At 31.3% G+C, this 72,089-nt stretch overlaps 1 protein-coding gene across 1 annotated transcript; it reads right to left on the bottom strand.

Annotated features, from left to right (window-relative positions):
* Nucleotides 1-24,227: 24,227 nt before the first annotated feature.
* Nucleotides 24,228-52,869, bottom strand: LOC148280044 (collagen alpha-2(XI) chain). The gene is made up of 6 exons (XM_088228999.1): nucleotides 52,785-52,869; nucleotides 47,378-47,518; nucleotides 45,050-45,258; nucleotides 38,287-38,468; nucleotides 28,186-28,309; nucleotides 24,228-24,404 (listed from the first exon to the last, which is right to left on the bottom strand). The coding sequence occupies exons 1-6, from the start codon at nucleotides 52,867-52,869 to the stop codon at nucleotides 24,285-24,287; spliced, it is 861 nt and encodes a 286-aa protein (XP_088085125.1). The 3' UTR covers nucleotides 24,228-24,284.
* Between the last annotated feature and the right edge of the window lie 19,220 nt (nucleotides 52,870-72,089).

Raw genomic sequence — 72,089 nt, 5'->3', positions numbered from 1 at the left:
GGGAGTGATCATAGAACACCAAATCTCCATATATTTGCATGCAGATCTCGTTTTCTTTACATTCATACATTTTCTCATGCACGCGCGCCGATTATTCCGACTTTTAAAATGTCCATCATCAAGTATTTGTTGGATTTGGTCATGCCATGTCTTTCTCGGTCTTTCTCGATTTCTCGATCTTTCTCACATCCATCAACGTTCGTTTAACACGTGTATTGATAACTGCATGAAATATCTGAAAGGCTTAAAATGGCAGCAAAAATGGGTGCTTTAAATGTCAATTGTCTTGTGTATGTTGACGATGCCATACTTCTTGCTAACAACAAAGAGGAACTGCAATTCTTGGTAACAAAGGTCTACGATGTATGCAAGGGAAGCGATTAGCTGATGAATGTCGATAAATCGAATGTAATGGTTTTTGAAAGAAATGAATGAATGACTAATTGTGAAATCACTGTGAATGGAGTTATACTAAAACAAGCAGAGGAATTTGTGTATCTGGGAAGTATGTAAACTAGAGATGGAATGACTGAGAAAGATATTGAGAGGAGGGTGAGTGCCAGGAACAGGGCAAACGGTGCACTTAAATCAACCGTGGCAAATAAATGTTTGTCGCAAGAGGCAAAATTAGCAGTTTACAACGGAGTCCTGGTCCCGACCCTGATATATAGGAGCGAAGTATGGACTTGGAAAAACAGGGATAAAAGTAAGCTGAATTCTGTCGAAATGCGATCTCTTAGGTGAATGTGTGGTAAAATTAGGTATTATTATGCAGAAATGTTGAGATCACTACATTATGTAAGGCTGAGACAAGCATTATCGACAAAATCAAGAAATGAGCTCTGCGCTGGTTTGGACACGTAGAAGCGAAATAACGGCTAATAATATTTACAATGCGAATGTTGATAGATGCAGAAATATAAGAAAACTGAGAAAGACATGGCATAACCAAATCCAACAAATACTTGAAGATGGACATGTTAAAAGTCGGAATAATCGGCGCTCGTGCATGAGAAGATGTATAAATGTAGAGGAAGCGAGATCTGTATGCAATGATAGAGTGATGTGGCGTTCTATCCTCTTTGCTTACCCTCACGTGAAAACGGCGTGATGGTTTGTTTTTTTGTTTGTTTTGTCAATATTCGCTTTGTAAATATTTTTAGCCTTTCTTTCGCTGTCCATTCGCTCTATATGCCCAAACCAACGCAGAGTTTCTTTGTTGGATTTGTCGATAATGCCTGTCTCAGCCTTACATAATGTACGGATCTCGACATTTGTGCATCGATCGTACATATTTTTTCCACACATTCGCCTAAGAGATCGCATGACGACAGCATTCAGCCTACATTAATCTCTCTTTCTCTAGTCCATACTTCGCTCCTATACATCAGGGTCGGGACCAGGACTCCATTGTGAATTGCTAATTTTGCCTCTTGCGATAAACGTTTATTTGCCTAGGTTAATTTATTAAGGTGCACTATTCACTTTGTTCCGGGCACTCACCCTTCTTTCAATATTTTTCATTCTTCACAACCCTTGCGCTCCAAAATATCGTACTGAGAATTGCATTTACCTCTTTGATCATGGTCTTTCGCTACTCTCTTCTTAAGAGAGAATACTTTCCATTCCTCGACATAGCATATCATTTTTTAGCTATTCTTTTTCCGTTCAAGGTGCTAGACTTTGCAATAAGCAAGCTCTTCAGACAAAAAAAATCGACTTTTAAGAAACGCCAGAAGCATTAAAGTTCATACTTTATAATTATTTTTTCCTCTTTCTCTCTCCTTCCAAATTCACTATCTGATTCCACATTCTTCATCTTTTAATATGTACCTTTATCATAATGTACGTTTTAAAAAGTTAATATGTTCAAGCCTTATTTCACAATTTAAAAAAATTGGTTAATTTCAATTAGTTAGATTTTTTTTTAAATCTATGAATCTTTTTTTACATATTTTAGTTTTATGGTTCCTCTCCCCAATGGAGATTGAAAATCATCGTTGCGATTCTTACTTTATTGGCACCTGTCCTGAACAAGGAATGAGTGCTGCAATGGAACCAGTCCTTCTTGGAACCTTCCTTCAATCCTTCCTTGTAGAATGACTTGTAAAATTTTATATTTTTCGCCTCTCATCACATGCCCAAAGTACTCAAGTTTTCTTTTCTTTATGGTCTTCAGTACCTCTTTATCTTTTTCCTTCCGTTGGAGAACATCATCGTTTCGGACTCTATCCACCCAGGAGATTTTTAATATCCTCCTGTAGCACCACATTTCAAAGGCTTCGATCTTTTTTGAAGTGTTTTGGGTGAGTGTCCACGTTTCGACGCCGTAAAAAAGCACTGCGCATCGAGTAATGCGCATTCAGAGGTCTAAATTAAAGTCTACACTGCAAAGAAGGTCACGCATCCTGAAATAGCAGTTTTGATTTTGACTTTGATCTCTTGCGAATTTTACATATGTTTTCGATTATAAGTACACATTTTTGACCAACTCTTCTTTCGACCAGACCTTTTTTTTGGTTGGTTGAAATTTATTGTTTTTTGCAATAAGTCCGCCAAAGCACTCATTCTCTGTACTTGAAGTTAAAAGTAAATAAGTTAAATGCTGATTGTCTCCATATTGTACCACAGATGCAACAGAACCCACAAAACAATATCTAATTCCATTAAGCATATATCATTAACTTAATGGCAAATACGGTGCCTTATGAATCACTAGACAGAAGTGGGAAAATGATGATGGCTTTTTTTTACATTTTCGTATTTGGTTAATATCATAATATAATATCTCTTTTATCTTTTTTTTATAAGCGTTGTAAAAATATGACTGACTAAGTACCTACTTAAGTAATTTCATAAAATATTTTATCGCTCATCCCGATCTCAAAAATTTGGGGAGATTTAATAAAAGTTTTAGGTTTTTAAGTAAGATTTATCATTATTCGTCGGATTTTTAAGCATCTATCATCAATAATGACTGGTAGTCAATTAATTAGCTTCTGATTTAATTCAAGATGCCAAGCGTTTAATTATATACTCCATTTAATAATTATGTAAGTTTTACTAACAAAGTGAAAAAAATTTGTAATGCTTTAAATCAATTTTAAATAAGAGTGGTAACATCTTGCCGCATAATAATTTAAAAGTTACTACAAAAATATTGTGTTTATTAAATATATGTTTAAAGAACTTATTTTGTGACTATTCATTATAATATTATAAAATAAATAAACAAATTTACTTTTCACCACATTTTTTTTCTATCTACCGGATTCAAAACTACACAAGCTTCTTTATAGGATACTCAACTAATACATTTTATCATATTTTTATTTAACTTTGCTATAGATAACTAAATATTTAATTTTTGATACATATTATATGAAATGTATCACTAATGTTATATTTAATTATCACTGTAAAATAAAGGATCGAATTCATTTAAGTTTACCTTTATATATTTGGTTCTGGACTTGATAATTATAAAAAGAGTCTGATTTCTTTTTTTTTCTATCGCCATATTTTGTTTAAACTTTTCTATTTGTTTTAGAATATCTTTCTTTTTTATTATTTCATATTTATGATATATTTTGTTATTATTTTTGGTTACTTATGTGTTTTTACTTTTTACTATTGTTATAGTAGTTAAAAAAAAAAAGGTTAAAAACGAAATTGTTTTATATTCATTTTATTATACTATGTTGAGTTAGTGACGTCACCATTGTAAATTATAAATTAAAGTGAAAAAAGTTGGTTGAGCCGGTAATTTGTTTCGATATATTTTACCTAGAAGAATTATATGTTAGTTGATATGGGCTAATTTTGGTTTTGTGAGGTTACTACGCCTGACGGGACGTTTTTTAAAATGTTTGGCTAGAATGTTTGGCCCGCGCTCTTTCCTTCGCTTTTTTAACGAGTCATGTTACGCACGTTTTTTTAATTGACAAAAGTATTTCACTGCGAAAGTTACTTATTATTACTTCGTCTAAACTCGCACAACGCGGCAAACATTTCATCATCCATCGCCGTTCATCATTATAGTTCGCCCCCAGACAAAATTGTGCCTGCAGTGTTTCTGATCACCAATTTCCCGGACAGCGTGAGCTGATCGCCGAAAAGAAGAAAGTGTCAACACTAGGTTAGTCAGTGTTATAACATGTCGATTTTCTCTGGTTCGAGTACATCTTTAGTAGATTGTTGGCTGCATAATCCCTTGTCAGTTCCCATTGTCAGTTTGGAGAAATTAATTTATTATTCCGTCATCATAAATTTATTTTTAAAACGCAAAGGTGAAATCTATTTACACGATTCACCAACAGTATTATTATTGTTATAATGAAAACGTAGTTCCACCGAGAAATGTTTGTAAAAAAACTAAGTATATGCTTATTTAAAAAAAAAATACTTGTGTTTCAATAATTAGGCATGTTCACAGGCATGGGTCGTTCACGGTTGTGTTTCTTTAAAATGTGTCTCTGTAATAAAATTATATACATGTATGTACTATAGTTTCAATAAATATCCTGTTATTCTGCTCTGTGGTCTCTTTATAGGACACGTTTCTTTGTTCTACATGTCTCCATGGCGCGAATGTACTGCAGGACGTGGTTTTTATGTAGATGGACTTTTTCTGTGCAATACTGTTAGGGCCTATTTCACCACCTCGGGGTAAAGTATTAAATAACTAATCATCACACAACATTAAATGATGATTAAAGTCCCGATTACTGGCCAGCGCTTTCACGACATATGAGTATCTTCCGATTTGCTAAACAGAAACTTCGTACGGCAACGTCGCGTTTAAACGGTCAAGGGTCACGTCCGTCAACAAATGCTGTTCGCTGTTATTGTTTACTCACCTTTCTTGAAGTTTTAATAATTATTTTAGGGGGGTTACTAATATGATTATTTTTTAGACATAGATATTTATTTTAAGATTTTGTTTTAAATTAAGAAAATTTTTCGATAAACGAGTACCTATAATTTTTATAAGAATTTTCGAAATTAATTATTTCACTTATTGACGAATTTTATTTTTAAAATGTTGTATTGGTTCATTACTTCACAGGCCGCATGCGTTTTTAAATTAAGAGAAAGCGCGTGAGGAGTGTCAATTTTAGTACGAATGGGTGCAAAGTATTGATAAATCTACCCTTTTTTGCCACAAGAAGTAATAGAAAATAAAAAAGCGACAATGTTTTGTGGAAGGAAAAAAACTTAAGTGTGAAAGTCTATAGAAGCGGAGTTTAACGCGAGCTCCAATTCCTACCACTTTCGGTCAAAAATCGTTTAAATCGACAAATCGAAACACAAACCATATTCGCTAGCTGTCAAATCGTTTTTCCGCCATTTCGTTATTTCTCTAAGTTATGATTAGCAGCTAATCACAGGAAAGAGCTCTGAATAGTTTACTCATGCACTTACTCGCCAAATACCACCGCTACTTGGCGGTGGTGAACACGATTTTTGGTTTTACTCGACGAGTAGTTCTAATCAAGACCTTACTCAGAGTTGGTAAATTGGCCCTTAGTCTAGCAGAATATGTAGTATTTTTTTGTAGCTGACGTCATAGTCCTTTCTTTTATTATTGTATGTTAGTATACATGTTTCAATCATTATTTTAATTGTATTTAATATGTAACCTAGTATGTTTGAGTCTGCGAGGCTAATTCCGTGTCAAACCGGCCGCCGCCGTATAAAGAACGAATTGAGCGGAGCGTGTCAAGCTAGCGGCCCTTTCACGTCCACTCTAGTCGGCGCTTGATTGTGCAATGGTGGAACGGGGGCGGGGGTCGGGGCTTATACGTTGGCTAGAGGTCGCCTATTTACGTTGGCCGCTCGGGAGAATACTTAGCAAGAGTGGGGGGCCGGCACCATTCCCATACCTAAATTAACGGTAGGATCAGATTTTGTAACCTTGTATAAATATGTGCACATGCAAGAAATAAAGACATTGATCGAAAACAGTAAACACTCCCTTTTAACTCTACTCTGCCCGATTACTTCGCCACTTCGTCTTCTGATCTTCACTGCACCTTTCCTGGACTCAGCCAAATCCAGAAGCGGATTTACAACCTGCTAGCCGCCACTGTCAGCCGACAGTATTTTGAATAAATATTCATACCTACGGGCTACTGATACCTATCGCAGCTCGTAGTAAAATACCAACGCCTTGCCGAGATTTTACAGTCTCACAATTCTTTATACGAGGCGGAAACGCGTCTCGTACAGTTTTCGATAGAAAACGATGACTCGCTTCATCGGTCTAAGTCTTTATTTCGCGTGTGAGTGTCATCGATCAATGGACTATGTCCCCCACACTATTAAAAAATGGGAATCAAGTCGGGGTGGAGGGGGGTTCGAACATCGGACCTCTGATTTGTGAGTTCGCATCACTGGCTACGGGACCACAATCCGATGGTAATGCCAGTAGGAAGAGCAATGTCTTTACTCAACCGTATTTCTTCGGATATCGACATTTTTAATATTAGTGAAAAAAAGTTCAGAGAGAAGAGCATCCTTTTTCTATAATTGCTGGGTATTTTTATTTTACCATCTTTGTGTATTTCAATTTCAGTATTTATTTATTCGTGTTATGCATGCATTGAAATATTTTTGTAGTTAACATAAATAAAATAAATAATTTGAAGTTGAAATTAAAACGAACATTTTAAGCAAACATTTATGAAAATGCAATCTTAGAGATGAGGACTATATAATGAGGAAGTTCAGTGGTTTAAAAAATATTTTTATGTATCGTTTTCTCGGCGCTATGATTTTAAAGTTTCGTAATTTTGAAATTACTCCGCGTGTGACGTTACAAGTTCTCTTCGATGAATTCTAGTGATTGATGAACTGTAAACCAGAAATCTATCTCAACACTCTTATCATTGGTTGATTCGCATGAACTTGTGACGTCGTTCAATATAGTTAGTTTGTTTTCAAACATTTTCATAAAACAATTAAATGCTCTGATTTTTACCTCGCCGAAGAAAACGATTTGTATATCCGATTTCCCGTAGCACTAAACTTCCTCATCGTTCAGAATTTCGAAAATTTAAAACAGGTCAGAAATATTTCTTTCTTCGTGGTTTTTAATTCGTTAAAAATATATATTTGGATTCCTACATAAATTTCCACATTTGTTTATATACATTTATATTCAATAAATGTTTGTAAATATTTGTATTAATTACTTCCGACTTTTCTAAAGTGTTGTTTTTTTCTGGAAACTAATAAAATCCCACTATACACCTTCACCATAGTAGTTGCAGAAACGTATAAAACAAACTTGCTGATAGAACACATGCTATTAGAAGTTAACACCAACGTAAACTCGCACTTTTTTTTTCAAGTCCACGTTGCCGATAGCTTCTTATAGCATGTGTCCTATCAGCACAAAAATATAAAACCAACTATCTGATAGAACACATGCTATAAAAAGCTAACACTAACGTGCACTAAAAAAAATATCGATGGGAACAGTATAAGAAAAAAGAGGGAGGGAAGAAGTATGCATTTACTAGGTATTAGGTTATATTGATTAAAGAGACAGGGCCCTCACGAAACCGGTAGACAAAGATAAGTTAGTAAATGGTTATACTCGTGTACAAATATTTCATCATCATGCATTGGTACACAAATCGCAGCGTTTCTTGATCATTTTTGAAGATAAGACGATCAGTCTTACGCTTCAGGTACCAGCCCTGGGACTATGAAATATTCTGGTGTGAAAACACTCTTTTAAATAAATATTTCGTATCAACCAAGTCGGGAATCGAACCCGAGACCTCTGGCATGGTAGGCAAACGCCAATCACTTAAACCATCATTTATTGAAATGTTTGATCACAAAATTAATGCTTTAAATATTTAAATTCACTTTGAATCGAAAAAAGGATTTCTCAGTTCGGGTTTCAATTATTGCGTCAAAGCAAATTTTGAAAATAATTTCAAAGCAAAATTGATTAATGAGGGAACCATTTCCACTGAGCCATTGAATCTCATTCAATGGCTTCGGTTTCAAATGATCTCTACGGGATTTTCTCGAAAATGTAATGTGTGCTCAGAAGCGTCTTTAAAAAATTTCCTTTTGAGAATTCCACCATACAAATATCGTCTTTTCATTATCCGATGTCGACTCCTTACAAAGCCCCTACTACTACAGATGAGCTTAACGAATTTTCACCGATATTGCTGAATAGATTCGGCATTTCTGGAAAACGTATTTGATTTATATACTCCTATGTTTATGGCCTTTAATTTGTCCTTTATTTTCTTTGTTAGGAAAACAGAGTTTTTCCAAGGTTCAATAAACTACCTGTTTTCTAAAGAATGGAACACATTTGTACACAATTATGTTCGTATGTTTGTTTGATGAGTTTACAAGGAAACCTTTGATAATTCAAATAAATTTACATACGGTGGATTCCAAATTATTAGGGACAGTCGAACAATTTCTGTAATAATTCAGTTAAAATGAATATTAAAACCAAACAAATAAATGTATGGGATTTTGTTGGCTGGTTTTTATTTTATAAGAGCTAATACCTCAGTTGAAGGTGGGCAATCTATTCAGTGGTTGAACAGAAGAAACAAAGTTGATATTCAATGCATATTTCCTGCATGTTGAATAAAATAAAAAACTCAGATAAGAAGCACGAAAGTAACAGCTATTATGAATGAATTGGACTTACTGAACTGAGGAGAGTTTTATTTAAAAATAAAAAAAAAACCCTTTTATCCCTAAGAGTACATTTTTTTCTAGGTGTAAAATAACTTAAATATCTCTTATACGAGAATGCATTTGAAGTATCTAATCACTGTCATATTTGGACATTATTGAGTAGTTTTGGCTATTTTTAAGTAATTACTTCCAAAAAATGCGCCTGGGAATCAGTTTACCGTAGAGCTGTCACCCGTTAGGCTGTCTAATTACTACTTCTTTGCAAACCTCAATGTTTTAATTATGATAGCAAGGAAGTTATTTTTACAAAATGCTTTTTTTGGTTTGATTGTATCGCTGGTTTTTTAAATTTATTTTTTGAATATGTGGTTTTGGTAAAATGACTACTTTTTGTCATGCATTTCCCTAACTATTTAAAAAAAATAAAGAGTTCTATAACAAAAGAAAATTAAGCGCTACGAATAATAATTCATACAGGCAACTATTCGGACTGCCTAGGTACTGCAGTGCCATCGAAATGTTCACAGTTGGACGGGTAAACACTTTCGCTGCCCTACTTCACCAAAGAGCCTGAAGCCTATGAAAACGCCTGAAAAGCTCTAATAACGCGCTTCTCCAAGCCACTGCAGGGTGGATCCATTCACCTTTGTTCGAGCTATGGCGGGATATGCTGAGACCACTATAAGTGTTTCAAATATAAAATTTGGTTTTATTTAGTAGAATTGACTCTGCACTATGCACACATTTTACTATAATAAAATTTTTGAAAAAATTAAGCAAGAAAAATTCATAATTGTTTTCAAGATACCCATAGCATAGTTCAAAAAGAAAAAGTTAAGGAGATTTCGCGATATGAGAACAGTCGCTCTCCACCCAGCAACTAGGCTCTCTAAAGACCTAGAGGCTTGGAGGACGAGAATTTACGGGGACCCATCACAACAGATCTTCCAAGGTCGCAGTGACGTCAGGAGTTTATTTACCACTGATCTCCATCTACAATAATATATTAGAATAGAAATTATCATGCATTGTGCTGGTAAATTATATTTTTGAAAACGCAAATTTAAATATTGCGATAAATTTCAAATATAAAAACAAAACGCGGTTTTGTTTATGTATTTTTTAAAAATTATTACGTGGGTTTCCATTATTTCGAGAAATGCCAAGTAGAAGAAGACCCGTACTAAAGCAGACTAACTTATATGTTTATTAATACATCCATATACATACACATACACACGTGTGCACATATATAAATATACATAAACATTCATATATGCATACATATGAACCTGTATATTTATATAAATATATATGTTTTATCCTTCTTATAAAGTTGTCATGGATAATACTACTTACCTTGCAATGTAGTTGATAAGTTTTCAGATTTTTTTCCTTACTAACTTCATAAGAAACAGGGTTATTTTTTGTGTACCTACAAAATATCTATAACTTTATTATAAATTACGTGGTTGATATTACTGATATTTGAAAAACAGTTAATAATACAATTTTAAAGTAAGCATTTGAGCTAATCACGAGAACTCAAATATTTAAAAAAAAAATTTTTTTAAAGAAATATTTGCGTTCTTATGATTTACTGAAATATTTAATTTTGAGGGCCATTTTCAACGAGTGGTAAATAACTCACTATTGGAAAATGGAATCGAGTTGGGGTAGAGAGGGATTCGAACCACGGACCTTTGGTCTGTGAGTCCGAGACACTTACCTCAGGACTACAACCCGATTTATTATTATAATTACTATTTTTTTTTTTTTCATGAAGAAATTTAATTATTGTTTTAACATAAAATAAATATTTTTTTTATTGTAATGGAAACGGTTTATCTTCTGTGCAACTGATTACAAAATTAATATCTTTCCTTAAGACCTCCGTTTGTTATTTCATTTCAAAACACGAAGATTTAAAATGCTTTAAGCACCGAAATTATTAATGTGTGTTTGTAATGGAGGTAATTTAAACCCCGCACCCAATAAGCAGCGATAAAAACACCGTTCAATCTTTCGTACGGAAATACTTCTCAGGGAGTACCGAGTGCCTACTGTTCGGTTTCCTTTACCTATATGGTATCAACACTCGGCACTCAGATACAATGTACGTACGGCTCATTCAAATCTTTATAAAATTTTGCTTGTTTGTGCAATACTGAACGTTTTCAAATAAAGTATTTTAGTTTGCCTACGAACATAAACAAAATTTGCACGTTTTTTTTGCACCACAACAGGCCAGAAACCCCAATTATAGTGGTGAATTACAGTACAAAACTGGCGCGCGATCTTTCTTTTTCGGTTTTTTATCACAGGTCAAAAGGCGCTGGCTTAATGTTAATGAACGCATCCAAAGAATTGTTTAGCTTTCAGTATTCTACGAACTACCGGAGAGGGCGCACGTGAATTTTTGTGCGCTTTTGACGTCCGCACATTGCCTCGCAAGGACATACACAGAACGACTCGCCAACGCATGAGCAGTTAAGGGATTTCGTTGCCAAACTGTGCCGCGTTTACTTGGTTTACCGACGGGCACTTACAAATTAACGTCCGTTTATTATGCATTAGAAAGCCTTAAAATTGAAAAATTTAAGGTAAAACGTTATGAAAATAGTTTTATATCAACGAATTACCTTCTTTAACAAGTTTTTAAATGAACTAAAATAAAAAACAAATGTCTATTAACCACATAAACAAATCAATATGTTTCTTTTTTGGATGATATCGCGTAGGTTCGATTTGTTCCGACGTTTTAGCTACCATTAGCAGGAGCCATTTTCTCAAACTTCAGGGTAAAACTGTTTACCCTGAAGATGGTTCCTTCAATGGTAGCCAAAACGTCTGAACAAATCTAACACACACGGTATCACCCAAAAAAGAAACAAATTAATAACAGAGACTATGAAACCTTCGCATTTATTCACATGAATCAATGATAATATCTTAATTATTTCCAAATTTAGGGGGGAACAAAAGTCGCACACCTGTAAGGAGAAGTTCACACTTTTGTTGTAATATTATCTTCATATGATGTGCACGATTAAATTATGCTAAAAAGTTATCCATCATACCACTACACAACACGATACAAAATTGTAATTCTACCACAGAGTAATAATTCGCTAGAGAAACCCTTTAGCTCTATCGCATAAAAAAAAGCGTTCCAAAATTTCGTTTGGTTTTTTAAGTTAATCAACAAACGTGTAACATAACATTTCGGTTTGCGCATGCAATTCTTGATCTGAGTAAGTACGGCCCGTTGTTTTGCTGTAAATTGATGCTTACTTCGTGTTTGATAATCATAAAATAGTTTTTAACCGTATGGCGACTCGTTTCAATTCGGTGAACAGTGCTCTATAAGGTGCGGATAAGGGTGCGAGAATTATTATGATGTTTTATACAAATTTGAAAAAACAAAAATTAAAAATAATCTTGACAATACGATGACTGCATTTAATTTTTACAAAAGTGAAATTTGTTCAATGAATTGTTAAAAAAATCAAATCAACAATAAAAAAATAAAAATCAGAAATCATTAACGAGGGAAATAAGATTACTTATAAACCTTGTATTTGCGTCTTTTTCACATGTACAATTGTCGTTTGTTAGTACCATTACGGGAAAGTTTCAACGTGCAATTTTCCAGACCAATTTGCATGATTTAAATGATTCAGAAACAGAATGTGGAAAGGAAACTTGTGTGTCGTATAGCATATACTGCGCCCCCTTCCTAACAGACTGCATAACAAATAATCTCGAGCTTGTATATTGTATCTCATGAAACTTGGAGAAGATGGCGTCTTCGTGTACTAAAAGCCCTTGTCACCATCTCAGACCCTGTAAAAATACCCCTAAAAGCGACAACGGAGTAGAAATGAATAATTCATACCTTCAACGCCCCCTCGCATGCAATCATGTGAAGTATCTCTTGCTTATGTGCCCCAAGCTGTACATTGTGTTTTTCTTTAATCTCTCACGGGACTTAAGGCAATGGTACACCTTATAAATATATTGCTTTATATCCTCTTTCAGTACTCAACTCGTTTAAGGCGAATATTTCTGCACTTAATCCCGCTCGTTGGAAGTTTAAAGTTTTAAGAATAGTTAAAGCATACGTTAAAAGAGGGAAATCGTAAATTTTAGGTTAAGCAATAGATTTTACGGCTATGTAAGCCAATACTTAACAAGAGTCATCAGACTACATTTCTTCATGTACGATAAATTGTACAGAATCTTAAGCGTAATACTTACTTATGCAAATAAATCTAGTGCGGATCTTAAGTACATAAATGTTACTAACTCAAATAGCAAAAATAACTCAGGTCATTAAATTAGATAAGATAAGAGAGATTAAAAACTTACTTAAGTTAGTTAGACGACTCACATCATTAGAAAAACGATGAAAGAGAGGAGACTTGAAAGAAACCCATAAGATACTCAATAATTACTATGATTTTCCCCTGCATGAGATGTATCAATTAAATCTCAACACAAATTTATTGGATTATCGCTGAAAGCTCTATCGTCCCCAATTCCCATCCCAAGAATAACTTCCGTTCCAGCAGGGTAATTTCAAACTGGAATAAATTGCCAAGTCCAGTTTTCAACAAGTTACTCTTTTGACATTTTTTTTATGTATACAACGATTTATTCATAATGGAATTTAAACACAATTTATTTTAAGCTCTTTTGACGAATCGACGTTTAGTGGAAAAAAAATCACAAATAAAACAACTTTGTTTTTAACGACTATTTATTTTTCAAAGTAAACAAGTTTCTTCGTCAAGGTTTACGTAACCAATGAAATATTTCCTTTTTTATTTTTTTCATGTTTACTAAATACAACACGTGGAGCCAATAAATCAAGTCTTGTTTTCCCTTAAAGGGTAATTCTATATGAATATTTTAGAAGCTAGTCTGATTGGACTAAAAGAAATATTGTTAACTAAATGTTATTGAATATTTGTATATAACCACTAACCTTGCATGTTGGTTTGATTGATCTCCTGACGGGTACGTCTCGAAACCAGTAAACATAGAAAAGTCGGTAAGTGATTATATACAAATATTTAATAACATTTAGTCAAATGTTTTACCACAAAGTTAATGCTTCGAATATTATTAAAAGAAATATTGTTAATTAGGTTTAATTTTTTATAAGTCGTTTTTTTAATTTCTAAGATTTCTAAGTATTCTAATTTTGATATTTTATTCTCAACTTAAAGTACTTTTAATCCACTGTCTTTATTAACATTGTGATTATTTTCTAACAGATACCTTTGGAAAATAAAATCAAACTGTTTTTCAAGCTAAGATGTTTTTTAATTGATTCAAAGCGGTTATCTCGGGTCTAAATATTCCTATAAATATTTTTTTTTAGGAGGTTCGAAAAATATTTTTTTTTAATGTGATCTAAAGGCAAAGAAGATAAAATTCTGCTCTTTGAATATTTTAAAACTTGACAAATGAGAGTAAAACAATTTGTGCTTCGCATTAATAAAAAGATCCAAAAATAAATCAGCTTACGCGTCAGCAGCACGGTACAAACATAATTCCCCTGATAAATGGTGTGTAATCCATCAAAATATTACGTTGTAACGCAATCACATCCAGGATACGTTTATTTATCTGTTTTTAAAAGGTAGCTTCATTTCTTTATTATTGTACATAAAATGAAAAATCACGTGTTTTGATTTACAAAAAATAATCTTAAAAATATTTTTTAAATGCTAAGGCCTTTTTCAATTTAAAAATACATAAGAGCTAGATAAAAACATGTCTTGCAGATACAGAACGCACTGAGGAACGGTTACAATCTAGCCCCCATTTACATTTTACAAAAAATACTAAGAATCTTTTTTATTTTTTTCAATAAAAACGTTTACGGATAGTATCGAGATTACAACATATCCCGCTGCTGCAGAGCGCGTGGACAGTTAGATATCTAGACCCTTTTTTACAGTAAAAAATTAGTTTATAAATAATTTTATAAAAAAAATTAATTTACATTATATGAAAGTAAATATCATCAAACATCTTGCAGGTACAAAGCGCATGGACGAATTATTTTAAATTAATAAATAAATGAGTAAAAAAAAAATTTTAGTCAATGATCTGGAAAACTTCATATCTTATTTTTGAAGTAATTTTTAAAACGGAAATGAATTCGTTCTTAAGCCACGCCGTAATTAAATAACAAACAATATCAGTAAATAAATTTAAAAAAAATATTTTTTTTCTTGTTTATATTTTTATTAAAGAAGGTAAAACATGAACAGAAAGATAAAAGGAAAAATAATGAAACCCACTAAACCGCAAAACCGGCTTGTCAGCGGATTTCTTATTTTTCCTTTACAACAAGAAACTTTAGAGAAATTAAATAAATTTTAAAAGTTATATAAACATTATTAACTAAATGCATACCTATTTTTCAGACAAAACTTGTTTACAAAAATTAAAATAGATGACAAAAAATAATTATTAATATAAAGCCTTGGTACATATTAGCCATTTAATTATTTTTTTCTTAAAAGTTTTGTCAAAATTTTATTTTAAAATCATGTTAGGAATCTTATTAAATATTTAAGTAATTGTAAAATGAAGTGTTCTTTGGCCATACTTTTTTACGAACCTCGGTACTGACAAGCTTTCACGTTATGCTAGCCTTGTATTATGTAAATGTAAATATCTTTTCTGGTAGTAACTATCAAATCAGTATCTAATAACAAATTCGAGCCATTGAAAAGCATTTACGGACAGGCACCCTTGCTTTTTAAAAAGTTCGGGTACCTCTATCTTATCGATTCTATGAAATTGAAATGAAATGTTAAACTAACATTAAATTGGAGTAATATATATATTTTGTAGATATTACAAATGGCCGGATCACTCTATTTGCTCCAAGCAAATCGATGGTTTTGATTTTCTTGTCACAAAAATATTTTTTCCTTTTACCTAAAAATGTGATGCATAACATTACTAACTTTTCCAGATTACTATAGGGTTAGAATTAGTTAGAACAATTTGCAGTTTGCGGTTAAAAATCAAACAAAAAATTAATACCTTTTCAATCTCGGTGTTTGGATGGTGTTTATTTTTTTTAATATGTTCATTTCATTATGAGTCAGTCAGTTTTAGTCAGTATAAGTGTCCCGGAAAATGAAGAATACACTTAATAAGTGTTTTCGACTCGATGGATACTCACAGGTAAAAATGCCGAAAAAAGTAATCGAGTGTAGTTAAGTCCATCTCGTATAGTAGTGATTGGAGTGTTCAATTTTTGACAGGGCGGACGCAAAATATTGATTTAAAATGTTGTTTGAAAACTGTAATAATTCATGTACTGTTAAAAAAAACAAAAATCATATGCTGGAATCGGAATACTAATGCTGTGCCCTAAACACCACCAGGTGCAGATAGGGAATTAACTATAATGCTGTAAAACAGACTGGTGTTTGCTCAAGGTTCGTAATGTACATTTAAAAAAAAAAGCTGTTTGCTAGAAGGCGAATAGTGAATTCACATATGTTATAAGGCAGAGGATACAGGAAAAAATTCGTGTGAAATTATTTAGAGTTCTGAGGGAAGATGGCAATATTTCTGAACTTTTTCACTAAAGAAGTTCAGTACAAAGGGAAATTAGATATAAAAAAAGTTTTTCCTTAACGCAATAAAAATTTGAATATTTAATTGAAAAAACGGCGCAGTTTCTCGATAATGTATAAAAAATAATTACTTTAAATGACTCCACAAATTCTTTCAAATCTACCAATGATAGGTTATTGCAATAGATTTCCGGTTTCCGGGAAGCTAACTCAGCAATCAGGATAACTTTCCGAAGAAAACTAGTGACGTCAAGCGCGGAGTAATTGATAAAAATACACAAATAGACTTAACTAAATCTTTCTCTTATTAACTAAACAATTTTTTTACATTTGTTACTTCTATCCATGTCTAATTAACGTGGGTATCAGGTATTGATTTATCCATGGCAGCAATCGATATTTTTCAATTACATCAAGAAACATTATTCGCATCAGATTTAGAACTTGGTGAAATACTATGAAATAGTGCTGTGAAAAAAAACTTCACGAATTAGAAATATCCTATGTCCGGCCATTACTAAAGTCACATTTTGATTTGTGTGAAAAAGAATCAGAACATTGGACGATTGTTTTGAAAGCGATGACTTCTCTCATGTGAAAATCCTGATAAGTAAAATCGAGTGTAAATTAGTGGATTTTGGGGTATAACTACTATTTTTTTATTTTATTTTATATATTATTTACATACAATATTACATTTTAGTTATTTTTAAAACATTAAAAAAAATATTATGATTTTAATTAATAACGCAATTTTAAGATGAAAAATAAATAAATACAGAACCGGAGTACCAAAATTTAAAACAGAAGTGTGTACATATATTTTTAATAGGCACAAAGCATTTTATTAAAAACATTATTTATTAACATTTCCATATCTATATCTATATCTATATCTATATCTATATCTATATCTATATCTATATCTATATCTATATCTATATCTATATCTATATCTATATCTATATCTATATCTATATCTATATCTATATCTATATCTATATCTATATCTATATCTATATCTATATCTATATCTATATCTATATCTATATCTATATCTATATCTATATCTATATCGATATCTATATCTATATCTATATCTATATCTATATCTATATCTATATCTATATCTATATCTATATCTATATCTATATCTATATCTATATCTATATCTAAGTCTATATCTATATCACATCCTCATCCATATCCATACATATATATACCCGTACATGCACACAGACATATCCATACATACATATATACACATATATACACACATACATATGAACATACATATATACACATAAACATCCATGAGAATATTACTTAGTCATAAATTTTATTTTATATAAATCAATATAAACAAATATTCAATTTTTTAAATATATAAACTCCTGATCGAATAGCCAGTTTATTATTTTGCCCTTGTCACTTTTGGTTGTGCCATTTCTCAGATTATTTGGTAACAAATTGAACCTAACTGGAACCACATATTTTAAAGTTCTTGTCCCATATTTGTTGCTTGTCTTTGGATTCACTAAACCTTCATTTTGTGTGAATCTTGGGTAATAACCATGTTCCAATAAAGTTTTGAATTTATCACTTTTTCTTTGTTCCAAAATGATACAGAGCCACAGAATTCCTCGAACCGGCAGCGCGTTAATAGATTTATATAGTACACTAATTAGATCCCTTTTCTTGACTGGGTTTAAGGTTTTTTTAAGGTTCCTATTTAAGGTCTTAGATTCAATCCCCGGTAGAACAAGAGTATTTTTTTTGTTCGATTGGTGTCTTACTGTAGTATTTTGAGCCCCTGGACTAGATGTGGCGTAAGATTGATCATCTAACTTTCATGTATTGTGTTGGGTTTTAACAAAATGTCCGTTTTTTTTCCAATTGAAGCGAACAAGACAACATAAAAAAATAACAACATATTCTAAGAGTGGTGTTGCGTTGTCCCCCATTTTCACGTATGAGACATTGTTCCAATTTATGAAGGTACTGGACAATTTTTGAAATCTTTTTTTAAAAGGCTCATTGACACATTTCTGGTCATGCGGCTACAAGAGTAGATCCCTGCAGAATGCTCGCACGAGGTTTTCCTGTAATTTGAATTGTTTAATTCCAAAAACACGTACGATCTTTGCTCAGAGGAATTTCTCTTTTGTGAGTAAAGAGTGTTCAATGTCCTGGATGAACACATCAAGTTCTCCAAAACGAAAGCCATTTTCAGGAGGAGTGTACAAGTGTGAATTTTGTCTAAGAGAAGAGACCATTGCAAAAGACTGCTGTGAGATATTGCAAAGATATTATTTATGCTTTATTAAGTTAGATTATAACCTCTTATGAACTAATATAAACTTTTGATAATATTACAATTTTTTATCAAAATTTCTCAATAACATAATTTTTCAAATTATTTTTAATTCGTTTATTTTTTCAGGTAACTCATTGTACAGCTTCAATCCCTTGTACAATGAGTTTTGTCTACTTGACATTCCATTTTAAAAGCTTGTAATTAAATAAAATAAGGAAACTAATAATCTTAAAAAAACGATGACAACGAAAAAAAGTAAGCGGCCTTTTTTAAATTTGGAAATAAACGAACACAACTCACTTTTCCACCTAGTTTTATTTTATTTTATTTACTTATCTTTATTGTCGTGCATACAATGCTTAATTGGTATAATACAACGATATTATTACAATCAAAACATAAACCTAACACAGCACCAATTATGTACAGAACACAATATTTAATTCAATTTCTGAACAGGATAACAAAATGTGACGAGAATATGTACAACACATGACTGTATTTGTATTGGTATCTTCATTGTTGTCTCCAAGGAGTGTGATGGACTGATATGTGTAAAATGAGGTGTTTGTTTTTTATGATAAGTCAATATAATTTTTTTTGTTTTTACATTTTTTTTAGAGGCTAAATATTATTACTGTCAATGAGATATGAATAAACAACGACATAAACGAAGATCTTACTATGTTGACTAAATGGACAAACACAAACTTACTTACCCTTCATGAAAAAAATGCGATATTATCCATTTTGAATCTAGAAAAAGATGTCATAAAATAAATGCTCACATAAATGATGAACGAATAACTGAAATTGAACGTAGTTATGCAAAAAGCAGCCAGTCTACAATTTCGAAAAATGATATGTTGGTGTTATTGGGTGCAGTAAGATCATTTCTATGTTTTGCTAAAAACAGCCAGACCGCTTTCATACAAAAAACTGTAAAAATCACCTTATGAAAATAGTGCAAAAATGGTATTTCTCAATTCGCAGAAAACACCCACAGGACGGGAAAAATCTTACGGTACTTTTAAATTCATTTTGACTGTTTTAATAAATAATAATATAAAGTTTATATTTGAAGCACTAACTTTGTGGTTATTCATTATAATAAAATAAATTAGTGGTTAAAAACAAAATTGTTTTATTTATTTTATTAATAAGATTCTTGTTTGTAATACCAAAAAAACTAATGTTTTCATTGTCAATCATTTGTCAAAGTCAAAAACATTCCAACTGTTGTGTAGATTTGATAATTCACTTTTCTCACAAAGGTGCTATTATTTCAGTTTCATTTTTCTATGGCTGGCTGCTTTCTGCATAACTACGTTCAATTGAACATGTTAAATACTTACGACCAACAATAGATAGACAATTGACATGGAAAATTCATATCATCAATTTAATAAGCAAAGTGGCGAGTCGAGTCTTTTTTTTAAATAAAAAACTCGGTTCCTAAAATGGAAAAAACTCTTATGCTTGAAGCCTATGTAAAAACTAAAATATGTTATATGCAACTACCATGAAAAACATAATATTTAAATGACATAAACAGACTACAAAGACATCAACTAGAGAATTTTTGAATCAAACTAAGCAGTTAAATATAACTAAACTCTTTAAACTAGAATCATTAAAATTTATCCATAAATTAGCCACTTATGTATTTGTAGACCAAGAACTTTAACTTGAAAAAAAATGCAGTAAACATAGACACAATACGAAAATATTAAAACAATATCATAAATAACCTTCTAAAAACGTGAAAAGGATAGTCGAGACTAATAAACCAGGAACTGATTATTATACAATTAACTTGAATCGGGTTGTGAATCAGAGGTCCAAAGTTCGAACCCTACTCTATCCCAACTCGATTTCCATTTCCTAATAGTAAATTGTTTACAACTCATTGAAAATGGCCACCAAAATTGAAATATTTGGGTAAATTATAAGAACGCTAATATTTCTTTTTTTATAAAAAAATATTAAAAAAACTACCAGACAAAAGTAAAAAAATACATTTCCAAAAGATGTAAAAATATTTTTATCAAAAACAGGGTATGAATAATAATAATTTTTTTTAAATGAATTTAAGGGTTGATAAATAAATTTTCAAAATATCAAAAATATTCAGCTTCCGTTTAAGGCGGAGAGCTATGAAGTTAAATAAGTCAAGATCGGACATCTAACAACAAATTTTGAAAAATCACTAGTCGTTCTTCCTGATAGAAAATTCTGAACTGCTCTAGTGTTGCATTTGTCGTTGCTTAGTTATGTAGTATGTCCTATATTATATATGCTGCAATAGTTAAAATACAAACGCAGTGCTCTTTAATTTGGATATAGATAGGAAATTGATGATAAAATTGGGGATTAAATACAAATAAAAAGATAGCTTAGATACATTTTTTTTATTGAAACATTACAGTTTTAGAAGTACCAGGGTAGTATTACAGTTATATTTACAAGCACCTACGCAAGTTTATTTAAATCTAATTTTACATTAATTTAATTTATCATCCGTAATACAAGGATCAGAAAAACATGATTTTGTTAAAAAATCTTAATTGATTCCTGAATAAGAAATCGTCTGGATAATAAAGCATATTTTTTTTATTTACAGGATGTACGTTTTAAAATTACTCTGGATAAATACGCGGTATTTGCTCAGAATACAAGATTAATCAGAAACTTAATGAATATTTGGTTCATGGTTTGAATTGATTCGTATTAGAATCAGTCGCCGCCTTACTAACAATTATTGTGGCATTTCTTTTATTTTTTCAATGGTATTTTTTATGAGCGCGCAAAATATTGGAGAAAGGTTGTATGCAAAAAAGACTTGTTTTAAGACGTTAATATTGCATACATGACAGGTGTCGTGGTCCGCAGTAGTTTAGATGAGCAAATATAAAATTGGCATCGTGGGTTTGATTCTCGCCAGTTTGATGTAGTTTATTCCAGATTTTTTACAAATTACTTTTAAATAAACTCGTTCCTACCTGCTGACCAGTCTCTAGAAGAGTCTTTGCAGGTTGTTTCTTTTAAAACAAAAATAGAAGAATTCACAATACTGCTGGCCTTCGCGGTGTAGTGGTTAAGATGCGTCGCATACGGAATCTGGGTTCGATTCCCGGTGAGAAAATATATTTTTTATATATATTTTTTCAAGCCGGGGTATCTCACGCTGTAATTGAACCTCTTGGCCTTATTGTGGTGAGAAAAAAAAATATTTAACCCATAATCTGCAGTTTGAGGATCAGTTTTCTGATCCATGTTTACGGGTTTAAAATATATTTTTAGAGTACCGGTAAATACTCGTTGACTGAAACATTATCAACACGAAAACAAAACACAAGTTAGGCGTTTTCGGTATTGGTGTCGTCAGCAAGATTGATTACAAAATGGCGCTTGATACATTTTAACCATATTTAAGACACAAAAAACAATCTTTCTCATGTTAAACAAAATATTAAATACATGTTATTATATTTTACAATTTTCATATATAATTGAATATTTAAAGATACCAATATCTCAAAAGAAAGAGAAGAAATCATTTACGATAGATATCTTAACCGAGATAAAGAGATTGTTGCGAAACGAAAAAATTCTTTGTCCAGGCGCATGAAAAATACAGTTTTGTATGTGAAATAAAACCAGAACCCTGGAAGAGTGTTTTCGACTCGATGGCTGCTCTCAAATAAAAATCCTGAATATGGAAATATAGTGAAGTCAGCTTCGCTACGAAATAGTTGGAGGGTTTGCCTACCATTCTTCGATTCAATTCTTTGTTGGGCGGACGTAAAAAAACTTGGTTTTAAAGGTTGTTTAAACCGAAATGTTACATTGTTCCTGGCCTGGCACCTAAAGCGTAAGACTTATCACCTTACCTTAATTTAAAAGATGATATAAAAACCCTTCATTTGGTTTACTAATGTAGTGCTCTATGCACTACTGGGTTCGGAAAGGGGAATGATGATGACAGAGCTTATGACCCGTCATTGGATGGTTGAAATATTCGCTTTACATAATATGTAATATTCACAATTCTGCCTCTTATTTAGAATGTTGCTTTGAAAAAACTTCACCAAAAAGTTAATAGTTGTCACTGCGGAAGCGTCATATAATGTGAAAGCATGCCTCTTTTGACTAGATATATAGAACTTCTTAAAATTGTGAGGATGTTGAAATCACCAACATTAGGCAGAATGGTACATTTTACCCAGTGAAATTGAGATCTCATTTTCATTTTCATTTTTTTTTCTTTTTTTTGCACCACAACAGGCCAGGAGGCCCAATCACAGTGGTGAATTACATTATAGAAAAACCAGGCTTGAAAAAAATCACATTTTCATTTTTTGTGTTCTCACCGGGAATCGAACCCGGAACTTTCCGTGCGCGAGTCAAGCGTCTTGACCACTACACCACGGAGGCCGCCATCGCAATCAATCTCAAACTACCTAATGACAGGTCATAAGCCCTGTTAATGCCTGGGTTTCCATGTTATCGAGATATCTATAAAAAAAATTATTTGCCTCTGCTGAGATTTTGGCCACCTTTAGATGAAATCATAAAATGGAACATTTTTTTCCCAACATTCAGATATACTCAAAATAACGTAATATTTAATTAAAAATCCACAAATTTTAATCGATCTCTCGTATATCATATTTTGGTCCATATAATTATTTATTACGTAATATAAAATATCGTTTCATAAAATTTTATGTGGTGATTTTAAATGTACAGTATCACAAATAAAATAATCAATATAAAATAATCCGAATTTCAGGCAAACATAAATATAATTTTTATAAAAAAACAATTGATTTTAAATGACATTTTTAATTCACAACGTATAAAAATTAGACATATTGGAGGGGATAATTATTAAATAACAAAATACTTTTTTTAAAAAAACAATAAAATCATCCGTTTTTTTCTTATTTGAAATACGACAGAAAATTTCAATAATTTATTAAGTTTGAAAACAAAAACATTTGTTTCATTTCATTCCGTTTGAAAGTTGACTTTTTAAAACTGTTTCGCATCGTAAAGATAATTTTAATTACAACCTTATTCACATTATTTATAAATATCTTAAAAACTTATCTATATACTAAAATCTTTAATAATAAATTAATACTTTCTTAATGGATTATATCTATAAATAAATACTTAGTGTTTATATATTAGGTGATGAAAACATTTATAAATGAAGATGTGCTTCCTATTTTTCTGGTGAAAATTTAATGTATGAATATTTTAATAAAATCACACCTATATTATACTTCAAATCGATAGTTTAATGCATTTTTAACAGCCAACAGTTTAAGTGACTGAAAAACAAAAAACATTACGTGATTTGAGTATATTTATCTTATAAATAAATAAACAGAAATGTTGTGTCTTTAATCCAATTATTAATAGATTACATTTTAAAAATTATAACAATTTATTGTATTCGACACTCATCCAATATAAATTTATAAAAGGACGCTACATAATAAAAAAATCGTGTATGGGGAAATGGAATATTGATTTTGAAAAACCTTTATGGATATTCAATATTAGGGTACATTTTCATTTTTTTCTTTTTACTTCACCGCTTTACCTAGTGATAATTTTTGACACATCTTTTTTCATTATACGTATCCTTAAGTTGTTTAAGTAGGATCATTTACCGTGGAAGAATCTTCTGACTCTGCGTACAGTGGCTCTGAATCACCACATTGCTTATCTGCGAAGCCTGCTTTGGGGACCACCGTCAGCTGCTCCAAATCTCCCTGCATACAGAAATGCACACATTATTAAAATAATTAACTAAATTCTTAGAACTGATAAAAGAGTACTTGCAAAGTTTTGCTTTTGACCTAATAATGCTCAGCCGAAACCAAGTTAGGGTTATCACTAAGCCCTTACAGGGCACTGCAGATTGAACAAACACCTTACTAGGATGAACCTTCCCGAAACTTCTAGAAGTAAGTTCTGCAGTGCAGATGAGGAAACACTTATCCACATTATTAACTTATCAAAAACAAACAAAAATAAAATACAAATTATCAAGTCCTACTGAACTGCATAAAATCTAAATCGTCAGCAGGTGCTTAAAGTTAAGTTCAAATATATAACCACAATCTTATATTTTACATTTTATAATATTTAAAAACTCTTATTACCATGGAAAAAGGAAAATATGCATAGAAAATATGTTACAAGTAGAAAAAAAAATATCCAACTAAAAAAAAAAATATCCAACTAAAAAAAAAAATACAAAAAATCCGGGTTCTAAAAGCCAGATTTTCAGCATACGACTTCCTCTTGATCCTGATAAGTTTTTTTATATGTAATGGGAGCATATTGTACATTTTTTTATATTGTACTCCAGTATTCTTTTCCCGTATTTATTATGGAATTTAGGGAGAGCTAGTCCATCTACACTACAAGTATTATATACTTGCTCTCAATTATTTCTATATTCAGATAGAGACGCATGCTGAGAAACCAGCTTGGACAATAATAAATCTCTAACGGATAAAATATTCGTAGATTTGTACAATAACAATATTGGAATATCGTCTCGCTGACAGTACAATTTTTTTTAATTAATAATTTGGTCATTGAATTCGGTAAGTTCCGAACAAGGTTTATGTTTGTATTACTGGTAAAAAGGCCATGAGGTTTTAGCGTATCTTATAATTGATTCTGAAAGTGGCAAATAAATTTTTCTTAAAGTACTATCAAGGACATAATATTTCAAAACATACATTCCTTGTGATTGTGAATATTTAAATCATAAAATGGAACCTCATTCTCAGGGAACCACTGGTATTACCCGAGAATGTTAAAGAGCTCACCCCTGCTCAAAATTGACTATGTCATTTCATTCTGACATTTCTTGACATTTATCTCGATAATGTTTTACAGATTTTAAAAAAGGATATAAATACAAAGATTATTTATTGTAAAAAAGATAAGGTTTTTTTTATTCTTAAGAGTTTAAAGCGTACACAAAAATCTGCACGATATTTTCATAATAAAGAGTCAAAATAGATACTTCTTTACAAAAAAAAAGCATGCGATAATCTCATCTTAGTCATAAACAGAGCAATACCAGTTCTTTTATAAAAAAAATGTTAGTCAAAATGTATTATTACGCAATAAGAATGTAGTTATCATCGGTGGCTTCAACCTGCCTTTTGAAAATAATCCCAATGTATATTGCAAATGTTCTTTATTCAACTTGAAACAGTTCATTTTTTTCTTACGAAATTAACAATCGCATGTAAGATCTCGTATTAGGCAATTTACGAGTAGAATCCAAAAATATGGTTGTCAGTAGGCACGACTGTCCCCTTGTTAAGGAAGACGCGCATTATCCTACGCTTTCATTCTCATTCGAGTAGTGTTTTGAAATTCAGGATGCCCAAGCTGTTTGGCATGCTAACATCAACTTGGGTTGGATTTTTGACGAAAATGCGGAACGTGACTTTACTTCTATCCTAAGCCTGAAAATATGGAATCTCGATAATTTCGAGGTTAATCTTGCCGTATATTCTTTTTTTTTCAATTTGATTAGATTTTCGATGCTTGCTTTAAAAAACGACGCTCGACTACTTCTCACCAAATAAACAATTACCCGAAATAGTTTTCTGGTAAAATGATCTAATATATTCGTATTAAACAAAAATATCACTGTTTATGGAAAAAAAAACTAATTCAACATTATCTTATGAAAAGATTAGCTGTTTGATAAGAAGAACGAAGATTCTAATCTCTAAGGCAAATAAAAGATTCACTCACAAAGCTGAACTAAGCATAACAAACGACCTTAAACGTTTTTGGAATTACATGTCCGATAAACGATGTGGTTGCGACAAATTGAATCACATGACCCGAAATGATTCTGAATTTTATTATGGGTTTTTACAAATTTCTGCAGATTTTACTGTTTATTCATCCATTTTTACTACCAACATAATTGTACTTAATCATTCTTCAAACTCTTCAAAACCAAACAACCTTTTGCGCGTCACTATTTCTGAAATAACGAAAAATGATTTATTTTGGCCTTTTTGAAAACTTAAGCCAAAACTTTCTACCGGTCCAGATTTCATTCCACCCTACCTGCTAAATAAATATATATGATTTTTTAAAAATCCTAACAACACGTGTTTAACATTTTGCTGCAGATTTGCATATTAAAAAAAATATGGAAGTTGACAAAAATCACTCCAATCCACAAAAAGGACAGCAAAACAACCATTAAAAATAACAGACTGTAATAATAGCTGTATTATCAGCTCCAGAAAAAGTTTTCGAGCTGATTATGGACTACTATATCTATAATCAAGTCAATAATGCATTATCGGATTGCAAACACGGATTTAGACCAACTAGATCTCCTACAAACAAATTTCTCGAATAGTTCAAACCATGTTCGAAATTCATTGGGAAATTTTTCACGTCTCGACGTTGTACATACTGACTTTGAAAAGGCTTTTGATAAGGTAGATCACGATGGATCACTAGAAAAATGAAATAAATTTAGTTTCACTTCCAACATTTTAGCATTCATGTCAAGTTATTTACGTTATCATCGACAGCATGTCAGGTATATAATGAATACAACACAAATTCTGGAGTTCCCCAAGGATCCAACCTGGCCCCTCTTCTTTTTCTTCTATTTATAAATGATATTGCTGACTCAATCAAAAACTCCAATTACCTTCTCTTTGCTGATGATATCAATATTTTCAAATCTATTCAAAGTGCTAAAGACTCATCTTGCCTTCAATACGAAAAAAATATTGAAAAATATAGCTTTAGCCCATATAGACAATAATTATTACAGGATTTTTTTTTTTCAATGGAATAACCCGCTATGCCTCTATTTTGAGGCATTTTAGCAGGTGAGATAGAGGGGATTTGGAAGGAGGCAATGAAAAATACACGAAATTTACAAAATAAAAAAGTTACTGAAGGTACATATGACTTTTCCTATAATATTTGCAAGTAATGTGATAGATAAGATTAAAGGAGTATTTTGTTTATTTTTTTATTTGAATTACAAACAGCTACATTTATCACATTTGGAAAAATAAAACAAATAAGCTAATTACGTAATTTTACAAGTAGCAACAGAGTCAGCCAAAATATATTCTCAAACCTAAAATAAACAGTAAAATAAATCGAAAAAAAAAACAATAGAAATTATTTTATAAGCAAACGCTGAACGTTATTATGATTATTCGCAAAAAATCTTTGTTCGATGGTTTTGTTATAACAATAAAATTACTGAAATTCTGCCAGAAATTTGAGTTTTGCCTATAATTAGATGGAATAAAAGAAGTGTAAAGTTATTCCCAAGAACTTTTGGAGGAACATTACTGAAAATTTTTGATAATAATTTAGGACAGTCAATCGAATTATTGAAATTATCAATAGATAAATTATATCAGCTATTTTAAGACGTTTTTGCAGAGGTGATGTTTTTTACACATTTAAATGTATTTTTCGGATTTATAAATAGATTTAGGATTAAAGGGTTTTAGTTGTTCTAAATACCGAAAATAGATATCCAATAATGAGGTCAGCGTCCTTGGGTGTGTCCAAAGAGTTTCTTTGAAGAACATCAGTTCTCAGCCATCTGCAGTCGACGTAGCTCCGAACAGTACTGTCGCCATGAACACTGCAATAAATACATCAATTATTACTATATTTTTAATAAACATATTTTTTTGTCGAAACAGGTTTTTAGATCTTTACTCTAACTAAATTTCTATCTCCGATACACGTTATTTAAAACGTGTGTTTTTTTTTAGAATTAAACGAATATTTGCGTTATTATGAATTTACACAAATATTTTATTTTAAAACTATCTTCAACGAGTTATAACTTACTATCAGAAAATGGTAATTAAGTTGGGGTAGAGTAGAATTTGATCCACGGACCTTTGATCCGCAAATCCGAGACACTAGCCTTATGACCGCAACCCGATTCTTAAGATTTAAATATACTATTATTATAAAGCCGCTTACGGGTATTTTTTTTTAACGAAAGCGGCTAATTCTCGATATTTTAAATAGGGGTCCATGCCAAGCAAGCTCCTGACGTCACTGCGACCTGTATAGATCTAGATATACTGTGACGGGTCTCCATAAACTAAAAAAAAGATGTTTATAAATTATCAAATATTTAGAATTAACTTAACGAAACAAGTTTTAAATTACTCGTATACCTTAATTTCCTTTTCTTCTTTCCTAAACATAGCTTATAATGAGCGAAAAATTACGCATCCTTTGTTTAATTTTTAATCACGTCTTTAATAAAAAAATCAATTTGACAAGTAATACTGCCATTAGGTTTTTTAAACTAGCTTTGATAGTGTATTTGACTATTTATGTCAACTTTGAAAAGTTTTCAAAACTTTCTAGCGCTTGCAAAAGAAAAATAAATACACTTATCTGAAACTTCATTTTTTTTAAATTTGCCTGAAATTTCTTAGTAACGACCTCTCAAAGTCCTTTTGTAAGTAAGTAAATAACCACAGATTTCGAGTTATTTCATGATTAGAAATATTGAATTTATTAATTAATATTTTTCGGTCTTTTTTTATCTACATCAAAAATTTATGCGTACTTGCAAATTATTTTTCGTAACAGAAATACGGGCTTTTTTTTAAAATGAAAAATTATTTCGCTATCGTCCCTTATTAGTTTTTTGAAATTTAACGTTAAGATAATATAAGCTTATAAATCCACGTATTAAATCATAATTTTCTTATAAATAATTTATTTGTAAATAAATTACCTACAAAAATATCAATTCGGCTTATCGCTTTAAAAATACTAAACAAAAAAATAATGCAGATATTGAAGAAATGCTAACCAATAACTAAGTAATGACAAATTGTAAGCCCGGGAAACCCATTGACATTAAAAAAAAAAAAATGGTTTTACCTATAAGTTCTGTTAGATATCTATTAATTCCAGATTTTTATTAAACTATATGTTTATCTGATAATTTGTATTTTTATTTTAAGTTTCATTTAATAATATGCATGCTTCCATTTCCGTTATGTTGAAACCCAACTCAACACAGGGTTCTTTGTTTCATAAAATGAGGGATGTTTATTTTTTTTGTAATATAGGTGTATTTGTATGAATAAATAAATGAATGAATTTGAATAATTTAATCCGTGAAAAATAGGTTATTGATTTTAATAATATTTGATTTTTAAAATCGGACACATGGACATCAATAAACTAATTAACGCTTCCGGGCCTAGGAGTATTTAGGGTCCCGCAGGTAGCATATTTCGTCAGCAGCTTTTTTGTTAGTTATCATATTAATTTAACTTCTTGCATAATTCTACCCAATAATATTTTAAGTAATTAATATATTTTTTTGAGTAATCTTCCAAATAATAATGCACATTTATCTTTATTTTCTCCCGTGCAAATAGCAAACACAACAATTAATTTCCCTACATTTCCCTACAATATTAATTTATACATCAGTTGGAACGTTTTTTTTGCTGTTTGGTTGGCTTTTTTCCAGCCATAACCAGAAAACATCGGATTTCGTGCTGTTCATTTTATATGCATTCCTCCTTTCAACTCCCCGCTTGGTGACAACTCATTAGATCAGTGCTCTTCAACGTGTCTCGATGAAAGTATCGCTATGTCTTACAGCACCCTCTGGCAACATTATTTTAGGAGAAAATGTCTGAATTTCGCAGAAAACTAGAAATATTATAAAACAGGTAAACGGTACCCCCATCAGGAACTCGCGTATTTTTTTCACCTTCAGGTTCGGAATATTAAAACATCCCATAAGAGTATCATAATTACTCGTTAGCTTACATATACACATGGGTACCAAACATATTTATAACGGTGTCCAGTCTGGAGTGGTTCAAAACCGTTTATTTCCTGAATACTGTTCTCAGTACCACATAATCGACTATTATTACTATGGTTACTACATTATACAATATGCAGACAGCACTCTAAATACTTGTCTCTTGCCAATCGATACTATAATACTGTTAACTGAGCTAAGAGCAGTTCAAAGGGAATGGATTGACAAGCAGTTTAGTATTGAGTCGAGTGAATAAACTTTTAAAAATAATTATAAAACCAACACGCTCTGCTGAATGGAGCAAAACTGTAGCTCTTTAGAGATTTCAGAAATATATGAGATCGAATAGGGGAGCAATTGAAAGAATTGAGTTGGCCAATACATACTGTTATGAGGCAATTCAGTACCACGGAAAATTGGATATAAAAAATAGTTCCTTACATGCTGTGAAAATTAGAGCATTAATAAAACTGTTCGGTGAAGTCTCCCGAAAATGTTTGAGAAAATTAATAAAAACGAATTAACTAATAATAACAGGGATGGAGAATACCTTAAATAAGGGAATATGGAAGTCTAGGCACTTACAGGACTTATGACCTGTCATTGGCTAGTTTAAGTGGCCACTTTACAAACCGTATAACATTCACCATTTTACCTATGTTTGAACATCCATTTTTCTTAAATTCCATTTGTTGATTTAAGTGAAGATTAAGAGCTGAACCCTTCTTTGTTGTGAAGAGATTCATCTGACTGAATTATTTCACATACTAGGCAAATCCTGAAAACAATTTTCCAATTTTTCTAAAGAAGAAGCTTAATTCCAAACAACTCTTATAGTATTGCATATTAAACCGGGAGCATTGTCCTGCAGTATATTTACATTGTCTCTACCATGAAGAAATGAACTACAAAGGAACATCGTGTAAAAAAAAACCACAGTACCACAGGACGCAACGCCTGTCAGTCAGCCCAACAAGTTCAATTTACTTCAGTCCAGCTCGACGAAGTCATACAGTTTTAGCATGTAGTTCAAGTGCAATCTCTTCAACCCATCATCGCCGCTACGCTCGTGCTACACAACCAATTGCTTTATCTTATTTGCCATGTAATAAATACGAATTAAACAGCAACCTCGTGTCTTCTCTGTCAATCTCTAACTGGGGTAGGAACTCTGACTCTCCTCTTTTATCTTTTAACCTGATTGAAAATATTGTACCTTGCCGATGAGACATTTCGAAACGATATATCGCTGCATAAATTTAAAAGGGTCACAAATCAAAAACCCAGAAATTTCGTCTTATTACAAAAATGATTTTTATTGGTTACATTTTTCTATGGAAAAAGGCTCCTTTGTATTTTGTCTTGTAATGACCCAAATTGCACAACAGCACCTTTGGCGTTTTTCGTTTTAGTAGCTAACTTCAGAGTTTCCTGGGTATTAGTTAGCACAAAACTCCATAATTAGTTACATATAACTTTAAAAAATGCATCATATGATATTAAAAACAAAAATATAAAAAGTAAAATTTCAAAAAAAAAATTACTAAAACTCACGTTAACAACATTGATTGGTTCTACTAAAAAAAGTAAAATTTCGATTCGTGGCCTCTTTGAATTTAAGCAGCAACATTAAACATTAAGTCAGAAAGTGGTTAAATATATATATTTGCAAGTTATTAAAATGTTTGACGACAGTGATTAATGAATAGGTTAATGATTTAAATATAATAAATGGTTTTCTGTTTGTTTTTTAAAAATAAAACTACCTTCAAAATCATAGCAGAAAAAGAGATAATGAATACACTAGTTCAATGAAATAAAAACATGGCAGAAATATTATGTAGTCCTCAAAAACCTTTTGTTGGGAATTTTCCCTCACTTAAAAGATAAGAGCCCGTAGCACAAAGAAACGTTGTCGTTATAGTCAATTAGAATTTTCTAAATTAAAATTGGATTGTTTGAAATAAATTTGGAGCTTTTCCCTTTGTATGATGCAAATTTCATTAAAATTTTCATATGAAAAATTCAAACTGTTTTTGTCGTGATGATAATGAATGCGAAAATCACAGCTGGCAAGTTTTTACTGTTTATAATAATAATAAACACGACCCGCTGCCCCAGCTCTTGTGTGTTCTCTAGACCATTTTGCAAATTGTACAAAAGACATTTTATTTGTTTTTAAAATCAAATAAGCAAAATATGTAAGAGGAGATTAACACTCTCAAAATGCTGAAAATACTATTTAGTAACGGAAAAAAAAAATATATATAGCTACATAAACGCGTAATAAGATAATGAAAAAACTTGGCATTCATAACTCAATTTTTTTTAAATGGTCTATTGAACATGCAAGAACTAGGGTAGTGGACGTACATGTACATGTCGCATCCAGATGGTCATTTTAGCCAGATAATATTGTCTAGCTAAATGACAGAACGACTCCGTACTGTAAAAGGGCCAACCGACAATTAACCGTATTTTTAACATTTAAAATTTTACAATTTGTCTAACCACGTTTAGCTGCTTTGTAGATGAGCCTAGATTTATGGTCCAACAATGTTTGAGTATGTCCAAATGCTTGCAGACTGGCAAATCACCTACAAGGCAACGCCTGTAAACAATTTTCCAATTTTTTATACTTCTTCTTTTACCAGGTAGTTAATTTAACAATGTTTGAGCATGTCCAAATGCTTGCAGACTATCTGGATTTCCTCCCAACGAAGTTGTTTATATTCAAATTTATTTCAACAGAGAGGGAAAACATTTTTGAGAAGGAAATATGGAAGTCTAAGCATTTACAGAGCTTATGACCTGTCATTGGCTGGTTTAAGTGGCCACTTTACACACTGTGTAACATTCACCATTCTGCCCATATTTGAAGATAAATCCACTTGGTCCATGAAGAAGTATAGAAATTGAAAAAATAAGATTTTCAAGTGTTGCCTAGTATGTAGGTGAAATAATTCAATTACATAAATCTCACCCGCATAAATAAAGACTTCAGTTCTTTAACTTCATAAACATCAATCGATGAAAAAATTGAAGGAATATAGATCATATGATATGCGTAGGACCAATGGGAGGCGAGCCTTTAAATGAAAAACAGCACCAAGGTTAGAGAAAATAATGTTTTAGATTTGATTTTAGGGCAGTTTTTACTGTCTCGTGGAAAAAAATGATTAAATAGATTAGCGGTTGCACGACGACCGACAATGTGTATTTATATAATCTAGGCGAAATTAATTTTTTTTTTTAACAAAGACATGCCCTGAGCCCTCAAAAAAATTTGACCCTTAACTCTTGCCCAAACGCCCAGTCATGGCCAACGCGTATTTAGTCGTTTTTCGACCGCCAGTTAGTTGTGACGTTTAGAATCGAAACAAAAATGCCTACTTGTGTCATGAAAACGTGCAAAAACCTTTTGGATAAACATAAAAAAAGAATTGTGTAACTTTTTATTAGTAAATATTTGTTCATAGGCGATCAACAAATCTTAAAACAATTAATGTTCAAATACATTTTTTTTTTGCAAACGTCAAACTATGCCTAGCTGCGCAATTGCGTAGCTCTTCTTAGTTACAGGGGTGCACTGATAAAAATACGGTTTTAAAATATAATAAACGTGAGTTAATATTAACATTTCGTTCCTAAAAATTCAGTGAAAATAAATAAATGTCAACAATGTTTGAGTATGTCCAAATGCTTGCAGACTGTATGGATTTCCTCCCTAGGGAGTTATTCATATTTTAATTTATTTCAACAGAGAAGAAACACATTTTTAAGAAGGGAATATGGAAGTCTAGGCATTCACAGGGCTTATGACCTGTCATTGGCTGGTTAAAGTGGCCATTTTACACACCGTGTAACATTCACCATTCTATCCATGTTTAAACATCCACATTTCCTCAACTCCAGCCAATTCCCAGGCTTCAGCAAGCCTTAAACCAGTCAACGACAGGTCGTATGCTCTGTAAATGCCTAGACTTCCATATTTCCTCTCAAAAATGTTTTCCCTCTCTATTGAAATAAATTTAAATATGAACAACTCCGTAGGGAGGAAATCCAGACAGTCTGCAGGCATTTGGACATACTCAAACATTGTTGAATTAACCACCTGGTAAAATAAGAAGTATTAAAAATTTGAAAAATTGTTTTCAGGCGTTGCCTAGTAGGTGATTTGGTTCAACCGGATGAATCTCACCCACGTGATAAAGGTTTAGCTCTTTTACTTCTTTAAAGAAAAATTTTGTATCACGTTTTAAATACATTACCCAAAAAGTTTTATATTTTACAATCATTTATAATTCAATGAATGGCAATTCAACATTAAACTGTTTTTCCAACGTATTCATCGTTCTTTTATGTTAACTTATACATATTATTTGCATATTTGATAGATATAAAAAAATAAATAATCTGGTTGAAAAATTATTATTTTATAGAAATCGCGTTGACGTTTTCCGATAAGCTTCGAAGTAAAAATTATAAAAGCTGAATTTCACAATTACATCAAGTTAGCCCTAATAACGTTAATTCCAACTCGGACCCTTATTTTTTTTCCAATATATATTTTTTAACTTTATTTTTCATTGAAAATTATGTAATTCAATCAGTTTTTCATCCACGGTTAGTTAGAAATTCGGGTCATAATGTATTTTTACTGTAAATAACATAAAGTATGATCGTTTAAGGATATTTAAATTCCTATTATATTGAAAACAATTAAATTTAAATGGAGATCGAGGACATTTTAGAGAAAAAAATATTGAGCTCTGACCCAGAGCATATGTTGACCCAGAGCATATACCTGTTATTGGTCTGTTAAGGTAGCTAATTTACGCAGTGTGTAATATTCACAATTTGCTTATGTTTAAATATCCATGTTTCTTGAATTAAAGAACATTAATGAACATGAAGTAGGAATGTAAAATTAAAAAAAATTATTTCTAATAGAATAGAGAAGTCTTGATAGTTAATTTATTGACTTGTTTTTTTTTGTAGAACTCCATATTATGATTTTGATATAAAAATCAAATACTGATTTGATACTGACTAAACCGTTTTTTTTAAACACGTAAACAAAAATCCGGACAATTGTTTGTTAGGGCGTTTGTAAACGAATGTCTGAATTTTTGAGACAACAATTAAAGAAACACAACAATTCTCCGTATTTTTTGTTTAAAAAAATAAAATGAACCGGTTTAGTTGTATCAAATCAGTGTTTGATTTTAATTTTAATATTCTAATAAAAAAAAAAAAACCTTAAAAGTTTTGGACAAATAATATAGTACGGTTTGCTTCTATTCACTTTCAGAATCTATTTTTTATAACCTTTTAAACAGTTTTCATTTTGTAATGCATTTGTTAATGAACATTGGCAGGATGTAGATTTTAATTGCATTATACTCAAAGTTCCCTTTAATTAAATAGTAGTGTACGTTTGTATTTGTTATATCATTACTATTTTATGTTTTTAAAGCACTGCGGGCTGAATAAACACCTTGCCGAAACTTCTGGGTGTAGTTTCTGCAGTGCACATCGTACACATTTTATGTGAATGTGATGCTTTATATCACAAAAGAAGCCGCATCTTGTTGAAACCAATAATATTCATTTATTTTATTATTATAAAACTAATTTAAAAACATAAAGTTACACATTTGTGCAAAATTGCTTTGACTATCTGACTATGGTTATTTACCTCGTTCTAAACCAATAAAAAAAAAAATACATGAAAAACAGTAATCAATACATAGAAAAAATAAATTGAAGTAGTAGACAAAGTGAAAATATACATAAACATTATAAAATACAAAATAAAAGAAGTTTGATTAAAAACGGGGGTACTACTTGGGGGTACTACTTGGGGGTACTACTTGCAAACCCGGCAAAATTCAGCTTTCTTTATTTTGAGCAAATCACATAAAACTTACAATTTAACAATCATTTTTTTATTGTCAGTTAAAAATAGGGCTTTATTTGTAAGAACGACTTTTAATATGGTTTGTACTTAAGCAGGTAATGACATAACATGATTATGTCAAGAAACAGTAGTGAAATAAAAAAAAAATTATTTTTTTATTTCACTACTGTTTCTTGACATAATCATGCTTATGTCATTACTGCTTAAGTACAAAATATTAAATTATTAAAATCAAAGTTGAAGTTTAAAAAAGTTGAAGTTAAGTATTGTATCAGTTTTATGTGATTTGCTCAAAATAAAGAAAGCTGAATTTTGCCGGGTTTGCAAATAGTATCCTCATATGTGGTAAAAACAAAATACAAAGTAAAAAACATGGTAAAGGACAGTAAAAAGTACATATGTGCATAGCAAAAACATATTTAAAAAAAAAACTTATTTCAAGAAAGAACATAGAAAAAGATGTTTCAAAAAAATATGTAAACATGTTATAATAAAACATACTACAGAAAAGAGTAATGAAGATTTTAAACAATTAAATTTAAAGATGTGAAAGCGTTCGCCCCCTATCTAATAGCCCGAAAATTTAAGAACCTGAGCTTGGAGGAAGAGATTAGCGATGGATATATAAGAGCACCCGCCCTCCACTCAGTCTTGGAGGACGAGAGTGATTTAACTGGGAACAGTTACTAATAGACGCCAGTTGCTCAATCACATAAGATGTTTATCGACTTAAAAATTCTTATGCAACTTGACCAACAAGATTAATGTATCGCGGTCACGTGTCCAAACAAAATAGATAAAAAAAATATTTTGTAGCTAAACAAATCGTTGTATTGCTGCATCATTGGAATAAAAAAATATATGACTTGATTAATTGTTCGCAAATTATTACTTTATAAAATAAATTATTTTTACCTTACTTACAGTTTTTTAATGTTTTCTATATTTAACTAATATATTCATTTAATGGTGCCAAACAATATTGAAATACGCAAAACGTAATTTTTTTGAATGGTGGCTAGTGTGACCACGCATCATGTTGAAGTGTGGTAATATTTAAAAAAATAAAGCAGATGTTCCATTGGAATCGGTAAAACGATAAACAATCGATGAGAAACTTTTATCCCAATAGTTATTATGATAATTGCGGCTATCGTCATTATGCAACAGGAGCTTATTGGCAGCACTGACCCCCATCATATTTACAAATATTATTCCTCTGTACGTTTGATGTCACCGTACTCCTTCTAAATGGCTTAACCGGTTTACGTGCGGTTTTTAGAGAAATATAGATCTTTGCGCTGTGCGTGTTTGTGGGTATTATCTTCAATCGAATATGTAAAAAAGAAGTTATGAGCATAAATGTTTTATTCATCCATCTACTAGGGTTGCATTTTAGGAGAATGCATTTGCAAAAAATGGAAAGATATGTTTTTTTTGCGTATGAAAAACGTGTGTTTTTGAATGTTTACAAACAGCATTTGTTTTTTGTGGATCTAAATCAGATTCTTTTCTTAAATTCTTTATAATTTCTACCCATTTATATTCTTGGATTATATTGAATTTTTGGTAATACTAAAATTATATTAAATTCAATACATTTTTAAAAATCGTATTCCTACATAAGTACACCCCTTTGTTGGTGAGACGACCAGAGTTTGACGTTTGAAAAAAGAATGCCATATTTGAAAAAATATTTATTTTATGTTTTGGAATTCAACCATAAACAAGTGCCTGGGTACCTACTTATCAATGAAAAAAAAAATCTCCAAACTAATAGCAAGCAAGCCAACGTTTGGGCAGGAAAACGTCTACTTAAAAATATCATTGAATACAGTCAAATTTTGTTTTCTACTTTTTAAATTAAAACTTTGTTTACCTTATGGCGATCTGATGCCAGCGATAGTCTTTGAGAGTTGCTGGAAGATGAATGACTTCAGAACCATTAGCACCAGCATGCACTAAACGTGCTCCTCCTGCGGATAGCTCCAAGGATAAGTATGCGTCTTGCTGTCTCCTCGAGCGGAGACTGAACAGAGTGCCCTGACCAACGCCTCCACTCTGAGAAAAAGAAATAACATTCTGTTATTGGTATTCTTTAAAATGCAGACTGAGAATACAATGAATATATGGCTTACAGTAATACATCCAGGATCAACTCATGCCTGAAAACTTGACTTGACTTGAAAAATCTACGACAGAACACCGGAACAACATCAAGCATTCAGATTGGAAGAATTCATGTCTTTCGGTATTTGATTTGAAATAGTTAAAACCTAATGAATTAAGAGTCAGGGATTTAAAAGCTTGAAAGATAAGACAAGAATTTAAACTAAAATAATTCAAACTTGCGTCACTTGATACCATCGCCCCGTGAAACCTAAGGGGAATGTTAAAAAATGATTTGCAGCCCCTATCAGATTTCTAATAAAGAGAAAATAGCCAGCGGTGGTGCAGATAAATTCAAATTATGATTGTGTTCAATTATTTTTAAAAGCCAATTACTTTTTATTGCCACAGTAACTTACCTATCATCGTTTAACTTTTAAATTTACAGTAGATATTTTTCTGTGTCGTAAAACCCCCTATAAAAATGTCTCATTTGGTTATCATAAATTAGTCAACGCCACAATTTTTTTTGTAAAATTTAATTAAATTTATTAAATTTTGAGTGGATATTTATTTATTTATTTATTTATTTATTAACGGACATTGTCCATGTATACAATTTATAAGGTTTAAATATTACAATAAAATAGTTTAAAACATTTAAAGAAAAAAGAAAGAAGCATTGACAAACATAAGGGACATCGAGACAAGATCTGGACTATTTATTTAGTGCTCGTTTAAATCGTTGTAAACTTAAACCAAAAAAGTCCAGATCCTGTCTTGAGTTAACAATACGACAAAGGCGGGTCATTGGAGAATTTAGGCCATAGTTTGTTCTATGCTGATCGATGAACAGTACTTCATTGTTTCTCAATCTACGAGTCGGAATATTGAATTTTACTTGTCCCAGTAATGATGGAACATCGATTATACCATTTAGTATGCCGAACATATATATGGAGTCAATATTAGTTCTACGTTTTTGTAGACTAGAAATATTTAACATTGACTCTATTTCAGCATAAGAATAATTATCTCTCTCTAGTCCAAGCATCCACGCTATTTTTCGGATATTAAAAATATATAAGAGATTCCGATAAAAAAACATTCACCGGTCTAAAAATATTTCGTGAAATTATATGAATTTCTACAATCAGTCATTTTCAGTAATAAACGAATTAAATCATTAATTATTTTTTTATACATAAACGTCTTAAAGAAAATAAATAAAAAATATTCCTGTTATATTTGAATTTCGGGCAGTAAAATAAATATAATGTTACCCGTAAAAATATTCCGACGTGGACATTTTAAGGTTATTCAGCTTTTTACCTTTCCAAATAATAAAAAAAAGACCCTAACTTTTTAGGTTCAAGTTTTTCGGAATTCGTTCCTTTACTTATTTTACAAAAGAGCAAACATTACCGTAGATTATGTTTGAAGGAATAAAACGAATTGAGCTTTATCGCCAAAACATGGTAACTTTTAAAAAACAATATTTTAAAAGAGAACACGTCTTCCTCTCAATTAACAAGGAATACATTTTATTGATATCAAAGAACTAAATAATCGAAAAAAACTTGGTTTTCAAAGTATATTTCTTAATAATTAAGAAGAAAAAACATTATCCCCTTATTTATTTCTTCTGTCGGTTACGGTGTTTTTGCGTTTGCAGCTCCATATTTTACATAAAACTTTTTTGCCGTGGGCATTTCAAAGGTTTTATTTTACGAAGGATATAAATCCTTTGAAATAAAATACAAATTTTGTTAAGAGTGGTCTTAAAATCGACTTGAGTCACTCCATAATTATATTAAGTAACGAAATTGAAACATTTTTAAGTATTACGATAAAAAATCATTTGACTCGTTTCTTCAGGTGTAAACTATTTGCTTCATAAGAAATATTATGTAATCAAAATGAATTACTTCGTATAATACTTTTTCATTGAGAAATAAAGCTTTTACGATTTTTGTTTTAATTGTGTATAATTATAAATCTGATAATCTAATAAATTGTAATTATCCCAGAATGAATTTGCTATCTCATAGAAGAACAATTATGTATTGTACATTTTTTGTGTTTTGAAATATAAAAAAATTAAAAAATGCAGTTCATTCTCTGTTTTTGCCTTTGTAGGCGTTAGATTTTGTTAAAAACCTTGATTTTAATTACATTTTGATTTGAACCTAACACAAATAAATCGGGTAAAATGAGCCTACTTTTTTCATCTTTTGAAAATTACTACGGGTAATTTTTCAAATTTATGAAGTTTTTTGAAAACAAAAAAAAATCAAAGAAAGGGGGTACTTGAATCAAACTTTAAGTCCCTAAATCATAAAGAAAAAAAAACAAATTATACTCGTCACCGCGAAATTTACATTAATTTTCCAAATAATGATTAGAAATTCTACAATCTGCCAAACATACACAGCAATGTAGTGGGCAATTTGGATATCTCTCATTTACTAATTGGCAAATTCAGAAATGCACCCTTTCTAAATATTCAAAATGTATTTATTTACAGTTTTTGACATACTTAGCTATGTCCAAATGAATAGTAAACCGATAAAAAGTAATTTAACCTTTTTTCTTATGCATATTATGAATTCACATATTTTTAAATGATACATAATAAAACCCTTTCTTAAATTATAAATTTTGTTGCTTCCGGAGATTTTTAACTTTGCAGCTAGAAACTACATACGTTATTTTATTTGTATTTTTTTTTATTTAAATAAACAATACATAACTACTGCCAATTACAATGTACATAAATTATATCGCTTTACCAGATTAAATTGCCTTTTTTATGTACCAACTTGTAAAAACAATTATACCTCACATTCATTTATTAGACGTACCTGTAGAAATTAAATAGACTCAGTATTGATGAAGACATTTTTAACTGCACGTTGCATTTGTACAGATTTTTTTTCATGGTGTCGATTATTTGGGATGGTTGCTGAATGTGCACATTGAGTGGTTTATGCTATGTATATGTGCCGCATGTAATGTATATGTTTGTGTATGTTTTATATGTGCGTTCATGTGTGTTCGTGGATGGGTCGGAGTGTACATTCGGTATTTTTATTTATTACCTCCATGGAAAACGCAAATATTAATAATTATTATGTTCTCACTTGAAATTCTTATTTATTTATTTTTTTGTCACATTTAATGTTTAACTCTTTTGCATAATTTATAAAATCTTAATTGATCTTTTTGTGTTAAAAAATGGTTGTTTTAATACTTATTAAGTATGACTGTATGTTTTCTGAATAAAAATAAATAAATAAAATATTTAGGTAACTACAAAACATTATATAAAATAGTACAAAAGATTATTATGGTCCGTAAAAACAATAAACAACAAAGACAAATAAGTCATTAATACACATTATAATACAAAGTTAGAGAGTAAGAGTCTAAAACTGGTAATCCCAGCACGGAAAAGATCCACCTCTCTCGGTGATCTATTCAACAGACCAATCATTCTCCCATGGGCATGTATCATCAACGGTAAAGCCCTGCATTCTGGAAGAACAAATTGTTTGTGTTGCCTAGCTCTTAAGTAGTATATTTAATCTCTTATATACTTCCACGCCAAATAGGTATTTATAAAGACGATATACATAATATGGTGAGATGGAAAAAAAAACATAATTTTGCTCATCTAACGTATGTAATGCATATAAAACCATTGATAAAACATAGTTATGAGAACGATAACTGTATGAAAGAACTGAAAAATTTAAGAATGGGAACAAACATGAGTGGTATAACTGTTAACTGTCTTCTGTATGCTGAAGCAGTAAAGAAGACCTTCAATTCATTAATAAATAAATAAATACATTCTTGGTAACACAGGTCTTTGATATATGCAAGAAAAGCAATTTGCTAATGAATGTTAACAAATTAAAAGTGATGGTTTTCGAAAGGGAAAAAATATAACTAAATTAGAGGGCAGTGTGAACGGAAATATTCTGAATACGGTAGAAGAATTTGAAAAACTGAGAAAGATATTGAAAAGAGGGTGAGTGCCGGGAACAGGGTGAACAGCGCACTGAAATTTACAAACAATTGTTTGTGGCAGGAGGCAAAACTAGCAGTTCACAATGGAGTTCTTATGCCAACTCTAATGTATGGGAAAAAAGTATGGAATCAGAAAAATAATTATGATAGTAAGTAAAGTGCTGTCGAAATGCAATTCCTTTAGGTGAATGTGTGGTAAAACGATGTAGGCACAAATGTCAAAGATCCGTGAACTATGAAATTCTGAGACATGCAATATCGACAAAATCAAGAAAGGGGTGCTTTGCTAGTTTAGACATGTAGAGCAAATGGACAGCAAAATAACGGCTAAAATGAACTACGATGCGAATGTTGATGGATGCAGAAAACAAGTCAGACCGAGGACGACCGAGAAAGACATGGCACGATCAGGTCCATCACATTCTTGAAGATTGACATGTCAAGAGCAGGAATAATTGGCGTACGTGCATGGAAAGATGTATGAATGTAGAGGAAGCGAGGTCTGCATGCAAAGATAGAGTGATAAGGCATTTTATCCTCTCTGCCCAGTCTTACGGAGAAACGGTGTGGTGGTTTATTTGTGTTGTATAATGTCATTATGCAGTTACTCCCTTTAAATGCTTGAATAAAAAATGACGATTCAAGTAGCTTAAATGCTGTTGAAATGCGATCCCTCAGGGGAATGTGTGGCAAAACGATGTTTGATAGGTGCACAAATGTCGAAATCCGTAAACTGTGTAAGGCTGAGATATGCATTATGAACAGAATTAAGAAAGGGGTGCTGCGTTGGTTTGGATATGTAGAGCGAATGGACAACGAAAAAACGACTAAAAGAATCTACGATGCGAATGTTGATGGATGCAGAAAACGAGTAAGGCCGAACAAGACATGGCACGATCAAGTCCGTCGAATACTTGAAGATGGACATGTCAAACCTAGGAATAATCGGCGTTCGTGAGTAAAAAGATGTATGAATGTAGAAGAAGCGAGATCTGTTTGCAGACAGAGTGATGTAGCGTTCTATCCTCTCTGCCTACCCTTACAGGGAAAGGACATGTTGGTTTGTTTGTTGTTTGTTTGTATAATATAGTTCCTTAATAGACAAAACTCTGAAACATATTTACAGAACAGTTGCATTGAGGAAGAGAGGGAACAAAATTGAGACTATATGGTAATGGAAGAGATATGTTATAATTTAATATGACTCAATGATCACATGTATGTAGACAAATCGTTATCAATGAAATCAAGACTGGAATATTTGTTGGCAGACTTTAGAATATGATGATATAATTTTATTCGTTATTCGACCATTTTTTTACGTCACTTTCATTTTTATTTTTTTATTTTCTTTTATTTAGGAATCATACAGTACTGTTACAAAGTTTAATATTTTACACAATTAGACTTAACTCCAATGGACCAGTGAAGTTTCCATATTGTAAAGCAATTACATGTAAGGTTAATTATGAAAGTAAAAAAAAGAAAAGGAAAAAGAAAAACATAAATGAAAGTTGTTTAAAAATTAAAATTTAAGTAAAAAAACGAAATTTTAAAGTTTGTAGTTTGTAGTGAGTATTTACAAATGGAAATAATATTAAAAATGAAGAAAATTTGTAAGAGTTATTTAAAATTAAGTATTGAAATAAAGAATAAAAAGCATGCTCAGATGTAAAAATAAAATGAAATAGTAGTACATTTTTTTTTTTTTAAAAAAGGAACAACATAAATATACACATATTTATTTTAAGGGATTCAAAGAAACGATAAGAAGAATCTTTAAGTGAAATATAAGACAGTAAATTTAAGTCAATTTAAAAAACATCTTCAAAATTAATAATTGTAAGAGTAGCAATATATTGATTTTATATACATATATAATATAAGTAATTAAAAGTAGTTTAAAAGTATAAAAACATGCCAATGCAGCAGAGAAAAAAGAAAAAAGAACAAGTTACGTATTTTACTTGCGAAATTCGGTTCTTTATCTTTATTTCTGGCCACAACCTCAACGATTGGAATACTTTAATAAAATTTTGTGTAGGTTGTTGCTAACGGAGAAGCTTAGTTGATAGAAACCCAAGCTTATCTGTCCTGCGCTACTTTTGTATTCCGCAGCCAGGACAACTGCTTATTGGATGTACTCACTAAAATGATTCCTGGAAAAAGACCGTTGCTTTCTCTGGTTGATTTTCTTGCCGAGGTTACCTTCCCTTAACTGATTGGTTTAAGTTTGCAAGCACCACACTCTCTCGTAATCAGCTGTAATCACACTGGTATAAGTGTGATCTTAGGACTAAGAAGTTTGCAACGTAGATGCCCTCGAGTTGAACTGGTCAGTACTGTTACCAGTGGAATGCAACTGGGCGTTTCCGAGCATTTTACAGAATCACACCCTCCAGCAAGGCGAGACTTACTGCGACTCTGGCAGTCCGAACCTAGAAAATCGTTGACTTTCATTTAATAAACTAACCTTCATTTTTATTTTAAGTCCTTACCTCTGGCCGCAGCCTCAAGGACAGGAACAGCGTGAAGTCCTTGGGGAACCCTTGCGTTGGTTGTGGCTGGTGGAACAGTTGGGCTGAGGGAAGCCAGACGTAGGAGTCTGCCTTGAGCCTCCACGCACCAGACCTGCCTGGTACTTTAGCCCACTGCGCCCTGCCCTGGCGAGGTCTTCCTTGCTCAGAGTCTAAAGGACTCACGGCTCCTGATAACAAATTTAATAGTCCGGTATTATTTACATTCAATATTATGGGTTTGTGTAAATCTCCCGAAGGTTGGAATGAGCCTTCGGGGGATTGTATCAAGATAAATAGTTAAATAAATAGATATACGAGTACCTATATTTGTAATGGAAATATTGATTACTCCAATCTATAAATAGTTAAAGTAAAACGGATAATGGCAGAAATTTCCAGCATACCAATATTTATATTTACATTTGGCGATTTGATCGCAGAGTGCTAAAAAGAGAGAAATAAAATGATTTTTTTAAGGATTTTGTCTTTTAAAAAAATCATTCCTTTATTATACATATTTTGTAAAATTTCTCTCTTTTGTTATATTAAAATGAAATAGGCTTTTGTTTTATATGGTATATAATTAGCTCTGCACTATTTGGCCATTTTACTGGAATAAGAAATATTAACATATTACAAAAAGAAATGAAGAGCATTTGAGGTAATATAAAATGTTTAGGCATCTAAAGGGCTTATGACCTGTCATTGGCTGGTTTAATTGGCCACTTTATACACTGTGTAATATTCACCATTCTGCCTTTATTTAAACATCTATATTTCTTCAATTCTTTCATCTCTGGGTGTTTGTGAATTCAAAGAGCTGAAACCTTTATTTATTGATTGATCTCATTGAATTATTTCACCTACATACTAACATGCCAGAAAATTGTATTTTTTTCAATTTTTATACCTCTTCATGGACTATGTGGATTTACACAACATTAACATATACAGATGAAAGAATAGAATGAATATATATGTTAAAATATGGGCAGAATGGTGAATGTTACGTGTGTAAAGTGAACACTTAAACCAGCCAATGACAGGTCATATGCGCTGTAGATCCCTAGACATCTATATAACCTTCTCTTATATGTTCCTAGTCTCTGTTGTAATATGTTTATATTAACAGCTTCCCAGGGAGTTGAATCCAGTCCTTGTCTACAAAAATTTAGACAAACTAAAAATATTGTTGATAAGAAATATTGTTATTATTATTGTATAACAAAATGGAACATTTAAACTCATTATTACATTTAAAAAAAAGAAATAATTACGTTCTTATGATTCACCCCCAAACATTTTATTTTTATGGCCATTTTCAACGAGTTGTAAATAAAATCACTTTTAGAAAATGGGAATAAAGTTGAAGTAGAGTGGGATTCGAACTACGGACCTTAGAGTCGTGAGTCCAAGACACAAACCGATTCTCTCTCTTCTCGATTATCTCTTGTATTTATTATTATTTTAGGTTCTCAAAATTTAAAATGTTTAAATTTTAATATCTTACTTTAGAAGGCATTTGTAGCGAGAATTTGGAAAAAATAATTAAAACGTTAAGATTATATTCTTCTTTTTTTTCGATGGCGCTACATCCCAAATCGAGCCTTAAGCCCGTTTTATATTGGTCAGTAAATAGTACGAGATCTTGTACAGAATTCGGTCCAACAAATATTGTGTCGTAAATACGCAAATTGTATGAAATATGTGGTCAAATTTCAAAAACACAAAATACGTCCTATTTTTCAAACAAGATTTGAGCCAATATCTGCGCGCGCATCCCACTATTATGTTGTTAACTGTCATTTTTCAACTAAAATTTTCAAGGCGCGCTACATTATTTGTTGCTGCTTGTGTCATGTTTTTTGTCCAATTATTGTATTATTATAGTGGTAGAATAACGATGGTATTCCCAACTTTTTTTTTACTACTATGCCCAGGCGTAACTTTATACCAGGTTTATAAGTAAGGCCACTAGGCTTTTAATTGGCACTAGAACTCTCAGAGTCAAGCGTCTTAGCTATTTTATAACGGGGGCTACCATTTGATTATTGTTTGTCAAACTTTACAAATAAATATTTTTTTTAAATGCAAAATTTAAATAAATAAAGACGTTCATCCAAAAAAATAATAATTACCTTATTTGGGATTTTATCAGTTTAACCAGCAGGTGTAACAAATTTCGTCCTCGGTAAAATGTTTAGGCTTACGTATTTTCTTCTGAAAAATCACATGATGTGAGCATCCGGTGATTTTTACTCAAATCTACTCCGTATGACTTAATACAAATATACAAGTTACACCCACCTTGACAACTAAAGGTGTTGCACGATCTGAGTCTGGCGTGCGGACCTGGGCACTCCGGCACGTGACACGCACGCTTCTGTCTCTGCGTGCCACCTCCGCACGTCGTGCTACATGGGCTCCATTCGGTCCAGTCGCCCCAACCTGGAAACAAAAATAAAATAAAATGTTAATTTATTGTTGGAAATTCGTTGTTATTACAAAAAACAATTTCAGTGATACATTCATAGATATATAAAATTTGGAAAGACGGAGATCGGTTTCATCGATCTTGTGACATCTTTAAGACGAATTATTTATTTATATCACTGTTTTTATAATGTACACAGGTTTTTTGTTGCAGATTCCGACTATCTAGAAATTTCGTGATCAGGCAGGACAAGGTTTGTTGCAGATATTTTAACGTTGGACGATGATAAATAAATTATATCGATGCTAATAATTTTTTTTAAATATGCATAAATATTAATTATAAAATACAAAAAAAAATATGGAGATACAATTAAAATTGAGACTGCCAAAATATTATTATACATGTTCTTATTCTAAGAGGGGTAGGATCAGTGTAATGCAAGCTTTTGATATCCTTTTGACCTTTAAAGATCTATCGTGACAGATCCCCCGTGAATAGTCGGTTGTAGAAAAATCTACCCACTAATGTCGGAGACATCTACATATTTTTCATTACATTTAAACAAAGAATGAAATGTCATACATAAATATTTTAGCTGTCCCTTTCTCCTTCTTCTTTTTTTTCTATCTCTTCTCCTCTTTTATGAGAAATGTTTTTTTTTGTAAATTTTTGTTTTTAATTTTGTGTAAAATTATAAGATAAAGTACAATTTCTTGGAATATGTCGTTGTACTTGTAATTTTCTCAAACTGAACGGTTTGGATAGGTTAGAAGAAATTACTTTAAAGCAATATGCCCGCCCTTATATGTATATTTATTGTATATGTTTATAAAGTGTAAATAAATAAATAGTTCTCTGTGTGAAATACGAGAGTTTTCATTTTGCTAAATCTCCCTTTCCAAACTCAAATCCGTAAAGTATCGGGCTATTAGATTGAGGGCAAACTCCTTAACATGTTCGGGTTTAACCAGTGGTCCCTCGAGGATGAGGATTCTTTTATAATGCAAAGCATCACATTCACTTATAATTTGTATAGGTTTTTTGTTATTAAATATTAGTTAACAAAAACCCTTTTGATCTTGCAGGTTTAATTCGCTAACAGTATTTAAAGTGGTTATCTTCCTAAAAACTTCTTGCTGGAATGAGTGGTTTGTAGCTGAATGAACCGCCAGTTGATGAAGGTTCACCTATCTTACCCATCCTGTGATTTCAAAACATCCTATATTTATTTATTCTCCTCATCGCTATGGCCATGGGTAGCTACGGCTGTTATGATAACAATTTTCCATATCCATAACAACCAACATAAACAATCCCGTTTTTTTCTCTTTGCATATTTTTTTCTGTCAACAATCGCATGTATCATAATTTATCTGCCCGCATCAGCTCGCTTTTTAATCATCTGTCTCAATCCGCACACCTTTACATCTTCTGACCGCCGCGCTGTCACATTCATCGATATATTCCTCGCATAATTAAAGTGAAAGTACTGTGTTTGCCGAAAAATTGAAACCCTACCCAGAAGCCAGGATTTGGAGATTTAGCATCTGGATTCCTGCCGCTGATCCCCTTTTCTGACTCTCAAATGGTAGGACCCTTGTCTGCTGTGGTTTTTTTGGCCGCATATTGTTTTGTCCGCATCTGCCATCATTGCGCAACAACGCTTTTTTTTAACCGGCAAAAATTAAGATAGATCAACGATTTATTCAAGTAATACCCACGCAAATTGTTAATCTCACCCCAAATAGTAATAAAAGAGATTAATATTTATTTAAATATAAATGTATAAAATTACCAAAGATACTGTTTATTATTTTTTTCAATTTTATAAGTAATAAGAAATAAGAATGTTCAAGCCCCTGCTAGTTTTCTCGAAAAAAATTTCAGAAATATTGGCGAAAAATATAAAATTTAAGTTGTCACATTGCAAACGAGTACTGTTCAACTGTTAAAGCCTATTTTCACGTATTTTTTGTAATGTCCTCTAAAACAAGAGTGTAACTGAAAATTCTGTATTTGAAATATTTGCACTACACAATAGTTCGTTTATAAAAGCCTCTGCATAGTTGCTGCGAAAATCTGCAAGGGAGATAAAATCGGAGGCTAGAACAAATATGTATGAATAAATAAAACAATGTTGAAATTTTACAAAGCATGCAATGGGTTTTCATACTCTGTTACTAATTTGTTGTGTATTTTCAATTCAGGTTGTTAGTATAAAAGCGACATTTTATATCACGCTAATTTTATGTTGAAGAAGAGGAACTAGGCTAGCGAGCAGTCGTGAGTTAGATACTTCAAACGAATCACAAAAACACGTTTTTCGTCGGTAGATGTATCAACAATACCTCAAGTGATACGATCTCCGTCCAGTTACAATGTTTATCTCACACTCAATTTTTTTTTAAAGTTTGCGGGCTACAGAAAATAAAATTATTCATTTGGTTCACTCTAAACAAATTTATTAGTATTAATAGATTTTTAAAAGTGTATATCGAGTCTTTGCTGACAGAACACATTTAGTCGTTAAAACAAGTTCCGCGATAATCGTATTTAAAGCTTTTTTATTTTTTCAACGCATTATTTTTCTTACAACTTTCTTTTTTAAATTTTTTTTTTTAAATCTTTTTTTGCGCAATTTTTATTATAGGTATAGCATAAAATTTTAAATCAACATAATGTACCTATATTCTTTGAATATTTGAAATAAATTGAGGCTATACTTACAGAATGCATTAATTCAACAGTCTTGCATTTATGAATTAATAAGGGACGATGACTTTTAAGTAAAAAAAATTGAACCCGTCGGAGGCTTTAAAAATATTATTTATTGTTAAATATTTGATTCCCGCGAAAACGCTTAATCGCATTCGCCACGCCTCTTATACACGATTCGCATTAAATGTTAACGTGTTGTCATTCTAGTATGTACTTTGTATAAAGAGACCATTGTTTATTATTTCATCCGCGTTTATTTTAATATATTATTGATTTGACAACAATTGTTTGTGTATTATGTCTGGAAAAAAAGATAATAAATACTGTGTAGTACCCAGATGCACAACGAATATATATTATTCACCACGTCCCGTCACAAAATCCTTCGTAAAAATCACGCGAAAATAACGGCCAATACAAACGGTAATAAAAAATGCTACATATTTTCAACATAAATCTTTAGATCGCGAATACTATCATAACGCGCTTTCGTGAATTGGTATTTTTTAAACAATTTTATTTTTAAAGTTATGAATGAAAATGTTGTTTCTCAATATCCATATTGATTTTGAAATGAGAATAATTTCTTTAAAGATAGCAAATACTGTGTAATACCCAGATGCACAACGAATATATACATAATTTACAACATCAAAATTCTTCGTAAAAACCACCCAACAATAACGGCCAATACAAATGGTAACGTGAATGGGTAAGAATTAATAATATAAGAATTTTATTTTAAAAGTTACGAATGAATTTTTTTTTCCACTGTATTCATATTGGTTTTGAAATTACAATTATTTTTTATAAATCCATTTCACATAAATACATATATTTATATCGGTATTTGTAGTGATAATACCCAATTTTAAAGATCTTAACTAGCTGATGACACATTAGTAGATACAATAAACCCCTCATATATACAATTCTAAAAAAATAGTCCCCCGGTTTATTAAAAAACATTTCTTACATTAAATGGTTAATTTGTGTAAAAAAACCACTTTTTGTAACATGTATTAACTTGTACCTCATAATAATAGTTACAAAAACTTTTCATTTGAGAAGGGTAAATACCGTTTTTGACAATAGTCGAAAAAAGAGAGGTTGTAACATTATTCATTTAAGACAAAAAGAAAGTCACACAATGGCTGACCAAATTAACAAAGAAAAACTTGGCAAACTAAACAATTGTTATTTTCCTGACAAACTTTTATACTATATAGTTAATTTAATGGGAAAAGAACAAGTAGGATATAGAAACGGAGGTAAACTATGTATACAGGTATATAAAATATTATTTTACTGAACAATTTTTTTCTTTCAAACACGTGAATTCAACATATTTTAAATAAAAAGTGTAAGGACTTACTTATAAACCTGCTATAAAGTTACGCCTAGGTAAAGTAGTAAAATAAGGGTAGAAATATTATTATTCTACCACTACAACTAAGCCGATAGTAAGAAAGTATCACATACTACGAATACCGATAGAAATATATGAAATGAATTTCGAATAATTAATTTTGTTTTCAAAACCAATATGGATATTGTGGAGAAATGTTTTCATACATAAATGAAAAAAAGAAATTTAATAAAAATATGTTGCCAGAAAAACGCTACGTGTTTGGCCTTGGTTGTTGTGATGTCAAGGTTCGTAATTATGTTCCAAATAAATTTCAATGTCCAGGAACAAATAAACATGAATCGTGACGTATAAGGGGCGTAGCCAATGGAATCACCGTTTTTGTGGAAGTTTAAAATTACAATAATCCAGGCGCTATACAAGAATGAGGCCGCTATAATCAGATGTTACTATGATACAAAAGAAACCAATATAAAACAAGGGGTAAGACAGGGATGCTCACTATCACCTGTTCTTTTTAACGCTTATATACAGGGTGCGATTGGCAACTTGAGAGAGACGATGAGACCCAGAGAAGGTGTAAAGATACAAGGGCAAAAGGTGGATATGATAAAGTTTGCTGACGATATTGCTATGGTTGCTGAAAGTGAAGAAGAACTGCAAGAGGCTTTAACAACTATGGAAAGCATTCTTCAAAATAACTACAGTATGAAAATAAATAAAGACAAAACAAAGCTACTGACTGTAGGCCAAATGCAACACCGGATGTGAGTAGTGATATCGGGAATACCACTAAAGAACACCAAGGAGTTTGTCTACCTCGGGAGCAAAATAACGTGGGACGGTCGGTCTAAGTGCGAGGTCGACAGCCGTATACATCAAGCTAGACTTGCATTTAATAAAAGGTCAAAAATAATTAAATCAAATAATATAGACCTAAAACTAAGAATACTCCTAATCAAGACCTATGTATGGAGTATCTTAATGTATGGCATTGAGACATGGTGCCTATCTGAAAGAGATGTGATTTTTCTCAAGCCTGGTTGTTCTGTAATGTAATTCACTACTGTAATTGGGCCCCCTGGCCTATTGTGGTGCAAATAAATGAAATGAGATAAACGGAGACTAGAGGCTTTTGAGATGTGGTCATATAGAAGACTACTAGGAATTTCCTGGAGAGACCGCATTACAAATGTGGAGGTTCTCCAAAGAATCGAAGGTGGACGGCACTTGCTCAGGACCTTGTCTGAAAGGCGAGCGAGATGGATCGGCCATGTATGATGTCAAGAAGGCCTCCTGCATGTCATAATGGAGGGGATGACCGAGGGGACAAATTCTAGGGGACGCCTACGCTGAGAGTACCTGGAGGACCTATTAGAAGACGTGCGCTGCTCATCATATGTTGACTTTAATAGAGCCGCACAAGACAGGGAGGAATGGAGGAGAAGAATGAAAGTAATTGCTGCCAGCCAATCCCAGGATTGAGACCAGAGAAGAAAGAAAATTACAAATTTAAAATTATTTTTTAGGCCATTAATAATTAGATTTTTTTTTACTGAACAGTATTACATAAACTTTTATTGCTTTAAATATGTGATATTTCCCTATTGAGTATATTTTTATACTTCTTCTTTTCACCGCTAGCGTCCCTTGGTACACAAATGTGGACATCAGGTTTTTTTTTCAACACTGTAAATGATATTGTTCCCATATAAATTATTTTAAACAATTCTCACATGGCATTTTTGGCAGATTTTAATATTAATTTTTTTCGTCAAAAACCCTCAAGTTTGTGTTATTCAAAATGGCATCCAGTTATGCAACTTTTTTGTGTTCAGTAACAATATTTTTAATAAATTATTTAAGTCAAAAAGTATTTGAGTAAACCGACAAAAGATTATTAATTATAAAATTGGTTTTCATAATGTATATAATAAATATGTGTAAATTATTTATTTAATCAATAAATACAAATTGTTTAATAATTCGGAACATAAAAAAAATAATTCTTTGACTCTTTTGGTTTAATTTTACCACACTTATGATTTGTAAAGAAAGGTGAATTTTTCTGGTTACTAGGTTTATCTAGGGCCTTAAGAGGTTAATATTCTTAATTTCATGATATCATACATTAGCACAAATAAATTACCATAGTAAAGAAACTTAACCAATATTTTATTGTTCTTATAGTTTTTTAAGTGCAACTTAAATACAAATAAGATACAAATAAGAGGAACATTATAATAATTAAACAATACATTTTTATGAAGTTATGAAGTTGGGTATTTCGATGTTTTTTATATTTTATTTTCAATAAACAAAAAAAAAATATGGTAAATAAATAATTATTTTAGGCGCTGAGACAAACGGCACGTATTACGTTTCAGCGCCATACTTATACGAAATGTTAGTTAGAAGCGCGTTCAGCGAGCATGAATCACAATTTTAAAAAGGATATTAACTTGTTGGAAAGAGTCCAAAGACGAGCTACAAAGTTGTAGCTGACCCTAAAACGGCTTCGAAAGACTGGAAACTCTCGGTTTCACAAAACTGCAAGAACGGCGAAAAAGGGGTAACCCGATAGAAACATAAAAGATACTCAACAGTCACTATAGCTGCCAAAATTTGGATCCTATGTTCAAACTTAAACAAGATGGTCGTCTTCGAGGCCGCAGCCTCAGGCTGGAGAAAACGAGATTCAATCTAAATCTACGGAAGCATTTCCTGAGCAATAGGGTTTTTGATGGTTGGAATAAGCTGCCACAAGAGCTGATCTCAACGTGTAGTCTTAATGGGTTCAAAAATGGACTAGATTTGTTTCTGAAAAGTTAACACCAACAATTAACTTTTGTTTTAATAGATCTAAGCATATCAGCTTTAAGCTGCTCGCTTAAAATTAATAATAATAATGAAGTGTGAAGTCGAATTTGTCTTGACACCAAATGAACGTAGTTATGCAGAAAGCAGCCAGTCCACAATTTCGAAAAAATAGATATCGGTATCCTCGGTGCAGTAACAGTAAGTGCAGGTCAATTCTGTGTTCTGCTAAAAACAACTAGACCTTTCTTACAAAAAAAACCGTAATAATCACCTTCTGAAAATAGTGTCGATCACAAAAACGGCATTTTTCAATTCTCAGAAAACACCCACAACACTCAAATGCAGAGAATAACCCGAAGGTGAAGACAAAATAATGTACTATCTTCACCTTAAGGTTTGTCTCTGCATACGGGTATTAGATTCTTGTTTGAAATATTTAAAAAATCTAATAGTTATCATTGTCAATCATTTGTCAAAGTCAAAAATATTCTAAATCTTGTGTAGATTATTCACTCTTTTCATATAATTGCTATTATCTCAATTTAATTTTTCTATGGCTGGCTGTTTTCTGCATAACTACGTTCAAGTGTATGAGCTCGTTTTTAACCCAATTAAATATTATTAATGATCGTTTTTATCCATCGATAGTTAAATCATTAGAATCGTAAAAATCCGCTTTAAATATACATTACATTTTAAACGTTATTCCAGATTTGCAAAAAGTATTTTTAAGGGCCCTGATAACACCAAGTACCAGGCCCACCAACGCGACAAACTAAAACGTCACTGACTACCGCTTAACTGAAACTCTCCGTTCAACGCTGGTACCGGTCGACCGTCACAACATATTTAGCTAACGACATTCATCGTAACTAGATTTTTTGGAAAAATTTAGCTAGATTTCATTCATATTGTCTACATCGCTAGATTCAAATGTCTGTTATAGTAATATAGTTAATGAATAAGTAAATAAAAGTTCTCACAATATGTTCTTGAATCTTTTGTTTTAATTTACTTTACCATGTTAAAAAAATTCAGGTACGTCCAATTTAATCAATCACCCATGCAACGAAAACAGATAAATTCGCCCAACTGACGTATAAAACCTTTCAGCGAAGTGGACGAAATTGGATTTGTTTTTGATTTTAACAATTACCGGTTTCACTGATTTTGTGCCAAAGTATTTTTAAGAAATAATCTGCTAAGCCTCTGTTCTAGTGGTTTTGGAAGAATTTAATGAAAAATACACCATAACGCCAAGACCAATGCTAAGAAAAAAACGTCCTAGGATATTTTTCTTACAACTGACGGGAATCTAAATCAATACCGCCAAAAATGCTTTGATTGAAAAAATTGATTGATTTTCCATAAGATTAAATTTGCTAAATTAAAAAATGTTTTCTAATGTAAAAAAGCAAAATTTCGACGAAGTTGAAATTCGTCTGCTTCACTTCGTTACATAAAAATATGAATTGAGCAATATTCTAATGAAATCTTCTTGGGTGAGTGCTGGATTAAACCTTTGCAGAAAATTAAATGTTATAATGATGTGGAAAACATTTGAGATAAAAAAATACGGAAGTATAGGCACTTACATAGCTTATCATTTGTCATTGGCTGGTTTACGTGGCCATTTGTTGTTCACATATATGCGAAATGGTTAATGTTACAGTGTGCAAAGTGGCCACTTAAACCAGCCTATGACAGGTCTCAAGTCTTATAAATGTCCAGACTTTCATACTTCTTTCTCTCAAATATTTTCTGTTGTAATTTAATAAATAAAAAATTGTCTATTTTACACTCCGTATTTTGGATCTTTGAACACAATCTTGCACCAACGAAATCAGTTTGCGCTGCAGAAATCAAACTTCTAACTAAATCGATCACGCGTCGAATTGAAAAGCATTTTCAAAGTATTACTCGCAATAATAGTGATTGTATGGAAACAACAGAAGGATTCATTCAAAGAATTTGCAATAAGAGTGAAAGGATTTTAATATTACCAACGCGGAAATGTGAGAATTGCGACAAACGTTAAAGCGTATTCTGTTCAGCAGGCAATCGAAAATTGTACCGTTTTATTTCCTGCCAGAAAGACATTCCTTAATCTCTCTGTAGATTATGCCCATAAAAATACGCGATAAAGGTTTTCACAAGGTTACGTAACCTTTTTGCACCATCCATGCAAAACGATTGCTTCCCTTTATTAACAATTCAAAGTAATTTAAATATCTGAGAGGTTGCTTCATGCAAAATTCATGAACTTAACAGGTGAAGACGTATAAAATAAACTCTCGTCGAACATTGGATGATATTAAATTTATTTTCATTTATAAACCTTTTATAAGATATATATATATATATATAACCAAACTCATTATCTGATTCCACATTCCCTATAATTTAATATGAAACACACATTTCGGGTTGTGGTCCCGTAGCTCACTAGCTAGAGAGAGACACTTCTCGGATTCACGGACCAAAGGTCCGTGGTTCGAATCCCACTCTACTTCAACTTGATTCTCTTGATTTTCTGATAGTGAGTTATTTACAACTCGTTAAAAATGGTCTTCAAAATTAAATATTTGGGTAAATCATAAAAACGCAAATATTTCTTTTAAAAAAAAAAAGTAGTTTTATTAACAGTATTTTATTTTTACACAAAACCAAAATATTGTTGATTCAACTAACCGATATAAAAAAAGTATAAAAATTAAAAAATATTTACCAGCGGTGTCTAGTTAATGAAATAATTCAGCCGGGTGAAACTCACCCACTTCAATAAAGGTTTCAGCTCTTTCACTTCACATAAATCAATGAAAGTTTAAACAAAGACAGAAAATAAATGTGCATGTAAACAAAAATATTTCTTTTTTCTTTATAAAAAATAAAATATAAATATACTTTAAAAAATAAATAAATATGTTTAAGCCTGATCTCCCAATTAAAAAACAGCTGTTAGTTTTAATATAAAGGGTTATTATTATATTATGTATCTTTTGAAATATTTTTATGGTTTTTTTTTTCACCAGTCAGTTTTTTGATTGGCTGGAAGATATTACTTTTAGCAATAAGTCCGCCAAAGTACTTATTCTTTGTAATTAAAGCTTTAAATAAATAAATATAGGTATAAACCTATATTGTGTAAATATTTTTTTCAAATAAAGTAAACCAGATAAGCACCAAAAAAAAACAAGCACTTTAAGCGTAAATATGATCACCCTGCATTTACGTAACAGATAATTAAAATATGTTTTAAAATAAATAATCTCAAGAGCCCAACTCATCATTTTCCTTTCTCACACTTTTTCGCTCCCACAAATATATTCATACATTTCCTCAACTTTTTCATCTGTTGACTTTTTTAAAGTAAAGGAGCTGAAACCTTCATTGATGTAGGTAAATGTTTAAACAAAAGCAGAATTGTGAATGTTCAATGGTGTGTAAAGTTGCTACTGAAACCAGCCAATGACATGCCCTGTAAATGCCCAGACTTCTATTTTCCTTTCTAAAAAATATTTTTCCTCTCTGCTCCAATAAATTTATATTTAATAAAAACATTTACAAATTGGTAAGAAGGTACAAAACTTGAAAAACTCACACGAGGCTGGTTTCGGTTGTTTGGAAGATAATATTATTGCTATAAAATAAAAATGTACGTGTTAACATAAGTTCTGGCATTTTTTTTAAATTTAAAAATAAGCACCAAAGGAAATACAAAATGGTAAAGGTTTTGTGTCGTTTGAAAGACTTTTTTTTTGTTGTGCAAGATAGTGTGCTTGCTTTTCTTAGCCTTAATTATCTTTTTGATTAATATATGGTGTTTTAGTGCGTAACATTGATAATAAATATTTCATACCTTATCCGCGTTTATCTTTTCAATCCCATGTCATTAGTCTGATCACACGCTAATCAACACGCAACATAAAATATATTAATTTATTTTGTTACAAACCTTCAACATGGAATATCAAGCAGACGGAAGTAAGCATTTTCAATACCTTCTTATATCCGCGTCCAGTGTATGGAATAAAGTAGCCTAAGCTTTTCGCAATATTTGCGCATTGTACGGTGAAGATGCCATGAATTATTAACTTTGTTGTAAAATAATGAAGGAGAATACATTACTAACTAATTTGTTTACTTTTGGACAAAAGCAAGATCTTCTTAAGCTATCGATCTTTCTATGCAATCTTTTAAATCTATCTTTCTATGCAATTTTCTTAATTTGGAAAAATACAGACACATCTTTTGTTATTCTTTATATATACAATTCCTCTGTACGTGTGATGTCACCGTACTCCTCCTAAACGGCTTAACCGATTTATGTGCGGTTTTCAGAAAAATATAGATCTTTGCGTTGTGCATGTTCGTAAATATTAAAGTTTTCAATCTAATATGTGAAAAAGAAGTTAGGAGCATAAATTTTTCATTCATCGATCTACCAGGGTTGCATTTGAGGAGAATGCATTTGCAAAAAAATAAATATATGTTATTTTTTTGTGTATAAAAGTTTGTTTTTGAATATTTACAAATAAAATTTGTTTTTTGTGGATCTCAATCAGATTCTTTCTTTAAATTCTTTATGATTTGTACACATTTATTTCTTTTTATTCGATTTTTGGTGACACCAAAATAATATTAAATTCAATTCATTTTTAAAAATCGTATTCCTACATAAGTACACTCCCTTAGTTGGTGAGACGACCGGAGTTTAACGTTTGCAAAAAGAATGTTATGTTTGAAAAAATATAAATGTTATGTTTTGGAATTCAATCATAAACAATAACCTACTTAAATTCAATACTTTTTGAATATAAACAATTTTTCATTTTGGAATTAAATCACAAAAAAGTACCAAGATGAAAAGTATTTTTCCAAGATAATAGCAGGCAAGTCAACGTTCGGGCAGGACAACGTCTGTCGGGTCCGCTAGTACTTAAAAAAAAGGTAAACCTGGGCAAAAATAAAAGTAAAACCCTCCTCTTGAATACGCCTAGATAAAAAATATTAAAAAATCGGCCGACACAAAAAGCAATAAATTATAAGTAACACAAAAAAACCTTTTTTTTTCTACAAATAGTATTTTTTTTCTAAATATTTTGTCTCTGTTATATTTTGTACACCAATCTTTCTAAAACAAACTGGGTTTAAAATAATGCCTTAAGTTTAGAAACTCTATAAGTGGGATGCAGAAAAACATAAAAGAAAAAACGCAGAACTTCTGAAGAACCCCTCGTGTGGATAAGAGAACTTGCAACTCGGAACTTGTAAGTTGTCCGTCCAACTATTCAGTAGTGTCGCTGCAGCAAAGCTAACAAAACTGCTTTGGAATATATATTGCATAGAAGTTTTTAGTGTCATTAGTGACCCGCCATTCAGAAAACATTGTTTTATACACAAATTTCTTCGAAACGAAAAAAAATGTTGACATCTTACAAATTAAATGTTTTATAAATATCTGTCAAATACAGAATATTGTTTAAAGGCAAGAAATTTTTTATTTTTTTTAAAATACGTTTTGGTGCGAAAACGAATTCCCATGCGGCTCGGCTCTATTGGTCCATTCTTAGGTAGGAAAAAAAAATTCTGTGTTGCAATTCATCACTATAATTGAACTTTCTGGCCTATTATAGTGCAAAAAATATTTAAAAATTAATTTTAAATTAATACATATATTTTGTTTAATTTGCAATAAAGAAGGAGATTCAGTTTTTCTACGATTTGTTTTTTTAAATTTTTTTTTTTATAAAATGTAAGCCGGTCAAACATAATTAGTACCGATACCAATTATTAAGCATTTTACATTCATGTTTTTGTGGTGCCTTAGAAGTGGATACCGTTAACCGTCGAACCTAGACAACAAACACGACAGGTTGGTAACCCAGAGGATCAGTGACGTGGGTAAGCATATAAAAGCACCGACGCACTGATCGCTCTTTCTTCTCTATCTCTGAAACCCACCACCTACTACCAAGATCGAAGATCTACGTCTTCGGAAATTATTGTCAACCTTAACTTCAGTTTTAATTTTACTAGTAAAATATTTTATTTATTTTTTTGACTTTTTGTACATAATGTTATTTGTACATTGGCGGGCTTATTGCCAAATGGCAATTTTTTCCAACCAACCAATAAAATAAAAGTTAAATTTTTATAATTCAAGTTACAGAACATATTCAATAGAAAAAAAAGATTAAATAGCTAAAGATATATAAAAATATAAATAAACGTATTTGTTTATAAATGACCTTAAATCAAAACTATTACTCAATGGGAAAAAGGAAAAAAAGAGGAAAGAGGAAAAAGGAAAGAAATAGAGATTAGGGAAGAGAAAGGAGATGTTTCTTCAGACGTGACTTAAACAGAGATAATGTGGTAACATCTTTGATGGTGGATGAGAGATGATTCCACAGTCAAGCCGCATGGACACTATATGAGTTAGAGAAGAAAGAGGAATTGTGGATGGGTATTAAGAGAGTGTCGTGAGAATCAGAATGTAAAGATAATCCATGAACTGATAAACGTTGAAATTTTTCACGCAGGTATATAGGAGCGTTAGGACTATAAAGTACATTGAACAGAAGTGAGAAGGAGTGACAGTCTCTCCGCTGTCAAATTTTGAGCCATTTCAGTTGCCTACGATAATCAGAAATGTGGCCATATTTCCCAAGACCAAAAATATACCTTATGCATGTATTCTGAAGTCATTTAAGTTTATCGAGTTGCTCACAGCTTAAATCAGTCATGGAAACATCAGCGTTATCTAGAATAGGTAGTAGTAATGCTTGTACAAGGGTGCATTTCGTATTAAAAGGTAAGAATTTTTGCAACCTTCTAAGTGAGTGTAGACTGAAAAATATTTTGCTCAATTAATCTCTTTCATTTCGTTCTATTTTATTTTTGCTTTAATAAATAGTGTTCAAAACTCATGTAAGTACCGACTTCCTTTTATTTATGAAGTTTGAAGCAACCTTTTGAAGAACAAAGTGAGGGCCACGCGTCAGATGTTGGATGTAGGACTTCAGACGACTTCCTACACCACAGTTTAGCCTGAAGGGCAGGAATAAAAACATCTCTGCGTAGCGTATACACGCTGGTCGACCTACCTACAGAGACAATAGTAGAGTCGGCAATTGGTGACCAACACAACTGTTGACCCCAACAATAGGCCCCCCACACTAAATTTTTTTGCAATAAGTATAAAAAACCGAATAATAGAAAGAAAAAAAAAATCGATTTCATTCACGACTAATTAAAAATATGGATGTTGCTTTAAAAAATCACCAAAAATATTTATTTTTACAAAGTTTAATGCAATAAAAAAAATCAACCAAAAATGTTTTCTTTGTATTAAAAAAATATATTGTGAAGTTTCGTCCGTACTTTTTGTTCTTTTAGTACTTCACCTATCGTGCACCAGACCCAAATTACTAACGAAACAGATCGTTGAAACATTTTACTGTCCGGAGGCGCACTAAGAAAAGGTTCATAGGTTCATTTCGAGCTAAAAGTATTCTGGTTTCGGCAAAACTTTCCCTAATAAACAAAGTTACGAGAAAGCCTCAGAAGCGCGCTATAAATCAGAGAGGATCTACTTTAATAAGAATTGGAGATTTGATGAGTGAATTTACACAGAAAGTATGGCGCAGACCAAATCAGAACTCGTTATCAGTATGCGGTGTGACGACCTACGTAATATATTGCTATTTAGTTATATTTACAAGTATTTACATCTTCATACATTTTGGTAATAATCTTATTTGATGCTGTTTTATATAATATGACATATCAAAATGATAATGAATTTCTGTAACAAGATTGTGCAAACAATAAATAATCTTAGCTTAACTTGTAAAATGCTTTTCTTGGCACGAGGTCGTTACATAGTAAATTTGTATTCATTTTACAGAAAATTCGGTAGTCAATGCCAAAGAAGGTTGGAATATGAAAAGTTTTCATATAAACGTGTTTTTTAACTTAATTAATTTTAAATTTCCTTATTTGCTTAGTTCTTATTTGAAGCTTACAGCTTAAATTTCCATTTTTTAGTAATCATAATATTTGTCTGACGTAAAAATGTGCGATGGACGTAAATAATTATGACAGAAAAAGGTTTATAAATGTTTTTTTTTAGTTTCCAATATTTTTTAATCGAAATAAAAATGCATTGTTTCTAACAACTAAACATTTATTTTTTCAATGGACCGGTTTCAGTGTCTATTAAATACTAAATCTAATACTTAAGGTGTAAAAAGTCAAGTCTCTGTGTTATATAATATTTCGTGTTTGTTGTATATAATGAGTGGCAAAATTATAAAAATATATTAATATTGATTACTAAATTAAACCTTGACAAGAAAGCTCGGGTAGTGTTTTTATGTCATTTTTAATGTAACATAATATGATGAATTACCACAAAATAGGGAAAACCTTTTTTTTTTAATTAATAAGTGTCTATGAAATACTGTCGAGTAAAAAAATAGATTGTTTTGTACTTATAAGTAACATTTTTTTTTTTTTTCAATTCCCGCGAAAACGGTTTATTGCCTTGGTCACGCCCCTAAGAAGTCACGATTCATTAAATTTTTTACGTTGTTTGTGCCCGTTTAATTTTAAATAGAATATTATCACGAATATTGACGTTTTAATTGTTATGGCCAAATATGTCGCGTTTTTGAAAAAACATATTTTTGAACAATTTTATTTAAGAAAATATGTATGAAATTATTTCTCCGAAATATTCATATTAATTTTGAAAGTGCAATTCATTTATCTAAATATATTTTATATGTTTTTATTGGTATTTGTACTACGAAGTATTTGCCTATTAGTGGAAAAAAAGAATACCTACTTTTATTTTTATTATAAACGAAAGGAATTTAGTTTCAACTGTTAAAAAAACTAGGAATTTTGAAGTCTGGTAGAATTTTGTATTTTATTTGCCATTTTTGATGAATGTTTATTCATATAAATGATTTCTGGTGAAATATTAAAAAAATATAAATATATATTATCTCTCTTTTTATTCATCGCATGATTTATTTTGTGTTGATAAATCACTATAGGTTAGTTTTTTTTCTTATTTGAGAACAATGTGAATTTCAAATGATTATTCGGGGACTTTTTATTCCCGCTCAGATCGGAAAAGTTAATAGAACCGTCAGCAACGGAGTAGTCATGAGTTGACTGGAAAGTTTTCAGAAACATCCCCCAAGTCAATCATTCTGCAAAGTAATCAAGCATGACCAAACATCAATGTCAGGGGTTGAATCGAATAAGAAAATAAAATAAAGAAAACGGCGCTGGCGGTCAAATGTTTGCCGAAGAATTTATTTTTTCTATTTTTGGCCATGATTTATATCAAACGGAAACAAAGGCTATTGATACAGCAAATTGAGATATTGGCGTTTGATTAACCCATTTTCACCGTTTCATTTACCGAAAAATATTATTTTATACCCTTTCTTTTAGAGCGAAATTTCATGTATTTCTAAAGGATATTTTTTTGTCTGATAACAGCTATTGAAGGCCTATGAATACACGCATAAATTTTGTTCGATTTGCTTATATCTTGTATAAAATTGAAGCGAAATATATTATTTTTACGTACAATAAAGTTAATTGAACATTATATACTGGATTTTTTTTTCTAGAATTATTTGAATGAAATTCTATTTTAATTATAAAACAATTTATATTTAAATATAAGTTATAAATCATAAACGGGCAACCACTGGCCCGCGGGCTGGATCCGGCCCACCGATCTATTTTGTCCGGCTCTCAATCATCTCGGCGAAGTACGAGAGAAAAAAAAAAGTTAAGATGGACGCTGATGTTAATAATGTGCCAGCAAATTTACAGAAGGAACTTATTGAGCTTCAGGGGGATTAAGTGCTAAAATTACAATTTAACAAAATTGCTTTTTCGGATTTTTCATACAAATTTAGGCGCAATAAAAACCACTTGTCTTTTTGACAACTCATATACGTGTGAACAGTTTTTTTTGAGGATGAAACACAATAAACCAAAAATTCAAACAAGGATAACAAATGATCATCTCGAAAATTCTATCCGATTATCCTTAAGCGGTACCAACGCCAATATTGATAGTCTCGTTATTCAAGTCCAATACAATCTCTATACCAACTTTTAAAATCGGTATATAATATTTACATTCTGTCATTCATTATATAAATAAAAATATATTTAAGAAGAAGCAAGGTGTTTTATTTAATTTAATATTACTTGTAATAATTTGGTCCAGCTCTTGACTCTGAGATATAATGATAATTTTGCCCAGACTAGACTTTGACTAGCTAGAGACTCTTGACTCTGAAACAGAAAAGTTGCCCGTACCTGTTGTAAATTAAAAATACTTGGTACACTTCCACTTATCAATTGATAATTAGCGCTGTCCCTTTATCGGGCATCTTCAGACTGGTAAATATTAAACAGTGTTGAGATACTTGTGATGTTTTCCTGGGTTGTTGTGCCGTGTATTAAAACTTCTTCTTACCGACGTTTCGGACAACGTAACAACGTTCATCTGGGCTGATGTACTTTTAGTGTTTTGTATTTTAGTGTTGAAGTGTATTGTAGTCGTATGAGGAATTTGTACCGTACTGCAGTCGGCAGGTTTATGTTTATTGGTTTATGTGTTATATTTAATGCTGGAAGTTCCATGATATTTCAAGGTGCATTCCATCATCTCTTTTAATATTATAAGGATCAAAAGGTCATGGTATCCAGCATTGAATATGTGTGTAGCGTGTAGCAGATAAGTTAGTTTTTAAATAATAAGTGGATTCGAGTTTTTTTTTTAAGTGTACGATTATTATTTACAAATGTTATAAATGAGTTTATATTTAAATAATAATTAGATATAAGTTAATATTAGGACATTCATGTATTATGTTTGTACTATTTTAAAACTAAATAAAAAGTATTAAACAAAATTTATGACACATAAACCGATACGACATAAACTTGCCGACTGCCGTACGGTACAAATTGTTCATATGACTACGATACACTTAAACACTAATACATCAGCCCAGGTGATAGACGCTGTAACGTTGTCCGAAACGTCAAATCGGCAGAAAGGGGTTTTAATGCACTGTGTGGCCATTTTACTGGAATTAAAATAATTTTAAAAAAACAAAAAAAATACACGACACAAAATTGTAGACTGGCTGCTTTCTGCATAACTACGTTCAATTAATACTAACGTTTTTTAAAAATACCATTTACGTACTTGATTAAAAAAAAACACTTAAAACAACTGATTTGACTAACGGTTTTTATAAATTATTTTTATTTAATTGAAGGAATAACTCATTAAGCCTATATTTAAGAGCCGTGTCAGCAAGTGAAACAGAAGGGATAAGGATTTATGAAAAATAAAATACAATTTAAATACAAAAGATATGAAACAAGAACAGCATTTAGTTGCTGCGTTTTCTTAAAAATCACAAATCATTCGATTCTCAAATATACATAATATTTTTATCAAAATTCCGTGAATTTCAAATGAAAGGTAGTTTTAATGACTTGATGCATTAAAAAACACTCATAATGAAAGCATAAAAATCATTTAATATTCTTTGTCAAAAGTTTTCCCTGGAATTTAGCAACAAAACGAAGAACAGCGGGATCGAACGCAAATCCACAAATTCGCTAACCGACGAAGCAATTAAAACTTTGACTTAAATGGAAATATCCCTTTCTGATTGTCAATTAGATTTCCTGCTTTGTGAAGATTTAGACGTTTTCTTTTCTACTCGTTTTTACAAAATCCACCATGAACTTTGTCGATTGAAAAGTTTTATTATTATTATGTATCAATGGAGTCGTTTCCAGGGCGCTTTATCGAGACTTTTCATCTAAATAAGCGAGGCTGTGTCAAAACAGAATCACAATCAATTCGGAAACTTTCCAATATCAAAGTTCTAAAAGAACTACACTCTTGTTTCAGCGCTGGGAAGAAAATCTACGATCTTAAGTGCTTTTAAGGAAAGTTCATAAGATTCAGACAAGCATATTTATTCGATGGAAATTTCGAGCTTACTGCAAGTTCTACCTATGAATCTTTTTTTAATTAATCTTTTGTATGGGCACTGACCAAATATTAAAAAAAGTGCTCATTTATCATCTCGTGAATTTATGCACAAAACTATTATGAACAATCATATTCATTTCTTCACATTCTTACGCTAAAAAGAGATGTAAATTTATTCAATCATTTTATTATAAAATTACTTTTGTCATCATATGTTTATGCATTTTTATTTATCCTTAAGAAAATTCTGAGTTAACAACCCGTTGATTTGTCTTGATCTCTTGCCATTTTTTATGTTTTTCTATTAAAATACCTCAATCAGCAATATTTAAGTGTGTCTAAACATTTGTAAAAGCTGGATTTTACTCCTTATAAACTGAAATCCAGCATAATGTAAATTGTATTATCTTTATTTGGATTAAATTTTGTTGTAACAAAGAAAGGAAACATTTTTGGAAAGGTAATATAGAAGTCTAGGTCATAAACCCTGTAAATGCCTAGACTTCCGTATTTTCTTCTAATTTTTTTTTCTTCAGTGTCAAATTTTTAAAATAAATATAAATTTATTTGCATCTACTTATTTACACAAATATACTTTAAATTTAGTTGTCATTTTTAGTAAGTTGTAAGAAACTACGCAAGAATCGAAATACAGAACCCTGAGCCCGATTCCACGGCACTGCCAGGAGACTTCAATTCCACTCGATAAACTTTTTTTATTTTTTTTAGCACGAAAAAATAAAACAAGACAAATAGTGAAAATATATTTATTTATTATGTTTCAACGAATAAAAATATTTTCGGTTAAACAACATCTCAAAAACCACACAATAAGTGGGGTTTTTCGAACCAAATTACTGCTTTTGTTTAACGTTCTTGATGTTTTGTCTCTTAAATAAAATGATTATATCAACGAATGAGATCAATGCCAGCGTCGCAACGCAACAAACTTAATTGACTCGGCATCGTGTAGCGCCATTGTTGGCGTCGAGACGCCCCGGAGTCATTGGAAGTGGTTTTTGTGGTTTATTAAAATTGAAACGAATTTCTCTCCTTTCATGGGCAATTTTCAATAAGGATAAATAAATAATGGTATATGATGTATCAAGGATAAATTAAATTAATCAACTACCATGAAACTTTTTTATATTTTTAAGCTTGCAAAACGTAATAAAAAATAAGCGATTTTCTGTTAATTTTTTTTTCAAAAAAAATCTCGAATATTACAAAAATTTTAACATTTTATTACTTGGACCATTATAAAACATTGTACCCCTAGGAATGTTTTGTTTATGAAAAATAACTGAAATTTAAACGTTTTCTATAATAAGGTGCCTGATATTATATTTAAAAAAATTGTTTTAAAGAGAGAAATTACAAAATGTTTTAAACACTACGTATTAAGGTTTATATTTAATTTATAATGAATATTGGTATAGGCGAATGAGATAATCTATTTTACTTCTACCTACTTCAACTTTGAATTTTTTATAGCCCTTTTAAATATTTTCTCATTATTAATTGTATTCATGGACAGCAGTTTATAGATTTTAATTGCATAGTACACGAAATCACTTTGTTCAAAAGTGGTATTAGTTTGTATTTGTTTAAGTTGTCTGATTAATAAACGTGTTGAATATAACTAAAGATTTAAAAATATGACACCCGTTTGACAATATTGAACAAACGTTTTGTTATTATAATGGAAGCTCGATATTTGTTTTAAAAAATATCGATAGTGAGTAATTTACGATACAAGGTAAATTTATTAATTTGAAACAAATCCAAAATTAAAGTTTGAAACATTATCACACAAATTTGACGTACCATTTTGTACTTTCGAATAGTTTTACTTGGTATTCCCTAGTCATCGTTAATGTGAAAAAATGCTCGTTTCGAAAACCGTTCGGAAAATTTAAAAAAAAATCACTACAGAAGACAGGGTGACGCTTTGATCCGCCCATTTTTATATTTTATTGAATGAATTACAGATGATTTTCAATAAGTAGCTTCACTTTTTTAAAATGCAGTATTTTTATAAGTTTCTTTACGTATTTTTTAACGATTGTTTTCTTTGAATATTCAACGTTTTTTCAATTTGTTGAAATTTATTATATTTTTAGGAAGGCCAATATAAACTCACTACATTTTTTTCCACTACAATAAAAATGCCTACGCTCACATAGTGACCGGAGTGTTAAAGATGTGTAAATGTAGGCGTTCTTATCTGGCGATTGGGTTTAATCCACGAGAAAGCATATCGAGATTTTTTTATAATATGTATTTGAACAGAAATAAACAATCTATTTGAAAATAAAATATGTTAATATAAACCTCTTCAAATGTGTGCATGTTACTAGCTGATTCAAGTGATCACTTATCAAGTGTTTTCGTATTATGTATTGATTATAATATAAGTATATTAAACAAAGAATCACAACTACCTACGACGCCGTTTCCCTGTGGGGGTTGACAAAGAAGATAGAATGCCATGTAACTCTGTTTTTGCATACAGACCTCGTGTCCTCTACATTTATATATCTTCTAATGCGCGCACGCCAATTATTCTGACTTTGACATGTTTATATTTAAGTATTTGTTGAGATTGGTCATGCCACGTTTTTTTCGGTTTTCCTCGTTTTCTGCATTCATCAAAATTTGCATCGTAAATTCTTTTAGCCATTTTTTCGCTATCCATTTGCTCTACATGTCCAACACAGCTCGCCTTTCTTGATTTTGTCGAAATTGTTTGTCTCTCGTTCGCTACAAATGATTTTAGTGTACCGTTCTCCCTGTTCCCGGCACTAACCCTCCTTTCAATATCTTTCTCAGTCTTTCCATACCTAGTGATGATACTTCCCAGATTCACTTCTTCTACTTATTTCAGTCCATCCTCATTCACCGTGATCTCACATTAAGTCACATTTTCATTTCTTTCAGTCTTTAATATAGGTATTTAAAAAGAATAATTCATTCATAAAATACAATCCTTCATTCATTACTTCTTGTCACATTTCTTATTTTCCCTTAATATTACCTCCTTGCTTAGTAAATATTTTTTCCCTTTTTATTTGTAAGCCAGATTTTTATTTTAATAACTTATTATTTCATTTTTTAGACTGATTTTATCATTCCTAAATATGGTGAAATATAAGTGAATACGTTTAATTGGATGGCTAACCTTATTACGTATTCTCTTTTTCTACTGTATTGTATATTTTAACGTGTACATCTGTTTGTTTACCCAGTAAAATAAAACGGTCTTTAAAAAAGTAAATTTCATAAAAATTCAATTTTACAAACATATTTTCTTTTAACGTTCTCATTATGCGTACAAGAAAAAAACATTAATGAGGAATGAAATGCCTGATTTCTTCTAATAATATATTTTTACTAACGTTGAATAAACATTCTTAAAAAAACGAACATACTCTCATACTCACAATAAACAAATGAGCTCCAAATATCTCCTTCTTCTGTTTTAGCTTTGTTCTTTCCATTGCTGAATAAAGGCCTCTTCCAAACGTCTAACCCTCTTTTGTTGTCTATATTTTACTGGCTATATAGGCAATATCATCGACTCCTTTTATGAGGCCTTCCAACACTTTTTGTGTTTATCCATGGTCCCCACTTTATTATTCTGGGTGTCCACCTGCCATAGAAAGTGTCCTGCTCACTGTCATTTTAACTTTGCTGCACGATCCATGATATCGATTACCCCGGTTTGGTGCCTTATTTATTCATTTTTTATTCTGTCTCTTAGACATACGCCGAGATTTTGTCTTTCCATGGATCGTTGCGTCCATTTTAGTTTTTGGCTACTTTTCTGTGTCATAGACATAGTTTCTGGTCCGTATGTCGTCACCAGCAAAATACAGGATTCATAGACTTGTCTTTGTAAGCATACTAACATTTCATGAGCTACAAATATGATACATTATAATAGAAAAGTTTATTTAAGATGTGATACTTCTTATTCAAGGAGTTCAGATATGATATTTATGCATTGCAGCTAGAAAATTAATTTGAGAATTAATATTGCGTATTGCATGCATAATTAATTAATTAGGAGTTAAGAGCGCTCTCTGCTGTTCAAAATTCAAACTACAAGAAGCGACCTGAGCGGCGTTCGTTGTAGTACCACGCTGGGTCGCTAGGTGGTGCTATACACATCCACATTATGCGATCGGCCATGATGGTACTCCCCATAATTGGATTGCCGCCACAGAACCGTTCGGGGAGTCCCGCCCCGCCGGCTTCCGCTTCCCGCGCTTTGCGCCCTGCTACATCCGGTTTCCGCTGTTTCATTTCCGTTTGCTCTAAGGTGATAATTACCTTGCGGCGATGACGCAAAACATCGATCTTTTTATTGAGAGAAGCTCCAAATCTGCCGTCACAAAATACCTCGTTAGTGTCTTTCGCTACGGCGAATGTCGGGATGTCTTGTCATGGCACGTGTAAGTGATTTCTTTATAAACTAATTATACAAATTAGAGGATATTTAAATTTATCAACGATTTATTATTTACGTTGAAAGCATTAACTGAGTAGTCAAACATTTTAACTGATGTCAGTATATATTAGTAATTACATTGTATAAATCATTTGTTCGTAGCTTGCTTGAATTTAATTACATATTATGGTATCCTAATTATAATATTCATAAAACGCGGATTAAATCGGTTTAACTTTAAATTGAAAAATCGATAATATTCAGAGTTGGATCAGTACTTTTATAATTAACTATTGTGATCGTCTAAAATACTTTCAAATCTTCAAATAAAGATTCAGAAGGATTTTGGCCGGTTTGATATTCTTGCACAAATAAATATTTAACTGTATAGATTTCCATGATATCCTTGCTCAGATAAACTTCAATATATCTCGCCGTAACTTGCTACCAATGCTTTTCCTTGCTGTGGGAAATTATAAAACCGATATTTGATTATTTTCCTCTCTGCCAAAGATCCTTAGAACAATGAATGAAATCTCGTTAAACGGTACTGTCGATGTGTTCCTACAGCGAAGGAAAGCATTCAAGAAGCAAACGGCGTTGTCACTCCTCACTCACGATGACACACTTGCCATGTCCGCCTAGATTGTGCACAATTATACTTTTACCTTTTGTTAATTTATATATATTTTAATGTTGCTTAAATAAAGTTTTATTAAATATTAAAAATATATACGCCTTAATGCTTATTTAAAAAAAAATATCACTCTAGCAAAAACGACAGAGAAAAATTATGACTTACTTTTGTGTTCTCACCGGGAATCGAACCCGGAACAATCCGTGCAGATGTCCAATTAATTACACCACGGAGACCGCCGTTTTATTATTCTATAATTAAATAAATATTTAGTAAAACAAGACTCGATATCTAGAAGATCGCTATCTTTATCGGTACATATCAAGACGGCATAAACATACATCGATATTTATGTACGAAAATGTGTTTATTAGTATAAAAATTAGTATCGTCGTCCGTAATCGGTAATTAAACACGTTTAAAAAAATGTACACATTTTATATTTTTCATTCAGAAAACTTAATTTTACTTGTTAGATAAAATTGAAGATACATTTAAACTTCCCATTATAATACGTACAAAGG

The sequence above is a fragment of the Micrasema longulum genome, unplaced genomic scaffold (assembly GCF_059751315.1).
Source record: "Micrasema longulum isolate JH-2025_06_02 unplaced genomic scaffold, ASM5975131v1 h1tg000626l, whole genome shotgun sequence".
NCBI classification, from domain to species: Eukaryota; Metazoa; Arthropoda; class Insecta; order Trichoptera; family Brachycentridae; genus Micrasema; species Micrasema longulum.
This window is presented reverse-complemented; position numbering and strand designations above follow the sequence as displayed.

Bases quoted from the DNA above. Each gene is read 5' to 3' on its own strand.
- LOC148280044 (XM_088228999.1), bottom strand. From the start codon at position 52,869: ATGGCCGATCCATCTCGCTCGCCTTTCAGACAAGGTCCTGAGCAAGTG. The intron at 47,519-52,784 runs GTAATGCGGTCT...TTTTGTTTCCAG, and splicing joins TTTGGAGAACCTCCACATTT to GTTGGGGCGACTGGACCGAA. The intron at 28,310-38,286 runs GTAAACAAAGTT...TATTTATTGCAG, and splicing joins TGGCATCAGATCGCCATAAG to TGTTCATGGCGACAGTACTG.